The sequence below is a fragment of the Ambystoma mexicanum genome, chromosome 12, assembly GCF_040938575.1.
Source record: "Ambystoma mexicanum isolate Mex_15411 chromosome 12, UKY_AmexF1_1, whole genome shotgun sequence".
NCBI lineage: Eukaryota > Metazoa > Chordata > Amphibia > Caudata > Ambystomatidae > Ambystoma > Ambystoma mexicanum.
Genome location: NC_090936.1, coordinates 552,114,056 through 552,177,031, shown reverse-complemented (window position 1 = coordinate 552,177,031; position 62,976 = coordinate 552,114,056). Strand labels below are relative to the sequence as shown.

Here is a 62,976-nt window from a genome sequence, read left to right as displayed (position 1 = left end):
TTCTAGGGTGGACATGCTAACTTTAACAGTTCTAGGGTGGACATGCTAACTTTCACAATTCTGTCTAGGAGTGGACATGCTAACTTTCACAGTTCTAGGGTGGACATGCTAACTTTCACAGTTCTAGGGGGGGCATGCTAACTTTCACAGTTCTAGGGTGGACATGCTAACTTTCACAGTTCTAGGGTGGACATGTTAACTTTCACAGTTCTAGAGTGGACATGCTAACTTTCACAAATTCCGTCTAGGAGTGGACATGCTAACTTTCACAGTTCTAGAGTGGACATGCTAACTTTCACAGTTCCGTCTAGGAGTGGACATGCTAACTTTCACAGTTCTAGGGTGGACATGCTAACTTTCACAGTTCTAGGGTGGACATGCTAACTTTCACATTTCTAGGGTGGACATGCTAACTTTCACAGTTCTAGGGTGGACATGCTAACTTTCACATTTCTAGGGTGGACATGCTAACTTTCACAGTTCTAGGGTGGACATGCTAACTTTCACAATTCCGTCTAGGAGTGGACATGCTAACTTTCACAGTTCTAGGGTGGACATGCTAACTTTCACAGTTCTAGGGGGGACATGCTAACTTTCACAGTTCTAGGGTGGACATGCTAACTTTCACAGTTCCGTCTAGGAGTGGACATGCTAACTTTCACAGTTCTAGGGTGGACATGCTAACTTTCACAGTTCTAGGGTGGACATGCTAACTTTCACATTTCTAGGGTGGACATGCTAACTTTCACAGTTCTAGGGTGGACATGCTAACTTTCACAATTCCGTCTAGGAGTGGACATGCTAACTTTCACAGTTCTAGGGTGGACATGCTAACTTTCACAGTTCTAGGGTGGACATGCTAACTTTCACAGTTCTAGCGTGGACATGCTAACTTTAACAGTTCTAGGGTGGACATGCTAACTTTAACAATTCTGTCTAGGAGTGGACATGCTAACTTTCACAGTTCTAGGGTGGACATGCTAACTATCACAGTTCTAGGGTGGACATGCTAACTTTCACAGTTCTAGGGTGGACATGCTAACTTTCACAGTTCTAGGGTGGACATGCTAACTTTCACAATTCCGTCTAGTAAGATAGAGTGGCATGGGCTTTCTGGAGTGGAGTGATTGCTCTACTCCCCTACCCATACCACACTCACGGCTTTGGTGGTGTCTGTTGGTTGTTGGCTTCCTTGGCGTCCCCTGCGGACACCTGCTGACACTTCCTGGAGCCGCCTCTGTTGGAGCCGCCCTTGGCCATGGGGCCCTTAGCCGCTGGGGCTGCCTGGCAGAGGGCTGCCTTGGGAGGACCAGTGATGAAGGGCTCACAGCCCAATCAGAGCGGGGATGGGCGGGATGGGAGGCGGGAGGGGAGCGGGACACAGGAAGAGGGTGCGGGGTGGGAGAGGGATGCGCCGGGGGTCTGGGGGCCTAGTTGCCACCAATAGAGGTGTGCAGGGCCCGGATGGCCTTTCTCACCTCGCGTCGGCTGCCTGCAGTGAATGCAGGGGCCGGCGCGAGGAGGGTCGCTAGACAATTTCAGCCAGAGCTCACGGCCCAATCAGAGCGGGGATGGGCGGGATGGGAGGCGGGAGGGGAGCGGGACACAGGAAGAGGGTGCGGGGTGGGAGAGGGATGCGCCGGGGGTCTGGGGGCCTAGTTGCCACCAATAGAGGTGTGCAGGGCCCGGATGGGCTTTCTCACCTCGCGTCGGCTGCCTGCAGTGAATGCAGGGGCCGGCGAGAGGAGGGTCGCTAGACCATTTCAGCCAGGGCTCACGGCCCAATCAGAGCGGGGATGGGTGGGATGGGAGGCGGGAGGGGAGCGGGACACAGGAAGAGGGTGCGGGGTGGGAGAGGGATGCGCCGGGGGTCTGGGGGCCTAGTTGCCACCAATAGAGGTGTGCAGGGCCCGGATGGCCTTTCTCACCTCGCGTCGGCTGCCTGCAGTGAATGCAGGGGCCGGCGCGAGGAGGGTCGCTAGACCCTTTCAGCCAGGGCTCACGGCCCAATCAGAGCGGGGATGGGCGGGATGGGAGGCGGGAGGGGCGCGGGACCCAGGAAGAGGGTGCGGGGTGGGAGAGGGATGCGCCGGGGGTCTGGGGGCCTAGTTGCCACCAATAGAGGTGTGCAGGGCCCGGATGGCCTTTCTCACCTCGCGTCGGCTGCCTGAATTGGAGAATTAGGTAACATTGAATTTTTGGGATAGAACATTTTTTAGCACGTGTAGATTGTGTGAAAGGGTCGGAAAGCAGTTGCAATGCATCATGATTGTCTTAATTTTCTTACTGTTGGAGCTTGCACAAAGTAGCAATGGTCCAGGGTAACTTTGCACAGCTCGCATGTGAAATTCCATTCATTTTCGGGCCACCGGACATATGCATCAGTACTCTGAATTTTGACTGTGACACGCAGCGCCTCAGATAGTAGTTGCTCCATTGTGAAATCTGCTTGGCAAGCAACATCTTTGGTTTCTTTCGATGTCTGCGTCTTTATACTCCTCTTCTAACAGAATTAATAGAAAAAAGATGCTTAATGTATTGCACACATTGACAACTAAAAACAAAAAAATACTGAAACATCTGCTTAAAAACTTGTCCAAAACAAACTGGTACATTTTTTACCCTTGTTTTCTTCATTTGCTTCCAAACAGTGCCCTTCTCTTTGCAGATGACGGCATCAAGATCAAGCTGCAAAAAAGAGTTTCTACATGGTTTAAATACAGCAAATTTAATTTCAACACAAACATATGTACATATCTACAAATAGAAACAACTAGACCACCTTCAAAAGATAGCAACATTATTAAAATGTATTCATAATGCAATGTGATGCCCAATTTTACTTCATATATGTATACCTCTGTTCCATGCGCCTCTTCTAAGTCCACATCTGGAGTACATTCCTTGAATAGAATATTTAAAAACTCAAATGTCAACTGAAGTGCACATTAACATTTTCCATCGGACAGAGCACCTCCAACTTAAGTATTTTACATAGATTGCAAACCTTATACTGTTATGTTTGTTTTCGTAACACAAATAGAACATTAGTATGGACAGATCTTCGAAAACAGTGTACGTGACTTGGTCATAAGATTCAGTTCATATTTCACCTGATAACCATCTGAGATGACACATGGACTTGATTTGAGAACACCCTATAAAACATAGTGATTACAATGTTGCCCTGAAAAGTATTTTGCTTTGTGATGTGTCCTTGGTAACTGTTCTGCATTAGGGAGGCAGTGCAACGTTACAACCAAAATCAAAAAAGTTTGAAACAGTGCTTGATTACATGCATTTTAGTCTGATATTATATCAATTGTAGGATGTACTCTGATTCTTACAAGTGAACTGTAAATACAAATAACTCAAACTCTGGACCTTTTGCAAAGGAGGAAGCAATTGTAGTCGAAGTTCCAGCATCCCCCTATAACAAAGCACTTGTTTTGATATGGATAAAAAAGCTAAATGAAGCAGAAAAAATGCAATGCAGACACAGGTAAATAGTAAACTGGAAAACTGAGGTGCAGACGATGGTACGCACATACAGACTCCCATAAATGCCACTTTGTATAAATAAAGAGTACTACACATAATACACTTGATATGTTTAAATTCAAATCATAACACGTGCAAGCAGTTTAATTGCATACAAAGCGTAGTATAACATAATTACTTGGTAGGTTAGTGAGGATGATGTTGACTCCGGAAAAGTAATTGTTGCAGAATTTTGCTCCTTCATTTTCAACACATTGTCAGACAACAGTACAATGGAAAAGGTAAATTAGTACTTGAAATATGGCCTCATGCGATGCAATAACATTTCACTTAGTGCAGGTCGGTAGTGCTCACCATTAGGATACTATCTGTGTCAATGGTTTTGTCACTGTTGAGGGTCTGTGCTTCCATCAATGTGCTCTACGTAAAGAAGGGTATGTCAACCAACACATTTAATTGAATTTAATTGATTGTTTATTTATATAGCGCCTATTTGAAAGACATACAGGGTAATTCATAGAATTTCGCAGAAAAGTGTCGCAAGCGGCTGGCGCAGAGTGTCCGCGTGCGATTGACTGCGCCAGGCACGTGCGCTAAAACCGATTTCCGCGCACAGCATATTCATGGATTTCAGGCTCCCAAACCAGCCGTGGCGCAGAGTATCGCAGCGACCCTGCAGCAGCGCCAGTAACGCCCCCAAGAACGCCCTCGCGCAAGGAAAAGCCATCAAAATCGCTAAATCATCGCAAAGGGCTGCGCTAACCCTGGACCAGTTTACAGGGCTGCCAAACAAGGAACGCAAAGCGGGTAACGTGCATATCAGGGGTATGCGTGAAGTTATACACGCGATTAGCCAGGGTACGTGTATTACAGGGGTACGTGGGAAGTTTAACACGCGATTGGCCAGGGTACGTGTATTACAGGGGTACGCGGGAAGTTTAACACGCGATTAGCCAGGGTAAGTGTATTACAGGGGTACGCGGGAAGTTTAACACGTGATTAGCCAGGGTACGTGTATTACAGGGGTACGCGGGAAGTTTAACACGCGATTGGCCAGGGTACGTGTATTACAGGGGTATGCGGGAAGTTTAACACGCGATTCGGCTGGGTACGTGTATTACAGGGATGCGATTTGGCCAGGTACGTGTATTACAGGGGTGCGCAGGAATTATCACACGCTATTTGGCTGGGTACGTGTATTACAGGGGTGCGTGGGAATCATCACACGCGATTAGGCTGGGTGGGTCCTCACAGGTGTTCCCTGTACACCCTCCACGGCCCCTGCAGGCATCCTACAAAACAGGGGACTACCCTGCACACCTGCTCATGTCCCCCTGCACCCCCACCCCCCAGCAGTGCAGGGGCAGCCTCCACCAGGCCCCCACTCATGTCTCCCACCACCCCCACCCTCCCGCCACCAGGGGCAGCCTCCACCAGGCCCCCACTCATGTCCCCCTGCACCCCCACCCCCCAGCAGTGCATGGGCACCCTCCACCAGGCCCCCACCCATGTCTCCCACCACCCCCACCCCCCCGCCACCAGGGGCACTCTCCACCAAGCCCCCACCCATGTCTCCCACCACCCCCACCAGTGCAGGGGCACCCTCCACCAGGCCCCCACCCATGTCTCCCAACACCCCCACCCACCAGCACTGTGGGGCACGTGGCCAGCAGGCAGTCAGGCAGCAGCAGATGGCAGGTGGGAGCGTGCTCAGGGCTCTGGGGGGCAGTAATTTGGCCTCCTGGCCAGGAGCGTGGTCTCTCGTGTGTGAACGCGTGGACAGCCTGATAGGGAGTGAAATCCCACACGTCAGCAAAGGCCCTTAGCGCGTAAACCCGTCAACAGCATATGCGCGCCTATAGTCACCTGCACGTGCAGGAAATTGTTGCGTGACACGTCCCAGTGTCAAAGCGTGTGATTGGTGAAAATGGATCTACACGCAAAAGTGACAAAGCGTGTGATTGGTGAAAATGGATCTACACGCAGAAGTGACAAAGCGTGTGAATGGTGAAAATGGATCTACACGCAGAAGTGACAAAGCGTGTGATTGGTGAAAATGGATCTACACGCAGGAGTGACAAAGCGTGTGATTGGTGAACGTACACGCCACGTAAGTGACGCTGTACGTGTGGGCCTGTATATAAGGTACATGTAGAACACCATTTCCTTGTACGTGCTTTTCGTGGAGAGCGAGTGGGTGAATTCTGTACTTCTTGTCGTTTCACACGCGATTTACTTCACGGCGTTTCCAGTTCGTATTCCCTGTTACCTCTGACAGCTTTTTCTCTTTTTTCTCTTTTACTGGTTTACCTGGGCCTGTTCCCTCAAACAGTGTCCCCTTCTACTGTTGTCCTGTCTTCTCAGACAGCGTACACATCTTCTTTTGGCGGGGGTTTAGCCAGCCAAACGCGCTCATTTTTCACGCTCTTTTACCTGGCAGACGGTGAGTCACGCACGTATCCAACTTCTGTGCTTGCCCCGTGTGTAGCCTACCCCTTCAGAGGTCATTCTAGGCTGCGTGTGACACGCATACGTTCATTCTTGTGTTACTGGGTGCCACAGCGTAGTGCAGGTTTTTCTTTCTGCACACGTGGTCTAGGAGGGGTTGCGTGCACGTCATCTCCCTTTTTTGGGCCTCCTGTGCGTTGCGTGACCCGTCATCTTTCCCCAGGGGTTACAATCAGCCGTGCTAGAGCACTAGGGTACAATTACCATCTGGTACCCAACCCCTTTGACCCCCAATTGCCCAGGACAATTGTCTACAGCCACTCCCATACGCACATTAATATCAGTGCCATGGCTGGGAGGCAGTGCCTTAAGTGGCACTACAAATCGAGCCGGGGCTCATCGAGGGGGCGTGGCCTAACAGCGGGGGTCTTGATGGCCCGTTAGGCCACGCCCCCTCGACGAGCCCCGGCTCAATGGGCTACTGCCACCCCTGCCAGGCAGCTTTTTGTAGAGATTAGCACCCTCTCCCCTATGGGGGAGAGGGTGCTGATCTCTGCATTTATTTTGTGTAGGCTTGCCTGGCAGGGGACAGCGCCTGCCTATTCAGCCTTAATGGTGGTGCTGCCCCTCGCCAGCTGGGGAGGGGCAGCACCACCATTAAGGCTGAAAGGGTGAGGCCACTGGAATCAGAGGCCTTTTTCCTAAATACTGAAACTCCCGCGAATCCTCGGGAGCTCCAGTATTTAGAAAGCAAGGCCTCTGCTTCCAGCGGCCTCACGTTTCTCCATAATGGTGGCGCCGGCCGACGGGAATCTCTTGATTAAAGGGATGCCTCGCAGGTGCGGCGCCACCATTATGGCTGAAAGGCATTTTTTTCTGTAGCCTGAAGCTCTCGCACACAAGCGAGAGCTTCAGGCTGTAGAAAAAAATGCCTTTTCGTGTAGTGGCCGGGGCTGTCAGGGGAGATTACTGGGCCCCGGCAGGGCCCCGCCTCAAAACGAAATTTCGGAGACTGCCGGGGCTCAGCCCCGGGAGGCCCCGGCCCACTTAAAGCCCTGCTGGGAGGCGAGGATTCCGTAAGGGTGGCAAAGGTGGAAGAGCCACAAGTGGTGGCCGTGGTGGATCCGGTAGGGGACGTGGTCGTAACTTGCAGGGTGAGCCTGTCCCCCCATGTGTGGAGGACCAGTCAAGGGCACCCATCATCCCCCCCCTCCCCCCCTCCCCCCCTCCCGTTGAGGCTGAAGTGGCTGACACCATCCATGCTCAGCCCTTGTTGGACCAGCCCATTGTGGCACCAGACCTGGCTGACTCCATGGCTGACTTCCAGGTCAGCAGGGCTACGACACGTGCGCTGGTGCATGTTGATGCCATCATGCCACGTGGATCTGGGGCAGCAAGGTCATCTGCTGCACCAAGGAGGCAGGGCGGAGTGGCTGCAGGGGCAGCTGCGGCTCCATCCACCCCAGCCCTCACACACCCAGCCAGGACAGTGTCGGTCCTAGTCCATGCTGCTGACATTCCCCCTGACACCATCACACTAGAGCCAATGCCTGCACCAACTCCCATGCTGAGTGTGCAATTCCACACTCCTGATACAGAGTCCACCAGGGCTCCTGCCCCTAGTGTCCAGAGCGGCGCAGGACACTCAGGATCACCACCACCTTCCAAGCGGAAGAGGAAGAGTGCTCGTCCGGCACAGGCTGATGCCCCAGACACGGCTACACAGTCCGGCCCGTCCAGGAAGCCCAGCTTCACGGATGACGAACTGAATGCACTTGTCGAGTATGTGTCCGGACATGACAACGAGATGGTCATTGTTGCAGGATCCAAGACCACACCTGCACAACGCCAGGCACACTGGCAGACCGTTGCGGACATCGTAAGTGCCCTTGGAATCGTGAGGCGCACAGCCAATGATTGCTATAAGCGCTGGAATGACCTAAAGCGCAGGGCAAAGAGTAAGCTGGCCTCAAGTCATGCCGCAACTCTAGTGACTGGAGGTGGGTCTCCAGTAGTAGACATGGAACTCACTCCACATGAGTCAGTCGCTGGGACCTACGTCACGGAGGAACAGATCCAAGGCGTGGGAGATCTGGCTGATTACGAGGCATTGTCCGGTGAGTGCACATGCATGTGTGTGTCATCCATGTGCATGGTGTGTGTGTGAGGGCTTCTGTTCGGGTGCCAGGTGAGAGTGTGTGCGCCTGAGTCGTATGGGTCAGCCATGTGCTTCATGCAATACTTCCTGCGCAGCTGCATTTGGCCATAGCAGTATCCCTTCTGCCAACAGTAGACATCTAGCACAACTGCACGCCAGTTGCCCTTGAAGTGTCACCTTGACACAACATATTTGCTTATTTTTCACTGTTCATTCAGTCAGTTTGTTTGCATTCCACCACTTTCACTAGGCATGTCGCTGTCCACTAGTCACATGTCTGACATGGGTATGGTAAAGTGGAGTGACTTTGTTACCTGGATATCATTTGTACACACATGTCCCTGTGCAATTTGACCATTTCAGACTGGCAGCTCCAGGTGAAAAATCTGACCTGTTAGAATCAGAAAAGCTATTACATGCGGGAACTGGACTGAATGAATAGGTGCTGCCCTCCTCTCCATCTTCACTCAATAGCAATGGTAAATGCCATCTGTGTGATGGCATGTGTGTTTCACCTGCCAATCACAGGCCAATGTGTGATGCCACTGCCAGGCAGCATGCAGAAAATGTGTTCATCTTCCATCTTGGTGTCATCAGTGTGTGCCATTTGCCTGCACTTCATACGCAGTGAGGGTGCATGCATGGGAGGGTTTTAGTCATGTGGGACATGTGTCAATCAAGTACTGGTTCTCTTGCTTCTCAGCCCTCAATGTGTGCCATGGTGCTAATGCCTGTTTCCATTACTTTGTTTTCATGTCTTTGCAGGGGAAGACGCACCTGATACTGCTGGGGTTGTGGAGATGGTGCAGACCCAGGAGGTGTCCCAGGGCCGACCAACCACCAGTGAGGGATGTGGTGTGGTGGTGGGGGAGAACCCACAAGTGCTGCAGGTCGTGCTCTCAAGGGGTGTCTCTGGCTGCACCTCCCCCGAGCTGTACTCAGGTGTTGATTCGGATGAGACCTACGTGCCGTCGCAGGTGAGTGTTCCAGGGAGGGATTCTGTTCTGTCTCACCCACCTGCACCAGGGTCAGTACCCTCCATGGGGATGTCAGTGTTGGCAGCTACGCCTTCGGTGGTTACGGATGCAGGGTCACACTCCGCGACATCTGATCCTGTTCCTGGGCCAGCAGATCAGAGGGGGAATGCAGTCCTGCAGCCTCAGGCAGTGCCGGCACAGCAAGGCGCAGTTCGCCTTGCCCCAGACAGGTGTGGTGCCCGCCGACGTGGTGGCCGTACGCCACCCGGCAATACCGCATGGGAGCAATCCATTTACGGTATGGCTACCCAACAGGCTGCATCATCCGAGATGATGGCTCAGGCCATGGATAGGGTGGCCACTTCCATTGTCCCCCCAGAAAGGCTGATGGAGCGACTAGAGCAGGCAACCGACTCCATCTGCCAGTCACACAGGGAGGACATGTTGGCGTCCAACAGGGACAGGCGGGCGGCACTGGCGACTCTGCAGGAGGCCATCTCCATTGAGTCCCAGGGCCACAGGGAAGCCCTGAGGCAGGAGCTCCTACACCTCAGGACGACTCTTGTTGAGCTTGAGGCTTCAACACACCAAAGGACAGAACAGCAGCTGGAGCGTCTCACCCGTACGCTCTCAGCTGAGATGCAGGCAACGAGGGCGGAGGTCCGGGCATCCCGTGAGTTGTTGCATGGGGACCTCCGCACACTCATCCTCCAGAACCAGACCTACCACACCCGCATGCTTGCAGCCATGGAGGAGCAGACTAGGGCCTTGCGTGGGCTGCCTCCCATAGTGCAACCACCTCCGGATGCAGCTGCACAGGGTGATAATAGCGACAGCAGTGATACTCCCACAATAGGGTAGCCGTGTGGGCCATGAGCCCATGGAGGTGTTTTATCTTCCCATGATCCACGCAGGTGGGTTCTGGTGTGCATCCTGTCCTCGGACCTCCTGGGTGGCCTCCCCAACCCCCCCGGGCCCATCAATGGCCATTTTTGATTGTTTCTTATTTTTATTTTTATTTTGATTTCTTTTATTCCCAATTTTTTTGGGACGATCTGTTGGCTCCGATCTGTTGGCTTCGATCTGTTGGCTTCGATGTGTTGGCTTCGATGTGTTGGCTTCGATGTGTTGGCTTCGATCTGTTGGCTTCGATCTGTTGGCTTCCGTGGTTCCTGTGGGCATACGCTGCATTGTGGCTGGGCACATGCAGGCTTGTAATGTATTTGGTTCAGATGCTTGGGTTTGAGTCACACACACCCCTCCTGCTTCCCGTTTCCATGGGCTTGCAAAGGGTGTGCCCAAGTGACAGTGAATTACACAGTGACGTTGGACTCCCATGAGCTGTGTGGCCAGTCTGTAGTCAATACTGTGTATACATTCATAGTGCATATTGCTGTTGTGTTGTACACTGCATGTTGCATTGATGTGTAACTCTTCTTCTGTGTCTACCTCCCAATTTGCAGGTCCCTTCCTCAAGTCCACACAAGGACCTCTAGTCTGGCGATGGGGACCATGTTGGCAGCAGTGCACCTACAACTCTACATGGCGCCAACACTGCACAGTTGGTAGTGGTGGGAGTGCAGGCATTTCCAGGTGGTGAGACTACTAATATGTAACATTTGTGATGTCATGTTAATGGTACTACGTGCTCAAGTATGTTGTTGGTCCGGCATTGCTGTGAGCATTTCAGGTGTTGCAGGTTTCTAATAGTGCCACTGTACATAGTGAGAGTGATGTCATGTTGTGGGGATTACTTTGTTTACCTGCAATTAGCATGACATGGCACGGTGTGTCGTGTGGCAGTGCTGGGGTTGGGTTGGCTGACATGGCACTGTCCTCTTGTTGCATTTTGCAAGTGGGTATTCATTTTAGCTGCTTCAATGTGTAACTTCACAAAACTGCATTGGTGGTGTCTGTGTGGGTAGGGATGCACACATTGTGACACTTCCAGGTGAACAATCTCAGGCTGACATGGAAATACCGGTTCATTCTCCAGACATTCAGGATCAGTGTCAGGTTGAGTCATCATTGATTGTCAGATGGAATGTGCCAGGGCAGTGTGCACTCCACAGGGGTGCGATTTCTATGTGAAGTAATTAGCCACTAGCTGTGTACGGGCTGCCTCCCCCCGTGCCCTTTCCCCTCCCATGCGCAGCGGCTGTGCATGTGGTTGGGGATGTGGGGCCACCACCATGTCCACGGCCAGGCCCCGGCGTGTTGCAACGTTGTGCAGGACAAATGCTGCCACTATGATCCTGCACACTACTGGGGGAGCGTATAACAGCTGCCCGCCAGAACGGTCAAGGGAGCGAAAGCGTGACTTTAGCACTCCGAATGTGCGCTCCACTATGCCCCTGGTTGTAATGTGGGCTGTGTTAAATCTTACCTGGGGTGGCGTGGTGGGGTTCCGAATTGGCGTCATCATGTGGGGGCTGAGAGGGTAGGCACTGTCCCCTGTGGAGGTGGGGATTGGTATCATTGGTGAGGTTGTGACCTTGCTCAGTATTCAACATGCATGCATGTGCAGTGGCATACATACTCACCAAGCAGCCATGTATCGCCATGCCGCCCAGCTTCTAGGTCCCGGCTTAGGGTGGACATTCGGTAAATGAAGCTGTCGTGGGTGGAGCCGGGATAGTTGGCATATACTGAGGTGATGATTCCCTTGGCATTACATGCTACCTGCACGTTGATGGAATGCCAGTGCTTGCGGTTCCTATAGATGTGCTCAGATGCTCTGGGGGGACGTAGAGCCACATGGGTGCAGTCGATGGCACCTAGCACTTTGGGGAATCGTGCCACTGCGTAAAAATCCAGGGCGGCAGCATGCCTTTCTGCAGGTGTTCTGGGCAGGTATATGTGCCTGCGGACTGATGGGCGTGCAGTCATGATGTTTAAGACCTGGTGTAGGCAGCGTGACTGGGTGGCCTGTGACACCCCACCCACTATGGCACTTGTCCGCTGAAATGATCCAGTGGCTAAGAAGTGCAGTACATTGAGGACCTTCTCCAGGGGGCTGAGTGCTTGGGAGCACAGGGTGGGTGATGTGAGGTCATCCTCCCACTCACTCACCAGGTCCAGTATGATGTGTGGTGGAAACCTGTACCTCCCATACACCTGGTCATCAGGCATCCCGAAAAGGCTGGTTCTGGGTGTGAATATTCTGGCCCTGACTATCCTCCTCCTCCTCCTTTGGTAGCCCACTGCCACTGCTGCTAGGAACGGTATGTTCATCCTGGCGTCTGAGCTTGTTATTGTAAAAGTCCGCAATTTATGCTTAGCGCGTGTTCTAGGCGAGCGTGTGACCCGCGCACCCCTGGAATCCAGTTCCCAGTCCAATAGCGTGTGGAAATTCACACGCACCACGGGATACAGCGTGTGACCCGCGCACCCCTGGAATCCAGTTCCCAGTCCAATAGCGTGTGGAAATTCACACGCACCACGGGATACAGCGTGTGACCCGCGCACCCCTGGAATCCAGTTCCCAGTCCAATAGCGTGTGGAAATTCAACCGCACCACGGGATACAGCGTGTGACCCGCGCACCCCTGGAATCCAGTTCCCAGTATAATAGCGTGTGGAAATTCACACCGCACCACGGGATACAGCGTGTGACCCGCGCACCCCTGGAATCCAGTTCCCAGTCCAATAGCGTGCGGAAATTCACACGCACCACGTGATACAGGTTCGCTGACGTACTTGCGTGTGTAAGTGGCCGCGCACCCATTAAATACACGTACATAGGCCAATCGCGTGTACGCGCACTTTTGTCCAATTACACGCGATGACACTCTGACGTGCAGTATCTCCACGTGTGCCCCGTCATCACGTGCTGAGTGGGGAACACCCGTGCGGGTCACGTCACAGACGCGCTTACGCGCTGAGGGACTCTGGTCCAATAGAATCGCGTATGCGTGCTGACGTGCTTACGCGCTAAGGGCCTTTCCTCGGATTTCACGCTGACGTGCAGGATTTTCACGTGCCAAATCACTCCGTATCAAGCTGGCCACGCGAAAACACACGGAAGCCCACGCTCCTGCCCAGAAGGCCGAGTTACTGCCCCCCAGTGCCCCGAGCAGCCTCCCACGTGCCATCTGCTGCTGCCTGCCTGCCTGCCTGCCTGCTGCCACCGTGCCCTGCCATTTGGTGCCTGCACATCAGCCATCTGCAGGGGTCCAGTTGCTGTGTCCACCCCTGCTGGAACTGAAGACTCCCGACTGGTATTACATCGCTCCACAGCCCAGCCCCAGGACCCAGTTGCCCACCCACACCTGCCTCTGGGGTTGCCATGTCGGGCACTTCCACATCTGGCACCAGTGGCAACCCCAGGCCAGAGGGGCAGAGGGGCACCAGCTTCACTGTCACCGAAGTTGGTGTCCTGGTGGAGCATGTCCTGGGGCAGTATGATGCCCTCTTTGGATCGTCCCGCGCCAGCAAGGAAGGACGGCAGAGGATCTGGGCCGACTGTGTGGTTGCCATCAACGCGGAGGGGGTGGCAACCCGCGACGTCCTGAAGATCAAGAAGCGCTGGGAGGACTTGAGGTCCAGGACCCTTGTGAAGGCCCGGCGCCTCGTGGAGGGGGGCCGGGGCCGCATGAGTTCCATCCAGATGAGGGTCCTGGAACGCGTACGCCCAGCGCTCCACGCCCAGATCCTTGAGAGGGAGGCCCGCCTGGAGTTGAGCGGTAAGTGTCCATGCATTACTGTGTGAGACAGGGCATGTTGCGGTGTGCTGGTTCTATGATACTTGCCTGTATGTGTGCCATAGGCCATGTATGCATGTATGTGTGCAGGGACATCATGGTAATGCATGTGCGACCAGTGATGTGTGATGCACATGGTTGTTGCATGTGTTGAAATGCCGCATGGGGAGCCCTATTCAGATTTTGAACATGAGAGCATGCCAGTCTCTGTACCTGGACATGGGTGGGGGTGAGGGATGGGTTCTGATGCCAGGTACATATATGGTAGCCATGTCTGTGTGCCTGACCTGCGTGTCTGTGACTTGTGCATGCCATGGATGCATGACACATGTGTGTGACAATGCAGAGATTCAGTAAAGCAGCCAAATTACCCTTGTATCCGCTGTGTTTGGTGTGTTTGGGGCCAGATGGATGTGACTGAGGTGAAGTGTGTGCATGTGATGGGCATGAGGCATGATGCATGTGAGTTACATATCATTGAATGTTTCAAGAGTCCATTGGACATGCATGGAAATGTCCATGGCATGCACCATGCCTGTTACTGTGTGTGTTTTGCCTGGACTGACCCATGTGTTGTGGAGGGACATGATGGAAGTGTACTTTGACAGTGGTGCTCATCTGCTATTGCTTCCTGTCTAGGGGACCATTGTACAGTGCCCTGATGCTTGTGTTCTTTGTCTCCCTCTACGCAGCGGCTAGTGAAGAAGAGGGCGGAGACGGCGCTGTGGAGCAAGGCGGCGGGGATGCCCCCACGGCTGCAGCGGAAGGGGTGGGTGAGCCCCCACAGGGGCCTGCTACGGTGGGAGACGGTGAGGAGCCATCCAGGTTGGTGGTTTGCACAGAGGAGGAGGAGGCCGCCACTGGGGCACACATGGGGCCTGGTGGGGGCATCCCTGCTGGTGCAAGTGGTGCAGTCCAGGGCCAGGGGCAGGAGGCAGCACAGGTCACCGTGGAGGGGCCTGTGCATGTCGCTGTCCCTGACCCTGTGAGTGCACCACCATGCACCAGCAGGGATGCCCCGTCCCAGGCCTGTCCGCAGGTAGAGGGGATGTCCATGTCACCTGACTCCCCTCCACCTGCGGACGTGGGAACCCCTGGCCGTGCGGAGAAGGTCCTGATTGGGGTCGCGATGCGCACGGCTGTGATTCGTGATGCCGTGCGTGCTTCCCGGGAGGAGCACGCACGTCATCACGAAGTGCACCGTGCCGACGTGGCCCAATTGGGATCGGCCATGTTCGGGGGTTTCCTGCATGTGTTGGCCAATGTGGCGGCCCTCTCCTCCTCTGTGCAGGCTATCCACCAGTCGTTCTCCTTGCCGTCTTCCAGCCCAGATGCCACCAGGGCCCCCTGTGGACCTGCCCCGACCAATGCAGCCAGCTCGGTGGGGATCCCATCCCTGCCACAGTCGGGAGTCAGAGATCCAGCAGGGGTGGACACCAGAGCAACTGGACCCCAGCAGATGGAGGATATGACGGCATCATCGGGCAGGGCACGTGCACGACGGCGTGGGTGGTTTCCATCAGCCTGGATGCCGTCGTGCTGGCACAGGCAGTTGCGTCGGAGGCAGCAGCAGGCTCAACGTGGGAGGCATCATGGCTCGGGGCCATCAACATCAGGGGTGCAGGCATCGGCCGGAGGGCAGGAGAACCCTGGAATGGGAGTGGCTTCCGTGTGGGAGAGGTTGTGCCAGCGGATAGGTGCGGAGCGGCAGCGGGCAGAGGAGGAACGGCTCACGATGGTCAGGGCGGAGGACTCCATGCGGAGGGCGCTGAGGCGGGCTGAGTGCCTTGAGGGTCTTCGCAGGGAGTTTGAGCTTGACACTGCGTTATCCCTGCGGGACCTCGGGGCCAGGGAACATGCCCGCCTCCAAGCCATTGACCAGGAGTTCGATGATGCCCTGGCCCATGACAACAACCAGTGAGCCGTCCGAATAGCCCGCTGCCTTTGTATATAGTTGTATAGTTAGGGTTAGGTTTCCTTTGTTTTTTGGATTTTTTTTTGGTTGCGATTGGACAATGCACCACTTTTTTGTATATAGTTCACTTTTTAGTTAGTAGTCAGTTAGGTTTAATTTGGTAGGGCTCATGGACCCAGGATGATCTTCTTCATTGGCTTATTTTAATTTTTCAGATTTTTTTCTTGGACATTCATCTTGTTTTGTTTGATTTGCTTTGTGTTTTTTCTTATTTCATTTCCATTCTACTTGCTGTTAAATACATATTATTTTTTTAATCTTCAATGTGTCGTATCATCTCATTGCTTTCAGGCATGTCATGTTGGGTGTTTTGTCATTCACTTGCAGCCATTGTGTGTGACAGACATGTGTTAAATTGCATTATTTAAATTGGGGGTTTAACATGTAATTGCCTTTGATATGTGGGTGGGTGTGATAGTTGGTTGGGCCTTTTGGCAGGGGAGGATGGGCATTACGGACATGATTGGGGAATGTTGGGACCCAGGTGCAGGGGGGCATGGATTGGACATGGGTGGGGGCCTGCTGGCAGGTGCCCCACAGTGCTGGGGGGGTGGGGGTGGTGGGAGACATGAGTGGGGGCCTGGTGGAGGGTGACCCTGCACTGCTGGGGTGTGGGGGTGGTGGGAGACATGAGTTGGACATGGGTGGGGGCCTGCTGGCAGGTGCCCCACAGTGCTGGGGGGTGGGGGGGGGGGTGGGGGACATGAGTTGGACATGGGTGGGGGCCTGCTGGCAGGTGCCCCACAGTGCTGGGGGGTGGGGGTGGTGGGAGACATGAGTTGGACATGGGTGGGGGCCTGCTGGCAGGTACCCCACAGTGCTGGGGGGTGGGGGTGGTGGGAGACATGAGTTGGACATGGGTGGGGGCCTGCTGGCAGGTGCCCCACAGTGCTGGGGGGTGGGGGGGTGGGGGACATGAGTTGGACATGGGTGGGGGCCTGCTGGCAGGTGCCCCACAGTGCTGGGGGGTGGGGGTGGTGGGAGACATGAGTTGGACATGGGTGGGGGCCTGCTGGCAGGTGCCCCACAGTGCTGTGGGGTGGGGGTGGTGGGAGACATGAGTTGGACATGGGTGGGGGCCTGCTGGCAGGTGCCCCACAGTGCTGGGGGGTGGGGGTGGTGGGAGACATGAGTTGGACATGGGTGGGGGCCTGGTGGAGGGTGACCCTGCACTGCTGGGGTGTGGGGGTGGTGGGTGACATGAGTGGGGGCCTGGTGGAGGGTGCCCCTGGTGACTGAGGGGTGGGGGTGGTGGTAGACATGAGTGGGGGCCTGGTGGAGGGTGACCCTGCACTGCTGGGGTGTGGGGGTGGTGGGTGACATGAGTGGGGGCCTGGTGGAGGGTGACCCTGCACTGCTGGGGTGTGGGGGTGGTGGGTGACATGAGTGGGGGCCTGGTGGAGGGTGCCCCTGGTGGCTGGGGGGTGGGGGTGGTGGTAGACATGAGTGGGGGCCTGGTGGAGGGTGACCCTGCACTGCTGGGGTGTGGGGGTGGTGGGTGACATGAGTGGGGGCCTGGTGGAGGGGGACCCTGCACTGCTGGGGTGTGGGGGTGGTGGGTGACATGAGTGGGGGCCTGGTGGAAGGTGACCCTGCACTGCTGGGGTGTGGGGGTGGTGGGTGACATGAGTGGGGGCCTGGTGGAGGGTGCCCCTGGTGGCTGGGGTGTGGGGGTGGTGGGAGACATGAGTTGGACATGGGTGGGGGCCTGCTGGCAGGTGCCCCACAGTGCTGGGGGGTGGGGGGGAGTGGGGGACATGAGTTGGACATGGGTGGGGGCCTGCTGGCAGGTGCCCCACAGTGCTGGGGGGTGGGGGTGGTGGGGGACATGAGTTGGACATGGGTGGGGGCCTGCTGGCAGGTGCCCCACAGTGCAGGGGGGTGGGGGTGCAAGGGGACATGAGTTGGTGTTCATTAGTTCAAGGAGACATGTGCCTTTGCTGGGGGGCATGCCCATGGTGGGTGGGCTGCCTGCGGGACATGACCAGGGATGCAGGGTAGTCCCCTGTGGTGTGGGCTGCCTGCAGGGGCCGTGGAGGGTGTACAGGGTACACCTGGGAGGACCCACACTGTCAAATCACATGTGGAACTTCACGCGCACCCCTGATATACACGCGCCCAGGCTGTTCGCGTGTGGAACTTCCCGCGCACCCCTGAAATACACGCGCCCAGGCTGTTCGCGTGTGGAACTTCCCCCGCACCCCTGAAATACACGCGCCTGGGCTATTCGCGTGTGGAACTTCCCGCGCACCCCTGAAATACACGCGCCCAGGCTATTCGCGTGTGGAAATTCCCGCGCACCCCTGATATACACGCGCCCAGGCTATTCGCGTGTGGAACTTCCCGCGCACCCCTGGAATACACGCGCCCAGGCTGTTCGCGTGTGGAACTTCCCGGCCACCCCTGAAATACAAGCGCCCAGGCTGTTCGCGTGTGGAACTTCCCCCGCACCCCTGAAATACACGCGCCTAGGCTATTCGCGTGTGGAACTTCCCGCGCACCCCTGAAATACACGCGCCCAGGCTATTCGCGTGTGGAACTTCCTGCGCACCCCTGAAATACACGCGCTCAGGCTATTCGCGTGTGGAACTTCCCGCGCACCCCTGAAATACACGTGCCCAGGCTATTCGCGTGTGGAACTTCCCCCGCACCCCTGAAATACACGCGCCTAGGCTATTCGCGTGTGGAACTTCCCGCGCACCCCTGAAATACACGCGCCCAGGCTGTTCGCGTGTGGAACTTCCCGCGCACCCCTGAAATACACGCGCCCAGGCTATTCGCGTGTGGAACTTCCCGCGCACCCCTGAAATACACGCGCCCAGGCTGTTCGCGTGTGGAACTTCCCCCGCACCCCTGAAATACACGCGCCTAGGCTATTCGCGTGTGGAACTTCCCGCGCACCCCTGAAATACACGCGCCCAGGCTGTTCGCGTGTGGAACTTCACGCGAACCCCTGATATACACGTAGCCCGCTCCCCCAGACCCGATCGCGTGTGAAACTTCACGCTAACCCCTGTGATGCACGTACCCTGCTGAAATCGCGTGTTAGACTTCCCGCGCACCCCGGTATACACGCACACGTATTTTTTGTCAGCGGGTGTCCGTGTTTGTGGGTACCCCTTTGCACGTCATTTTTCCTGGAGGGCCACAGTATGGGACATTCATCATGGCAGTATATAGGTGCGATTTGTTGGCGCACCTTTTGGCGCACATTTCTTACAGCCGCAGAGACGCTACCGCCTGCTTTCTTGTGGCGGTCGTGTTTGTGCCTGTGCGCTGGTTTGAGCGTGCGCTTTTTTCCCCTATTCTATTCCATGAATACGTGTTGTAGGCGAGCGTGTGGGCGTTCCGCGCACTTGTGCCCTGTACTTCCCCCGTGACGCCCACGTTTTGGCAAGTTGTTCCCCATTCCGAGTGTTACGCCCGTGTTCCGCCTACTTTTGTTGCGTGCGCCGCGCTATGTGCGATTTTCGCTGTGGCCTGTGCGATTTTCGCAGTGACCTGGCGCACGCTGTTAGATGGCCTGTGCGCCAACGTGCGCCGCACACTTTTTATCGCACATCCGCTGGTTTTCTCGCGCACGGCCTTCCATGAATCGACGTGCGCTGCTTTTCGTGCGATTTTCGCAATTGCACTGCGATTTTCGCTATTCCACTGCGATTCGCACGTTTTTGCCCACTTGCGCCGCGCTAATTATTCCATGAATCGGCCTGATATTTTCTAAGGGGCACTGTGGAGGTTTATATTGAGGGTCACATTTCATTTATTGGTTAGTGGCTCCAGAAAGCAAGGGAAGATGAAATATACGAAGTTGAATGATTTGAAACTTCTGATGAATCTGGTGACTATGCAATATTGTGTCAAAACATTGATGTAGAAAACACCAATACACTACTTTAAATATATCAAGAGATGGGAGATATTACTTATTAATGCAGTCCATCATCCGACATGCCAACAAAGAGAACAAACTCAACGTTCACTACTCACCTTACCAGCCATCTGCAGAAATTTAGTTGGGATGGCATTTGGAAGCAATTCACGAAGAAATCAGTCAACGTTTCTTTGTGTACTTTGATTGTTCATGGATATCCTCGATAGAGTGCAGGCTGTAGATGCAGAATCGATTGGCTGTCACGTCGGCCAAGATTTCCTGGGCCCTACTTTCAATCTTGTCCACTTCAAAACCGCTATTTTTTAACCTTCTTCTTATTAAAGCAATATCCTTCAGGAATACATTCAGGATTGTACCCAGAGCTTTGGCGTAGCTTGCAGAAGTGCAACCGACAACGACACATGAAGACATTCTTGAAAAGTGTGTAAGATCTGTATAAAGAAATTTGAACGATTACTACGAATAATACTGTATGAATGTGAATAAAGGAATTATAGCAGAGAAAATAAAGAAAGCAAAGCTGTGTAAACTAGTCAAGAGAACTCTGCGAGAAGATTATTATTCAATTGATTGATATACCGCAAATCGTAACGAGTTAGTCTTCCATCGAACAAACTTTCAAGCATCAAAAGAAAACATGCTCACCAACTTGGACCACCAAACATTACATTCTACTATAATGCACAGTGATGCAATGTCTTAGTTACTGAGAAGAAAATACCTGAAATATTCGATAATGCCGAAGTCTTTGAGATAAATGAACATTAAAATCCTGGGTAAATTAGGTTGAAATCGACAAAAACGTTCAGAGCAATGATCGACGAACATAGAGAAGTAAATTGGTGACTTACCCTTACTTGGGCAAACAAATGAGCCGATTCAGAAAGCAGAGGAACAAGTGTCTGATGAACAGGTTTCTCCATGGCTATATACCTTGTAGATCTCTGAGATGTTCTCAAGATAAATCCCAAGGTGTTTATGAAGGATTACAAAAGAAGGTGTATATGTGAATGTATGACTTGTTCGTAGACACCCACTCTGCCTCCATTCCAATGATTTCCATCTACCATATATGCACCCCACCTGCACAACGCACGACACACACACAACACACAAGCCACAAAGGGGGCAATCGGTGAACTAAAGAGGGCCAGTTCCTGTTTCACGGTACAAGTGTCCAACAAGTACAGAACCAGGATAACAATTCACACCTGTTTATTTGCGCATGGTCTTAGGTGTGTTCTGCCATCGATACTGGGGAGGGACGGAAGGAGGGAGATGGATGGACTGGAACAGGGCAGTCTTGAGACATTGGGTCTGTAGGGTATTTTGTGTAGATTTGGGGCCTAGCGGTATTTTCTTACCGCCAAAAATAAAATAATTCAGTAATAATCTTTCATTGCATTCAGATTGTGTTTGATATTATAGAAATATATTGGATATGCTTTATTTCAGTACACAGATATATTTAGTTAGTATACCTTTTGTTGGTGGTATGCGTTGTTGGTGGTATTTCTGGTGAGCATAATTCCTTTGTTTTATATGTGGCCCCAATATCCAGAACCCCTTATTTTTGTTTAGATTGTTCGTGTGATCACTAGAGAGACCTCAGGCCTTCATTTCAGAAACACCACATTTTCATATGGAGTGCCACATTGGGCTGTTCTCACTGATTTACCTACACCAGCAAGCTAACATGTGGTAAATCATTAATTTATTTAAATTAGTGAACTATATCCAGAAGTCTCTTTTTCTGCTGACTCATTTACCTCCAGCAGACTATGTTGTTATGTTCCATTCAGAAGCCACACACACACTTATACACTGAATGGAACCGTGCACACAGCTACCGCCAAGTCTTATTATTTTTCTTTTTTTTTTAGCTGCCTTATTCTCTCTGTTGTTTTATCGACATGAAAAATGACAAATGCACTGCTTAAAACTTTTCCCCATATTACCAGTGCTATAATGGTAGATGCACTAAGAAAAGAGAAAAACAAAAATACACTACACATCTGATTTCATATATTTTTGTGTATTATAAACAATTGCATTTCAACACCAGCTTACCCTTTTTACAGAAATAAATGGAAATTGCACAACAACAGCATTATCTGTAACAAAATGAGAAGAGATGCAGCAAGAAAATATTCAATTTGCAACATTAAACATGTTGATTAAATCCAGGAATTTCCTCTTCTACTCTGCCTGAATAGGTTTCGCACACACACACTGCCCCCGCACTCTGCAAGATAATTACCTAGCTTGTTCTGCATGCAAATTCTTCAGGCTGGTCGCCTTCTGGAAATGGCTCAGTGCTCCCTCTTAAAGCACCCCAGCGAGGACGTGCATCTGCCGTCACTCAAGCCAGGGCTTGTTGACTGGAATTTCTTCTCAATCAGGAAACTCCCCAGCCACACCAGCCAAGTCTTTCTCTGAGCTGTGCAAAATGTCTTCTAACTTTCTTTCCCCCCGAGATTCTTCAGGAAAACTCTGTTACAGCCTGCAAAACGAGTTCAACCAATACAATTCTATCATGTCCTACCCTCCTTCTCTTGAACAATGGCTTGGCTTATACAGTTTAGAAACTGTATCTACTCATTTCATGGCGCATATTTTGCATCCTGCAAATACTGTGGACAGAGCACAGAGAGAGAAAAAAATAAATAAATCTGCACACAGTCTAGTGTGAGTTTCAGCCTACCTCATTTTGTACTGGAGAACACATTACAATATTAAAATTTAGAATTATGTCAGTACTGTTAATGGTGTTAATTCATTAATTCTCTAATGTGTCTCCTGCAACAGAGGCATTTCCGATAAGAAAAGAAAAAAAATGTGCATTTTACATGTAAAAAAATTGTTTGCATTTTAGATGTAGAAATCATTTTTGACTGAATAGCCTGTCTTCATATACATATCCATGCCACACCGGCAACACATGCCTTGCTGTACCACAATATAGCAATGTATTAAACCCATGCAGTGGCGCTGCATAAAAATGCTAAATAGAATAGTCTTACATATTCCCTCCTTTTTTTGTTGAAATTTTGGCTACAATCCAAGCCAATTGGGGGGAAAAAAACAACTTGCTCTCTTCCTTCTTTTAAAATGTATGCGTATTGGGATATCTTTCTCTCCCTGTTGTAGTTACTAACATTAGCAACATTTTCATTTTTACTGATAACACCATCAACCATCCACCCATGATTAGGACCAGGACAGCTAAGGCCACTATTGAACATTCCCCCCATATTCCCCAATTAAACCTTTCCACTTCCATTATACCCAAGTTACTAACTGTAATATTGTTTTTCTTAGATTCATTTTCATTACATGTTTCTCTTTATGATTCAATAAAAACTCCACATCCGGGTCTATTGGAAATGCATCCCTTTGAAAAAATTCAATATTTGCTACTTGGCTTTCCCAAATATCATTTGTCACATGAAACAATGTTAACCCTCCAATTGACACAATTGTATCCTTTGGAACCTGTAAGTAAAAAACATTATATTTCACCTGTTTAACCACATAGGTTCCATGATTCAAGTGCACTACTGTCATGTTTTTTAAACAGGTGCTGACCAACCATTTACCTCTGACCATCTTAGCCTGTGCCAGTTCTTCACTCCCCATGTTGCTAATGATCACTTCACATCCTTCTGATATACTTGGGTCAGATTTCAAACCACAAATAGCATCTGTGGCATCAGGAACAAACGGTTTACCTGGGCACATATAATTTTGTTCTTTAAATTTGACACACGTTTCCAAGTTTGGTATCAAGTAAACTACAGGCTCCCATGACTGGAATGCGACCACTTCTGGAGTCTTAATCTTAATAAATTTGTCCTCTTGCCAAAACCCCACTTTGTGTACCCACTTGGTTTGATAAATAAGTTCAGGAGCTACATATAGGATGCATAGTAAAAAACAATCTCCAACCTTTCCAAGTCCACATATAATGGCATTGCATTACCCATTTCAAATGCAATTTTTACCTGTACCACATCAATTTCCCTCCTGGTCAACCTTTCTATCATTTGAAGAATAATATCCTGCGAAACAAAATACAAGGGAATATGTCCTCAAATCAATTGTGAAATTGCAGTTTGAACTTCTCTCATATAATTCAGTAATAGCCTATCAACAGGACTCATTATATTCAATATTTCATTTAAAGTTCTGTCATGCTTAATAATTAGCTTAGTTGACCGTTGCATCACATCTGCTTGTTCATTCAGTACAATTGCAGTTTAATTTATGAATCTTATTTGTTCATCCAATCCTCCTCTAATCCCATCTATTGTTTTTTGTATTATTTCTAAGTCAGCACTCAGTTGTTGTGCTTTAGCACTCAGCGTTCCTACTGAAATGGCATTTGCTGTTGATATGGTGGTACCTATTATGGCTCCAACTATAGACATTACCAATGAGATTGCGAGCATCACCGCTCCTCTTTTTCCTCTTCTCTTCTTAATGTCTGCTGAATTCACAAATGTTTTTTCCAATTGCATCAATATATCTCTTATTGACTGCTTAGCGTCCTCTTTTCTTGTTTCCAACCACTCTTTAGTCTGTTCAACCTTAATTCCAGTATGGTTCAAATGTTTTTTCAATCAAAATCTCAGGATTCAATGGTACATAGATATTCTGGAAAATCATCCTCCTTTCGCTCATGATGAATCCTGGTGCCTCTTCTACCGCGATACCAGATTCTGGTCCAGGCTCAATAACAACCTGAGCTTCTTAATTTTTGAAGTTCCCTCTGAATATCATCATCATTAACCATATTGCTGGTGTCATCTTCAATACTGATTGCTTTGCAGCCTTGGTCTTCGCCCCCTTCCAGGGCTTCTCCGGAATCCGTCCACGTGGGCTCAGGACTGCATTGTCTCCCGTGACCTCCGGTACAAATATGTTAATATTCTAAATCAAATAGAAAAGAAACAAATTAAGTATATAGCACAATACTAATTTCACCCTTTTGCCAAAAATAAAACATGCTTTGCAAAACATTTCGCCCTTTTTCTTTCGCCTTCTGAAATTAAGCACAGGTTAAAAAGAAAACAATCATACATAAAACAGCATTCAATATTTAATACATTTTCATTCTGCACACCAACTCCATAAACTTCAGCTTCTTATTTTTTTATATATATGTACATATATTACAGTGTTTATGTGCCATTATAATAATCAACCATCTTTATTTACCTTCTCTGTCGCTACCTTCTGTCTGGACCCACTTATTTCACTTTTTATGTTCAAGGGACTTTATCTGTTTCTACACGCTCAAGGCGTTTAACTTCATGTCTGGGATGGCATGGCTTAATCTGATTCACATGCACAAACTGTTCTGTTGCTGTTTCACCTTCAGTCTTTAAAATGTATAAACTACAGGAGAGATTTTATCTATAATTCGGAATGGCCCCTGCCAGGCTGCTAGGAATTTGGAATTTTTCTGTTTATTTTTTCCAAAATGAAATTTATACACCTGATCCCCTACACAATATTCCTTTACTGTTGACTTTTTATCATAATATGATTTGGCACTGTCAGCAGCTCTTTCTAGATTTCTCTGTACAAAAGCAAATGCATGTTGTAAATGCTTCCTCGGTTCATCAATGTATTCATGAACTGTGGCTGCACTCACAAGTGTCTGCTCATGTGTTCTGTATAGCAGGTGTTGTGGCAACACCATTTTCCTACCTGTCAAGACCTCATGGGGGCTAATACCTGTTGCTTTGGCAGGAGTTGATCTGATTGCCATCAAAACCAAAGGTAAACGTAAATCCCAGCTGGAACCTGCTTCTGCCACAAATTTCTTTAATATGTCCATAACAGACCTATTGCCCCGTTCAACTCCACCTGAAGAAGCCGCCCGATATGCAATGTGTAGTTTTCTTTTCACACCCAGTATTTGATATACCTTACTCATTAGGGCACTAGTGAAATTACTTCCTCTGTCTGATTCAATTCTTTGTGGCAACCCGAACCTTGAAAACACATGATTCACTAGCAATGTGGCTGCTGTTTGCACACTACAATCAGGTGCAGGAATACACTCAATCCATTTTAACATCAAACACACCACACTTAAAATGTAACGGTTCCCTCTGCTCAACCTCTTCACAGGCCCTACATAGTCTATTTGCAAATCTGAGCATGGGAGAATTAGGCCTCTTTTCATTAATGGGGCTCTATGCATTGGTGAAGCAGGTTTAAATTGGGCGCATACTAGACATCCTCTAGTATATAATTCTACATCTTGGGACATATGTGGCCAATAAGCATAATCATTTAGTATTTCCTCTGTGGCCTGCAGTTATAGCATCATGTGCAGGGTGTAGCATTAACCCTCTGAATGAAAGGGGTACCACCCATTGTATCTGTCCTGTTATGGACTCCCTAACCATGAGTCCATCCTGTAATCTAATTTGTTTTTTTATTTTTTAATAGCACCCTCAATTCTTCTTTTCCCGCACAATCATTTTCTGTTAAAGGATTTTGTTCAGGATCAAGCAAATTATTATAATACATTTTCAAAATTTGATCATTCTTTTGTGCCTCAATCAAATATTGGTCTGGTGTATTGTAACTCCATTGTACCACTGGTTGCTCTGTCTCCTTTGGTGCTTTAGAACATGTTACTGCATCAATCTGTATTTCACCCAGTAAATGTTCAATAGGTAGTAATTCTCCCATCACAGCCCCAATTTTAGCCAGGTGATCTGCCTTATCATGTCCCTCCTTATCCTCTCCTGGAGTTTTTAAATGCCCACACATGTTTCTCCAGTATATTGTCAAATCATTTTCTGACACCAATTTATCTATGGCTTGTATTATTTTCCCATGTTTAAGTGGCTTTTTGTTGTATGTAATCATGCCTCTCGCTTTCCAGCCAGGTAAATATTCCACAAAACTATTTTGTGCAAAGTCAGAATCAGTCACTAGGACAATTTCACTGAATTTATTATCAACTGCAGTAGCAATTGCTTTATAAATGGCTGCCAATTCCGCTACTTGACTGCTCCTAGCTCCAATTCTCATCTCTATGCTGGGAATGCCTTCACATTTCAACTAGACATTTCCTATTCCTGACACTAATTGTTTATTACTGTCATTTTCAATGTGAAAAGCACAACCATCAACATATACAGTTGGCAACTCCTTGCATGTCTTTTCATCAAAAGCTTTGTGTGATGATTGATGATTGTTCAAATTCCCGTAAATTAGGTTCCACTTCCAGTTCGTTTGATACTTGTTCAGCTGCACAGACATGTAAATCTGCTAAACCTTGAGCGATTGGGCTCTTTTTATTTTGTCCATATCTCACTTCTACAGGAAAACCCTGTAATGCCAGTGTCCATGTAGTGATTCTGGACTGCGCTAGATTACCTGACCCAATTCTTTTACTCTCTAAAAATTGCAAAGGTTGATGATTTTTTTCAATAATCACCTTTTATCCATGAACAATGGGGCGGAAATGCTGTAGCGCCCACACAGTGGTTAATAGGGCTTTTTCACATTCATTGAATTTCATTTCAACTTGGGAAAATGCCTTACTTGCATAGGCAATGGTTTTGTGATTCAAATCATGTTTTTGCGATAATACTGCTGACATACAATGTTCAGAGAAACCTATTTCTATAAAGAAATCCCCATCCTTTATGAGGTATGCTAAACATGGTGCCTTTACAAGACATTCCTTCAGTTTGGCTACTGCCTCAGACTGCTCTTCTTCCCATTTCCAGGGTGTATTCAGTTTTAGCAGTTTAGTTAATGGTTGAGTGATTTCAGCATAATTTTCAATGAACTTTCTGTCATAGCCTGTCATTCCTAATAAACTTTTTCCCCCTTTCACATTTTTAGGGTCTTTTAGTTTTTGTATGGCCTCTATTTTCCTCTTTTGTGGATTTAATCCATGTTCAGTTACTTCATGGCCTAGAAAATTCACTTTTTTCTTGCACCATTGTGCTTTTTGTAAAGATACTTTAGTGCCTGCTTTCTGCAATTGGCCAAGAACATGTCTTATTTAATCAAAATGGCTTCTCAAGCTTTCATTTTTTATCAAGACATCATCTACATAAATTATGGTTCCTCTTTCTGCTGCATCGGGCATGGCCTTCCTCAAGAATATTCCAAATTCACTCCCACTATTAACGTACCCGAACAGAGTTCTAACCCATGTGTATTGAGTCCTGTCAAATGTAAAGGAACATAAATTCTGTATCTCCTCTGCCAATGGCACGCACCAATATCCAGAGGTGAGATCTAATGTGGTAAACACTTTTGAACCATGTACCTGAGCTAGGCCCTGATCAATGAATGGCAGTGGCCATCTGGACACTGGTACTCTTTTAATTAACTCCCTCAAATCTGCACATAGCCGCCATTGACCATTTGGCTTTAACACACCTAAAATGGGCGTGTTGGATGTGCTATGGATAGGCCTGATGATTCCCCGCGATTCTAAATTTTTAATAATCTCTGCCAATGATTCTAAACATGCCAGCGATAGTCTGTACTGGCGTACAAATACTGGACTTCTGCTACACCCTTCTGGAAGTGTGGCCACATGTAAATTAGTTAGCCCGCAATCATAAGCGTCTTTTGCAAATACATCTTTAAATTCCATAAATATCTTCCTCAATTCATTTTTATCCTCATCGTTGTCACACGCGATCGCTAATAAGATCTGCTCCTCTACCATTTTGGAAAATTCTGGAAAATGTTCTGGTAGGGGAATCTCAGCGCTTTCCTCTAGCTGTGTGGCTGTGCCTCTTTGTAAAGCTGCCACCTTTACATGTTTTGGCATGTCAGCTTCCATTTCAATGGGCTGATTTTCCATTTCATTTTTTCAAATGTTATACAATTCTCTTGATGACAGCACACTGTCTCACTTGAATCATAAGGGTACACAGAATGAATTTTAAATATTCCTTTGGGCGGAGAGTCCAGGTATTCTAGCAACTCACCCTTGGCATCTACATACTTTTCAGGGATATTTCCAATCACCATGTTATTTAGATCTGCAGTATAATGTGATTTTTGTATGGCCATTCCTAATGGGGCATTTTCCTCTAAATGAATATCTTGGCAACTTTTATTATTAATCATAATTTTTACAGACCCTTCACCAATGTCTACCAATGGAATGTATTCATAATCCAGGCCTTGCTGTTTTATGGATTCATTCAGGCACACAGATGCATCAGAATCTTTCATCTGCTGTCCAATTTTGCATTTCAGTGTTATTGCACACTGTTTGGTAAATGCAGGGATAATAGTACCTTTCCTCATTTGTAATTCAATTGCATAAGTGACCAGTTGTGCACAGTGATAAGCCCTTCTTTTGTCTTCAAATTCAGGTACCGGCCCACCTAGTCGTGACGATATTTTTTGATTAAGAAAATCTAACACCATACACATTCTGTGCATGATGTCATTGACCATGTAAAAGTCATTTTGTGCTCCACTCACTATCCATACATTATGGTAAATTGTTTTGTGCCCAATACTAAATTTCAGCATGCATCTTCCTGCAATTCGGTTTTCAAAGTCTGGACTGTCCAACCCAGAAACATATTGGTTTTTAATCCTAAATTTCAGGATCTCCTCCCTCTCCATTATTTATTGCAACAATTTCTCATTAATGAAGCTCCTTTCTTGTTCAAGCACTAAAGTGGCTTTTATTGTTTTAAAACAGTCACTTATACCAACATGAACCCATGGTTGCTCATCTTCCATGTGTATTTCAGCAAGAGTGGTAATGTGTTTTTTCTGAACCTGCTTTAGGAGCAGTATCCTGTTTGCATGTCTTTTCCTTTAAATAAAAACGTAAGGTGTGCTCATCCATGGCAGTCTGCCATTTTTTCCTTGGGTCCAAGTATATTTGTGCAGGTAGTTTTTCATTGTCGCTCTGCATTTTATCTTGACACATTAATATAACAGTGACACTAGGTATGCAACTATTCTGGAAATATACCTCCACTGCATCATTTGTTTTGGCAACAGTGTTTCATTCATTTATGTTGCTGTTTTGTGATTTTAGTTTCTTAGGTCTCAATGGTTTTTTGGTTAAGGACCACAGCACTCCATTTACCCCATCTATGAGAGGAGACAATCTTTTCAGGCAATCTGTCCCCATCAGAAATGGAATTTCACAAAGAGATGTGATCAATACCTCTTGTTTCATTCTGTGTTTTCCTATTTGTTAAAGTTATGCACTGGACCTTGATTTTCCTTCACCGTGATCTGATTCTGTGGGGATCTCCCTTCATTGATACTCTTTACCAGCTCCTTAGACATAATTGTGGCTTGTGCGCCAGTGTCAATCATTGCAAATGTTTGGCATTTTTCTTCTACAGTGATGGGAGCATAATACCTGTCTTCAACTTCCTCTAACACACATAAGAAGTGTGAATTCTTACTGATTTTGGGGCTCACATTTCTCAGGCCTTTTTCACTTTTGGCTAAACACATTGGTAAATGGAAAGACATGTGTCCCTCCTTTTTGTCCATTTCTGTGCGATAGACTTTATTCATTTCTCCATGTTCAGAGGTTTTTTGGAGTGTGGCCACTGTTCGCCTATCCATCCAGGTATCATCAGGGGTCACATTACAACCTTCCAACTGAACATGTGTAACAACATCATTCAGCAATCTGTCATTGTTTAATTCTGTGCATTTGTGATCATTTAGTGTGGTACCAGCCCTTTCAGCCTCTTCAAAAATATGTGGTTCAAATAATTCTTCAGGTGATTGACCTATACCCTCCTTTTGAGCATTTCCTTTTTCTGCCTGTGTTTGGTCATTGTTTTGAGTGTCCAGGGAAGAAATTATAGCATCCCCACTTACTCCCCATTTACTGGTATTCCCCATGCATGAGTCATTTTTCTTAAATCTGTCTCTTTGTTCTTTTGGAGTTTTAGGTTTTCTTATTTCATTTGTACAAATCTTCAATGTTTGATTTAGCTCTAGGTTAAACAGTACCTCTCTTTCAAAAGTATTTGCAATTTCTGTTACATGTTCACTTACTGTCATTTTCATTTTTAAATCATTAGACATCTCAGAGTCATTATGTGAAATTACATCAGAGCAATCTGTCTTTTCGGCGCTGTAGGTATCCTGAGTACTTAGTCACTTTTCAGAAGCTCCCCGGTCATTGCTATGGCCATCTGCCCCCTCCTTTGATGGCTGTTTTTGTACTGTACAGAGCCTTCCTATTTGTTCAGCCAACATCTTCACTTTAGCCTCGAGACACTGGAATATTTCCATCTCTCTAGAATCCTCTCTCTGTGCCCTAGATCGATATTGGTTGTTTTCTCCCTGATTGGATCTGTTCTGATACCTCTCAGGTGAGTGATTTCTATTGGGATGGTTTCTGAACTCTTGATTCATTTGTGGAGGGGAGTGGGGTGCCCCCATCCTTTGATTATAGTCCCCTGGTGGGGAATCATTGCACTGTCGTGGGGTGTAATTCATGTTCTGTCTCTCATGTTGTGGGTACTGGCTCCTATGTTGATTCCCATTATCAGCAAATCGATCCACATATCGGGGTCTATCCTGATTACCATATATCATGGTTTTGGGATCAAATTTGCTCTGTGTCCCCAATGTCTGGTAGGGACCATCATTTCTTTGATCTTTATTTTGTCTCTGGTTATTGTTCATGTAAATACCTAGGGCTGATGTAGCTCTCCATATTACTAGGATCATGTGATTGAAACATTGGTGCAGAGTGTGATGACCTTTGTTGATTAATCCTTTGTTCAGGTGCCAAATTATTTTTACCTAGACTTTGAGCAGACTCAAGGGACATTTTGGCTGACCTGATTTCCATCACTGTTGCTGAGGGTTCTTTAGATTTAGGTCTAGTATCTTTCATTTTATCATTTTCTCTACCCTGACAATAGAGTACCTCATATAGTTTTGTGCTTTGATGCACAATCCACTCAAGGGAGTTGTGACGAACAAATTCACGCACCAATTGAGATATGATGTCTTTCTGTAGCCCATAGAAGTAGGCAGTTTTAAATTCATTAGAGTTGGGGTCAAAAGATACATCAAAGCAAGAAAATGCTCTTTTTAAGTCTTGTAAAAACTGGTGAGGGGATGTATTAGGGCCAGCAGTGATTGTGTAAGCAACTTTCTTTGCCTCCTGTAATGACTGGAAAGGAGAAAAATGACGCCTAATTTATTTTTCAAACTCCGCCCATGTCATATTCTGCTGTTCATTTAATCCCCTTATGATGCTGGCCGTCGGAGCATCTAAAGTTAAATGAAAATACTGCCTGTACTGTTCCTTAGGGATCTGGAGGGCTTTAAAAATGTCATGAACCGCTTCTAAGTGATCCTCAATGCAGCATTCCCCTCCTTTTTTAAATCGTTTGATCAGGGCTTTAATAGATGTAATTATCTTTATGGGGCTACTTGTTGCAATGCATGGAATTGCACTACCTGGTGGCTCAACCCTGGTTCCAGGTGTATGGGATTGGTGGCAGCCCCCAATGGGAGTATCAAATCCCCCAAGGGCGCTGCAACCAAGTTCAGTCACCGGCCCAGTCACTGGAGCACTAGCTCTTTGGGTAGACATAGAATTCACCTCCACTCCATTGAATGTAGTACCCTGCCGCCTCGCCTGGGACCTGGGAATGCACATTTGCTGTTCTAAGTCCTTACACTTTTTAAGGAGCCTGTCTGCTTTGTTTTGCAAATAGTTGTTTTCATCTATTTTATTAATTACCTCCTGCATGTCGCACATTTGCATTTGGCATTCATTAAATTCTGTATTTCGCTGGTCTCTTTCATGAATCATTTTAATCACCTGTTGTTCTACATTTTGGAGGTCACTTTCTTTTTCAAAATGTTCTTTTTGTAAAACTTGCATCTCTGAAACCACCTCATCTTTATCTTGACTAATGTGGTCCCCTAATGCTTTTAAGTGTACCAATTCTTGCTCACTGTCCTCAAACTGTTTCTTGCTTTTGGACAATTGAGCATCAAAATCGCTGCATTTTAACTGCATGTCTTTTTGGCATACATCCAACTCTGTTCTTAACATTTCCTCTTTCTTACTTGCCGAATCTAAGCCAGTCTTTAACCTGTTAATTAGCTGGGTATCATTTTCCTGCATTCGCAGGGACCTATTAAAAATAAACCAGATCTTGGTGCATAGCCGTATTAGACAATCTTTCTCTGCATTTTTATCGGCTGCATTCAATAACCTTGCAAGGCAGACCTGAATTATGCTGCCTTCTGTAAAAATATTGTCTAGTTTTTCTTTCTGCACCTCACCCTGAATGCCGTCATGCCATTCTGAGGTACTATTCGATGACCATGTCCCATGTGCAAATAACTTTGCCTCTAAATATTGCACTAGGTCTGAGAATGTGGTTTCCCTTTGTGACATTCTGAAATTCGTTTTTAGTGACACACTGCTATTATGAAATGGATTCCCTTTTATGTACAGATGGCAGTGTGAGGCACACTTGCCACATCCAGTAGGTGCTCTGTGATCACTTTCCCAGCCTGCAACGCACCATAAATATGTAGGGTATTTTGTGTAGATTTGGGGCCTAGCGGTATTTTCTTACCGCCAAAAATAAAATAATTCAGTAATAATCACTCATTGCATTCAGATTGTGTTTGATATTATAGAAATATAGTGGATATGCATTATTTCAGTACACAGATATATTTAGTTAGTATACCTTTTGTTGGTGGTATGCGTTGTTGGTGGTATTTCTGGTGAGCATAATTCCTTTGTTTTATATGTGGCCCCAATATCCAGAACCCCTTATTTTTGTTTAGATTGTTCATGTAATCACTAGAGAGACCTCAGGCCTTCATTTCAGAAACACCACATTTTCATATGGAGTGCCACCTTGGGCTGTTCTCACTGATTTATCTACACCAGCGAGCTAACATGTGGTATATCACTAATTTATTTACATTAGTGAACTATATCCAGAAGTCTCTTTTTCTGCTGACTCATTTACCTCCAGCAGGCTATGTTGTTATGTTCCATTCAGAAGCCACACACACACTTATACACTGAATGGAACCGTGCACACAGCTACCACCAAGTCTTATTATTTTTCTTTTTTTTAGCTGCCTTATTCTCTCTGTTGTTTTATCGACAAGAACAATGACAAATACACTGCTTAAAACTTTTCCCCATATTACCAGTGCTATAATGGTAAATGCACTAAGAAAAGAGAAAAACCAAAATACACTACACATCTGATTTCATATATTTTTGTGTATTATAAACAATTGCATTTCAACACCATCTTACCCTTTTTACAGAAATAAATGGAAATTGCACAACAACAGCATTATCTGTAACAAAATGAGAATAGATGCAGCAAGAAAATATTCAATTTGCAACATTAAACATGTTGATTAAATCCAGGAATTTCCTCTTCTACTCTGCCTGAATAGGTTTCGCACACACACACACCGCCCCCGCACTCTGCAAGATAATTACCGAGCTTGTTCTGCATGCAAATTCTTCAGGCTGGTCGCCTTCTGTAAATGGCTCAGTGCTCCCTCTTAAAGCACCCCAGCGAGGATGTGCATCTGCCGTCACTCAAGCCAGGGATTATTGACTGGAATTTCCCAGCCAGTGCAGCAGTGCACTGGGATCTTCTTCTCAATCAGGAAACTCTCCAGCCACACCAGCCAAGTCTTTCTCCGAGCTGTGCAAAATGTCTTCTAACTTTCTTTACCCCCGAGATTCTTCAGGAAAACTCTGTTACAGCCTACAAAACGAGTTCAACCAATAAAATTCTATCATGTCCTACCCTCCTTTTCTTGAACAATGGCTTGGCTTATACAGTTTAGAAACTGTATCTACTCATTTCCTGGCACATATTTTGCATCCTGCAAATACTGTGGACGGAGCACAGAGAGAGAAAAAAAAAAATCTGCACACAGTCTAGTGTGAGTTTCAGCCTGCCTCATTTTGCACTGGAGAACACATTACAATATTAAAAGTTAGAATTGTGTTAGTACTGTTAATGGTGTTAATTCATTAATTCTCTAATGTGTCTCCTGCAACAGAGGCATTTCAGATAAGAAAAGAAAAAAGAATGTGCATTTTACATGTAAAAAAAAAATGTTTGCATTTTAGATGTAGAAATCATTTTTGACTGAATAGCCTGTCTTCATATACATATCCATGTCACACTGGCAACACATGCCTTGCTGTACCACAATATAGCAATGCATTAAACCCATGCAGTGGCGCTGCATAAAAATGCTAAATAAAATATTCTTACAGGTCTGGGGAGGCCATGTGAACAATGATCCCAGTTTGGAAGATCCCTTCGAAGTATACATGCTGTTCAGCAACCCAGCCCCCTTGCAAGTGCATGGCCATAGGTTTGAACTGCTATTGATAGTGGAGGGAGGATGGATGGGCATGAACGGAGGAGTCTGGAGAAACTGGGTCTTGAGAGGCCATGAGAACAATGGTCTCTGTGCGGAAGATCCCTCTGAAGTGCACATGGTGTTCGGCAACCCAAGTGTTCCCATCCACCCAGCCCCCATGCGGGTGCACAGCCATAGGTGTGAACTGCCATTGATAGTGGGGGGGAGGTGGATGGGCATGAACGGTGGAGTCTGGAGAAACTGGGTCTGGGGAGGCCATGTGAACAATGGTCCCCAGGCGGAAGATCCCTTAGAAGTGTACATGCTGTTCAGCAACCCGAGTGTTCCCACCCACCTAGCCCCCATGCAAGCCCTCATCCATAGGTGTGAACTGCCATCTATAGTAGAATGGGGATGGATGGGCATGAATGGTGGAGACTGGAGAAACTGGGTCTAGTGAGTCCATGTGAACAAAGGCTTGTGTGCGAAATTACACTTTCAGGTGCAAATGGTGTTTGGTAACTAGAGTGTTCGCACCCACCCAGCCCAAATGGAAGCGCATGTCTATTGCTGTGAACTGCCATTGATACTGGAGGGGGGATGGACAGGGGCGAGGTGAGCGCAAAAGGGCACCAACCGGGGCTGGACTGGCCTACAGTGTACTCTTGAGATTTTGCGGTGTGCCTCTGCACTCTGGGCCTATTTTGTATTTTATTTTCACATTCCATCATAGGAAAAAGTTGGACAAGCACAACATGTGTAATATGTGGCTACTTTGAAAATGATTTCCAGTGCCTCCATTGGTTCCCAGTCCTCCCCTGGCACCAACCATTCTTTCATGAGACTCATAGACGACTGAGCATGTTCTTGACTCACTGAAAAACTCAAACAACTATCGACATATGCTCAGTTGTATTTTATTTAATTTTCGTGATATTGATGGCACAAACAAACTACAAATTTCATACTTGAGGTTGAAGCACAGTTTGAGAAAATCCCCTGTACTGTCCGCTGTCACTGGGGAATTTGGTGCAAATGGCTCCAACGACACAGGCGGGTATTACTCGTCGAACGCGGCATCCAAGCCTCCCATGAAGCTGCCATGTAAACAAACCATAGGCCACCAGCCTGTACCACCTGTGAAAGAGAAACATACATATTTTAATTGAATGAACCATATTTTAATTGAATGAACCAGAATGAACCTAGTGGTCTCAGTGGTAAAAACAACATCACATTGAAAGTATACTTACTCGTTACTTGGATTGCGAGGGTAAACTGTTGCGCAAAGTTCATGCATAAGCACCATCATAATCCTCAACACAGACCTTGTGAGGCAGGCTGCCCTGAAGTCATGCAACTCGGTAATACATAGCAGTGTCTGCTTCGGCTATATCCGGAGGTGTTCTGGGCAGCAGCAGTTCTCTACCTCGGTTGGCATGACCTCACAGCGATTGCAGGTACCCCAGGTGGAAACGTCTTCCATGCGACTAGACTGGAGTTCATGCTCGGGTGATTATTCTTGCAAACTATTGTCTGATTCCCCATCGTTTCTGCAGCTTTCTCTTTCCATTAGTTCCTCCTTGGAATACTTAGGCTCGTACTGGTAGGGCTGTATTGTTGCCATTGTGCGACAAATATTTCACCAATATGCAAGTAACAAATTAAATAAGTTCTACTAGTGTAAGTACCTGTTCGCAGGGGCTTCATGCTAGGAAGACAGCTGAACAGAGCAGAAACGGGTCACAGGTGATCTAAACAAAACACAGAGAAGCTATTATGATATGATATGATATGGCATTTGTAACGCGCCTATACACAGGTGTTTCAACAATCTATTGACAAAGAAACTCCAATGTTGTCTTATCAGAAATTGTCTGTTTATAGTTATTGGGGAAAGATGCTCCTGGTGTTTCCATAGAGACATGTCAATAGCTTGCACACAGAGATTGTTCAAACGAGATGTGCATTGGCGGTGTGAAAAGGGCTGAGCGTGTCTAGTGATGTCAGCTTCAGAGGCGGGTGATGTGTATTACTGGGCACTTGAATTTAGGGCGATGCATCAACTGATAAGATTAGCATAATATGGCCACGCCCAACACGTTTTCGTATGTATAAAAGTGAGGAAAACTAAGGTAAGATGCACAGGAAAACGTTTTATGGTCGATCACAGTATGCTAAACTCGACATGGCCGAACGAGCGAGACAATAACCTTTTTGAGCGTACTTCCCCCTTTTTTTTTTTAAACTCTTTATTAATTCCAACACTAAACAAACAAACCATAACAATAACAAAAACAAACACCACACTACAACTGACACATTGTGTTGGGATCTGCACCATATGCTTTGTCTCCTTGGCATCTTGGCTAGGCTCTCTCCTAGTCTGGTCATCACGTTCGGTTCTATGCAACTCAGGGTCTTGCATCTAACCTTGCGGCCTGTCCACCACCCTCATCGGGTTCTGTCGCTCACATTGTCTTCTGGGGGAACTCACTCCCAAATGAAATGAGGGACATTAAATCCTGATGCCAGTTTTGCAGAGCTTTAAAGACTTTTCTTTTTAGGTAGTTTATTCTTAAATGCATTGCTGTGTTGCATTTCCTTTGTGGGCTAGTGTTGCTTTGCATGTTTATGATTTCATCTGCGCTGCTGAACAGTTTGATCTGCCATGTGCACGATATAAATGCAAAATACAAATACAAATACAAATACAACATAGCTGAGATTTCTAAGTACCTTGAAGACCTACATTTGGTGTATTTTGTAAGAGGGTACCAGATAATCCTTTTGCAGGAGACATGGACTGATCTGATGAAGTGGTTAGTTTCCAAGGGTATCGATCTTTCGAGAGTTTTGCTAATAGAGACCCCAACGGTAGACTTAGTGTGGGCCTTTTAACTTTGGTTGATGCCACCTTGAACAGGAAAATTGCCTCTAAGCCCACTGGCCTGGATGAACTCCAACATCTGGTGGAATTACACTGGGTGGTGAACGCATTCTCCTGTTCAACATATATAATAGGCCTGCTTTGCCATTTGGGCTGACCATAACTTGAGAGGATTCAGGATTTGCTTATTGCTTGGGAATGGTCTGAGCAAGACCTTCATCTTGCTGGCAGGGGATTTTAATCTCCAACTGGAACCTATTGGTGAGTTGGAAGGGATGTGGGAGGACCAGGATATTGCCTGGGACATCCCACTCTGGCTAGCAGACAAGCCTAGTAGGATACATAATTTTGCTATAGAAACAGCTCGTATCTTTCACAATCTTGAATTAAGAGTGTGTAATAGTCGCTTTTCTAAAGACCAACCAGCAGGCTTGTCCTATTTGGGTGCAAATGGGTCCTCCACTATTGCCTATATCCTGGTCTCGGCTAAGGATTGAATTACAGTCAAACATTTTGAAGTCCTTTCTAATGCAATTAGCGACCACCATCCACTGTTTATTCATTTTAAACGTGACCAGTATATACACATCCTCATTCAATCTAGGGCTGGTGTTTTCACAGTGACAAGGCATGCACAGAAGAATGTTACGTGGCAGAGGATCTTAGAAAATGACCTGAAGCCATAGATATATGAGGCTATTTTAGCTATCCTAGAGGTGATTGGTGGGGAAGAGATACCCAGTGAGGGTATTTTAAAGGAGTATGTAAAACTCATTGGAAACAACTCCCCTTTTTTCACAAGTGAACATCTAGAATTTAATTGGGAGTGTTGAAAAAAGCCTTTAGGTATGACCTAGAATGGCAGTCTGCAAAGAAACAGTTAATATTATGTCTTGATACAGGTCCTGTTGTTGACAAGGCTTTGCTTCTCCAGTATAGGTCCAACTATAAAAAGCTCATTGGTGAAAAGAAGAAAGCCTATGTGCAACAAAAGTGGCTCTGTTTAACCAGCGATTTTGAAGAGGGAGATATAGCAGCTTATTGGAAATTAGTTGCTAGAAAGGAGGCAACTGAGGATGTCTCCTTTGATTGCTGTATTACTGCTGGTGCCTGGATGGAGCACTTTGCAGGTTTATATGATGGTTCCCTGAGATCACTGTGTATTCCAGAGGACGCAATTAGTTATGATCTTGCAGAACACATGTCAGGGAGGTTGATTTTCAATTGACTGTGCAAGATGTGTACAGTGCAATGAGCACTCAGAAAAGTGGCAAGTCACCCGGGCTGGACAGAGTGCCTAATGATCTTTTTTTGTGTCTGCAGACCCGTTCATTGCAAGTTATTTTATGGAGCTATGTACCTTAATACAATCCCACCCTCTTGGCAATGTACATTGATAGTCCCTCTATACAATAAAGGCACTAGAGAGTCCCCTCCAAACTACAGGCCTATCTGGCTCCTGAACAGTGCAGGAACGACTTTCACGAAGGGCATTTTGTCTTATCTATAAATCTGGATGGCGGAAAGTAGTGAAATTGGCAATTTCCAGGCTGGTTTTCAAAAACATAAAAGTGCCATGGATCAACATTTTCGATTGTTTTTAATGGTTTCCGAAATATATTGTACTTGATGGGATGAAAATGTGTGTTGTTTTTGTCGACCTTAAGACTGCCGTGGATGGTGTATCTCATAGATTACTTTGGTAAGTCTTGAGGAAAAGGAATGTACCTGTTAATTTGATCTCTATAATACAGGCATTGTATAGTACCACCAAAGCAGTAGCGAGATATGGCCTGGCCGGAGAAATCACAGACTCCTTTGATGTACTTAAGGGTGTAAGGCCAGGGTGCGTCCTTGCCCCCCTTCTATTTTGTGTTTATATAGAGGAGATTGTCATTGCCTTACTGTGTGATTGTTTCGACTTTCCAAGAGTGGGGTTGGATAAGTATCCTGTACTGTTTTACACAGATGACACGGTTCTCTTATCCACTGCCCTGCAAGTCTTAAAATAATCTGAACATTTTTGTGAAAAATGTGGTGAATTTAAACTCAATCTGAATATTGGGAAAATTAAGGTATTGGGCCTCATTACACCGACGGCGGTAAGGGTTTACCGGTACCGGTAAGGGTACCAGTGCCGGTAAACCCTTTCCGCCTTACTACGAGGTCCCTTTGTGGGACCCTACCTTAATGGCTGGTTTTACCAGCCGTTAACGACGGGACCCGCAAAGGGACCTAGGAGGTAATTACGGTACCGCAATTTTCGGTACCGTAATTACCATCTTCCACATTCCCATTGAGCCCTACGGGGGCAAAAATGGGAATGAGGAAGGGCCATAGTGAATGGGGAATTACCGCCCCCGCACACCTTGGAATAGGGCGGTAATTCTGCCATTCACTATGGCGGACTGAGTAAAATACCGGCGGCAACCATGGCGCTACTAGCGCCATGGTTACCGCCGTCCGTGTAATGAGGCCCATTGTTTTTTATGCCCTGGTTCTCCAAATATCAGGAATTGGATGTTACTGTGGCTGGAAACCCTTTAGAACAAGTGTCCTACGATTACCTTGGGATTAGATTTAACGAAAAAAGTATGTGGGCAATGCATTTGGACAAGGCTTGTACTGCCCTAGGAAAACACAGCAGAGCACATAGAAATGTTTTTGTGAGACATGGTGGAGGTCACTAGTATTAGAACTATATCGTAGAGAAGCTATTCCTGCTTCACTTTATGGAGCAGAACTCTGGGGACATAACATTGAAAATAAATATATGAAAAGTCTGGTGCAAGTGTCCTCAGGGTCGCCTAATGCGTTGCTCCACCTTCAACTCAATGTGTGCCCAATTGGGGATCAAGCCCCCTTGTACACTGCCTTATATTGGGTTTGTTTACGGAGTACAGAGGGGCTTGGAAAATATTGGGATGCTTTAAAAAACATATTAAGTTTAGACAGGCAGGAAAAGTATCCCAATCAACACTGTACACATTAGACGAAGTGGAGCTCTTGGAAAGACCAGAAAATGTTGTCAGGGCCCCCTCTACTTTGCTAAAGAGTGAAGCCTGAGATAAAACTAGGACAATGATAGAAGCTACTGAAATGCTGAATTTGGGTTCTAGTTAATTGGCATTCAAATACAATTTGGCTTTGAGGAGTATTTTGATTATATAAATCCATCGTATCCTAGAGCCTTATATGCCAGCTTTAGATTAGCCACACTTCAGAATGCCTCTTTCATGAGGTCATGGACTTTAGATGGGTCAGGTGTGTGTCCCCTTTGTGGCTTAGGCGAGGAGACTATTGTGCATTTTGTGTTTGTATGTGATCTGTTAAAACCAATGAGAGTTCGGTATCTGAGACAGTTCTTCAGGAAAGCAGGTACCTGTACAACGTAGGATGCACTGGAATATTGCAAAAGAACTGTGGATCCTCTGACTGTGATTTGTGTAACCCAATATGTTCATCGTGCTTGAATTCATGTCTTCCTGTTCTGATGTGAAGCAAAGAATGGTATCAGGGCTGCAAGTACACTCTATTTTTAAATGTGCATTTTATACATTCTTTTTAATATGTAATTGATTATTTGTAATTGATTATAACTTTTAATCTGTATTTTATTTCATATTTGTGTGTTGTTTGGTTTCTTGATGAACTTTGAGCCTGCACTGTCTGCCATCTTGTTCTGTTTGCCCTTGGTCTCACTTCTGCCCATAGCGTCCACCTGCCCCAGACCAGTGCCCCTGCCCCTCACTTCCCCCCACCAAGCCAATGGCCTAGGAACCACTTCATCCAGGTGCCTGTGGGCTGTTCCATGCCCCACAAAGCCCCCAATGATGCGCTCAACAGAGAATGTTGGGATACAGGGACCAGTCACCCCAACCAGGATTGGAAGAAAGAGGAGAGCGGAAAGATAGGTGATTATATCTCTACATCACACAGGTCTTGCTTCTACTGTCCCTCATTCAACTGCCACTTTGAACGCCTACGGCGTCTGTCAAGCCAAACACCACTTCGGACTACAAAAGAGCCTTCAAGCTTTCCACTGTCAGTGCAGCAATGAAGGAGGGCCCGGGCCCAGGGTACACCTCTCTCCACTCTGATGCGGCTCCAGGCCAGGCAGCGCCCCAGGGCTTCCTCCACCCCTTGCCCCTCTCCTCACCTGCTGCTTGTGGAGGTGATGCCCCCTTCTGCCCGGTTGGGTCACCAGGTACGTTCCATGGCCATAGAAGGAGCCCAGCCACTGTGCATGTTTGACAGACGATTTCTTATTCAGAGTTGGTCCCTCTGCCCCACTGACTCCAGGACCACTGCAGCCTCCTGATTTTGCTACTTGGGGTCAATGTAACCCTCGTAGGCTGGGGAACCCCTCCCCTTATTCGCCTCTGTGCAGGGGCTGGGACCAAGAGCTTGGTTCAAGTGGCTATATTGACCACGCCCCGTGGTTGTCCGCTGCGATCTAGTTGTCTAATTGGCTAATTGGAAGTGGAGAAATTGTATTTGGATTTCAGACCTGTTCACCAGGGAAAGGGTTCAGATTGTATAACAAACGATGCAATGTATATATAGTCATGGAGCATACACTGTTATTAATAGGTAAGAATAGTGAACTGCAAATTCTACTTTATGATTCATTGGTAGAAAGATTTTGCTTTTTTTGGAGAATGGTACTGATAGATATCCTTTTTCTTCTACAATAATAAAGCCATCAAAGCCCCAAATAGGTTAGAAGTTTAGAGGTTATGCTCTGCCGAAGAGCAAACAATAGGTGCTCACGAAACAGTTTTGAACAATGGACAATAAGTACATTTGAAACATAATCATTTTTTTTTAAATTACCTTGTCAATATCCTACAACGTCTCCAACATTAGACTTAGAGCTTTGGCGGTTACAGTGACTGCCTAGCTCTAATCAATCAAAGAGCCACAATCCCTAGTAATTCGTATTGTTTTGAGCTTGTCAGTTCTCATGAGCTAGCCAGTGGGTGGATTTTGAGCAATCAAATAAAACATCTAGTTGCAAGAATTTTGTGAAATGTGAAATAAAATGTGTTTGCCAATAATATTTGATCGAATCTTAAACATGCTTTGCCACATTAACTTGTCAAATTCACTGATGCTAAATTTAGGATCTGCTATATGCATTCAAGACTGAACCTTCTGCCTAGGATGGAGGTGCTGGGTGTGCCAAATATCCCCAGAGTACAGTTTCATGTAGATTTTGTGACCGGAAGGCTATTGTAGAAACGTTTAGACACCTCTATTACCTTTCCGATTCTGCACTTTCTTTTGGTTTCTTTGCGATTCATTGGATGTGTCGTTCCCCAAGTTCTGCAAAATGACCTGTTTGTTATCATAAGTGCATTATACGTGCTGGTTCATAGGTGGAGAATAGATTTAGGTACTCCTTTGTACACAAGGATGAGCCAGGCCTGGGAGGGGCAGAGCAGAATGCCCCTCCTGGACTTCTGTGTATGATTTGCGTCCAAGTGCCGAGTGTCTGCTGTGCCTGAGGTGGCATTGCGGAGAGTACTGGTATTGTGGGATGAGGACGAGCCTGTAAGAACTTCAGCATGGAGTAGATGTCCTGGGCGGATAAAAGACGATTATATTTTTATAGAGCTTACAAGCACACATGAAAAGTTACTGCAGCGCAATTTTGGAATAAGATTATGGAAGGACGAGAAGTGCCATTTTTGGATAACCTCTCTGATAACGGTGTGAATTGACTGGAAATGTTATTTCTCTAGCCCTGTGAAGTCCGTTGAACAGAATATTCAACATGCTTTTATTTCTTTTCATAATTGCTTTTTTAATGTACTAATGGAATAACAAAGTATTATTGTGTTGTGCTTAATAATTTTGCATTAATGGTATTAAACCACTAAATTAAAAAAAAAAACGAAATCAAAGTCATTAAATTTCAGTAGTTACTTAGAACGGAAGGCTAGTGAGGCGCTGGAAGGTATTCCTATCTGATTACAGATATTTCACAAGTGTTACTCACTAAAATTCAGCGACACATTGCATATGTTGTGCTAGTATCTGCTACCGTCTATGTCATCTATGCCACATCTCCATCTTATCTCGGGAGGATAGCTCAGGGACACCGTGCTTCCCTTGGAAGCAATACGACACGGTTCGATCCCACGTCGGCGCTTAGAAACCTCTGGATGTTAATCGCGTTATAAATAACCTATCACATCATTTCATCTGGCATGGAAACAGAATGAGATAGGACGTCTTTTCTCTTTGATCCATGGGGCTTTACATGCTGGGATGCTCTTGCTAAGTAGATGTCCTTTGCGCCCTATTACATATGGTACACATATCACTATATCAGCTTTGCACGAACTTAATGGGTGGGCGGCATGTCCAAGAGCTAAAGATGCATTTAATATTATCCATCCCACAATTGACAGTTTTATATGACAAGTGATTTTTCACCAAAGCACTTATTTATGATATCTGCAAAAGAGGTTGTTCTGTTAAAATTACATACATACATACATTACTATATACAATTTCAAATTAAAAGAAGGAATCTAGTACGTGGAATTTGACATTCAACCATCATTTGAAACAAAATAAATCTCAAAGGTGTGGCCTATATATATTTTTTTTTTTTAAGTCAAACAATTGTGTGTAAAAGCTACATAATAGGAATTTGTAACAGTGCGTTCCTGAATTGGACTTCTTCCACGGTCACAGTCCCCAGAATAAGAATGATGTCTCTGCTCCTAATAGAAACATGTACATTTATTTTGTTTAAAGTGTATGCAGCAGTGCACCCACTTCATTGCATTTACACAATCGTAAAATAACATACTCACTGGCACAGCACACAGTTGTCATACAGCACTTTTCTGAAACATACGCCATCAGTTCAATTGCATGAAAACGAAAAGTTGTAACGATGGAGTTAACAAGTGTACAGCTTCAACTCATAGTTGGCGAGTTCTCTATACCCATACCTCCATTGCATTTATACATGTAATTGTAAACAGTCAATTAAGGAACTACTTCTAAGATAGAGTCAAACGGTAGACTGCTTTGGAAGCACAGAGTCTTTGTCAGTCCACAGAACCCTCTTCACAGCTCCTTTTATTTCCTGGTTTCTCAGTGTATAAATCAAGGGATTCAGCACAGGTGTGATTACAGTATAAATCACAGACAGCAGCCTGCCCTCAGCCATTGCATAGCTGTCCACTGGGCGGAAGTATGTGAAGAACATGGCACCATAGTAGAAAGTAACCACTGTGAGGTGGGAAGTGCATGTGGAAAAAGCTTTGCCTCTACCTTTCTTGGAAGAGATTCTCAGGATTGCAGCAATAATGTAGATATAAGAAATGATTGTGATGATAAACGAGCCAAGTCCCATGATTCCGCCGGAGATGAAAACAAGCACCATATTTACAAAGGGATCAATACATGACAGTTTGAAGACCTGAGGAACATCACAGAAAAAATGTTGAATTCTTCTCGGGCCACAAAATGATAATCGGCGTGTGGTCAGTGTGTGAAGCATTGAATAGAGGAAACCTCCCACCCAGGAACCAGCAACCAGATGAATGCATAATTGCTCATTCATAATAGTCCCATATCTCAAAGGATAACAGATGGCAACATGGCGGTCATAGGCCATTGCACTCAGTAGAAGACATTCCGAGCATGCAAAGTAGATGAAGAAGGAGAACTGTGCAATGCAGCCGTGAAAGGAGATTGCGTGTTGGTTTAAGATTAGGTTCATGAGCATCTTGGGGACAGTGACTGAGGAACTGCATATGTCCATTATGGACAGTTGACACAGGAAGAAGTACATGGCTGTGTGAAGGTGACTGTCGAACCTGATAAGGAGAATAATAAGGAGGTTTCCGCACATGGTGGCCAGGTAGATAATGAGTAATAACACAAATAGAGGAATCCGAAGCTCAGGCAGTTCTGATATCCCCAAAAGAATAAAGTCATTGACATCAGTATGATTCTCGATAAAGTGATTGAATCCGCAATATTTAATCTACTTGTGAACCTCAACAGTACTATATACTATTACATTCGTAGGCTCAGTACTCCCCAAATGTTAATAAGAGACAATTGTTTAATGTTGAACTTTGACTTTAATAGCAGTATCCACCATCAATCATGAATTACTGTTGCATTCTTGAGCAGCAAGTCCTGATATTGCTCACTTCTGTTGACCAAAAGATGTCGGTGTGCGAGTGGTGTTTGTTTGGCTAATTTTATCCTGGTCGATATTCTACAGAAAAATCATGTTCAATGTGTTCATCTTTGAATGTGTGCCCTCCTGTCTCTCTGTCTCTCTGTCTCTGTCTCTCTCTGTCTCTCTCTCTCTCTCTCTCTCTGTCTCTGTCTCTCACTCTTTCTCTCTTTCTGACCCCTCTCTCTCCTATCTTTCTCTCTGTTTCTCACTACGGGTAGTGAGTACTTTTTCAAGTTCATGCAGATGTTTGTTATTGATGTTCTCGTGTTACTGATCCACAACTATGCCTGAAAGACAAAGAAATAGTTACAACATTATTTTTCAACAGGGCAATATTAATTTCAAACTACACAAAAAGTAGTTACGACTGAGTAAAAGAACTTCAGACTAAATATACTTTTCCTAGATTTCAAGCCTAATAAAATTAAACCAATACTAGAGGCATTCTTAATCACAATTTGGAGACAATTGTCAGCACAATGCCAACTGGTGGAAATCTAAAAAAACTATGATTAAAAACTGCCTGTGAAGTCATGAAGCAGAGTCAGTCTGCCACAGACGAGTCGAGTGCTTTTACTGTGTGTTCTTCCCTGAGGAGCTGCAGCAACGTACCCGAGTTCTACGAAGGACACTGTTGCTTTAACAAGAAGGCGTGCCTTTAAAAACTCGAAACCAGCACGGAGCGCGGCGCAGCAGGGAGTCGTGAAGCAGAGTCAGTCTGCCACAGTCCGCCATGGGCCCCGCGCGCCCCGCCTAGCACTCTTGACCGCGGTCCGGGGTCATCCGGGGCAGTCCGCATGTGTCAGATAACCGCCGACTCAGGCCCCCAAACAAGAAGGAAAACGCTTTAGCACCGTCAAATGCTGAATCCCTGGACTTCCTTGAAGGCGGTAACAGGCAAAAAGCCACCAAAGGTAAGTGAGCGAGTTGAGGCGGTACCCGTCTCTGAAGGGGGGCCTGGGATGTCAGCTACCCCCCCTTCTTCCACCCTCACGACCTTGACACCCCTAGACTTGTTGCTGCCAATGCCTACCACCAATAGCAGCAGTCAATCTTATCTCCCGCTGACCCGGCCACCATTGGAAATGAAAATGAGGTAAATGAAAGAGAAGAAAGTGGAAGCGAACGGGTGTCTGAAGTAATTATAACACCACCACTAGTCTACCCGCCCCAGGGCCTGTGTGTCACTGGGTTACTATCATTAAATTACCTCTCCACCCTCAAATTGATCCAGCACTCACTTCCAGAGGCGGAACTGAGCACACTGCTGAGCACAAATGCTCATGAAAAAACCTCCATTGAGAGGAATGTCGTACCAACAAGCCCCAATGTCTTTTACTCCCCTTTTGAGCTGACCGATGTGGAACTGATTGAAGCCACAAACACAAGTGTAAACATCACAAACACTACAACCAGCTCAAATGCGTGCATCCAGCCATTAGTCCAATGACATGAGTTACCCGGATCACTTACCACTCAAGAAGGGATTAAGAATAAACCTGCAATCCCGGCAATTAGGTGGAGTGCATCAGGCGCGTCACTCGACCAAACCACCATTGTCGGCAAACTAAACATGGATGAAGCAGTAAGAGACTCCAATGGCCCATGTGCAATGTCGGAAGCAGCTGCACCTCATTCAATACCTCAACCAACGCTCTCGACAATGTCGGAGCAAAGCCCCTGGTCCAAAGACACATTTCAATCGAAGTCAATTAGTAATGCGCCCTCAACGCATAAACAGTCAAGGCCGACTGATGAGAGCCTATGTCTTGTAAACGAACATTTGAGACATGAAAATTAACAAACGTTGGTCACGAAAAAACAGTGGGAGGGTGCTGTGGGCTCTGGTCAGCTACATCTGCATGAGACGTCCACACCGCCTAAAGTGCCACAAGCAGCTGCCGCCGCTGCTAAAGACAACAATGTAGGCCTCCTCAAACCAAGACTTGAAACACGTTTGATGGCACAATTGGATGCTGATTATGCCACAGCCAAGGAAAAACTGATTGCTTACCATGAGCAAAAATGTAGGAAGAGACAATTCCAACATCCGCTACAAAAATCATCCAACTTAGATGAAGTGGCGCCTCACGTTAATTAAATTTGGAGCAACCAAACTACACTGCCAGCGGTGGACACTGGCCGGCGGCGCTCAGAAAAAGCTGTATCCCAGCCCCCAATCAAGCTGAACAAAATTCAGAGTTTGAATTTTTTGTCCAATTTGCCCGATTGCCCACAACCAACTAACTACGCATCAACAAGCACGCCTAGAGCTTGGCCACCCGAAACAAAAAAAAAACCCACTGCAAGGAAATCCTGGAATCTTACACTCGAACAACCATCTTCCAACACTCGAAGACACAACGATGAGTGCACACTCTCGTTCGGATGGTCCTCCTACCGCATCGCAAAAATCAAGTCTATCAGCTGCAGCAGCCAGCCAGTTGTATAACAACGTGCTTGCGGCATCATCAATGGCGATGATCCCCTTCACAAAACTCTATGAATCTATCCACGAAGTGCTCAAAGATCAGAACGCCTTAATAGCGTCTCTATCTGAAAAAATAGAGAAAGTAGAGAACTTCAACAACTTTCTAACCAATCAGATCTCGAGGGAGGCCGAACTTACAGTTCGTTGGCAGGAGCGTCTGACCGATTTAGCAGCTCGACATCACTGCCAAAATGACACCTTGACGGAAGGTTTATTGGAGGCCATGAAATGGATGCGGCACAATGCTGATGTGACCATTTGCAACACTGTGCTCCCGCAACTCAATGGTGACACAAGGACAGAACGTCCATTCACCACGACAACAAATGAAAAATCCTTCGGGGGCAGCGCCACGCATCGTCTGGAGCAAACAACAGAGGGAAACAATGTTGCCAAGCATCTTCCCTGATGTCTCAACGTGGCCAAACTGACCAAGTAACATCGAAGTCCCCCTGGCCGATGACGCCGACAAGCTCAACAAAAACACCAGTAACTAACGATAACACAAAGCAAATGGCCATAACGACGAACTCTAATAAGGCCCAAAACCAAAAAGAAGCAACTATGGATGACCAAGATGACCAACAGTCTGCGGAGATCGTAGCGACTGAGACAACGCAACCTGCTGCGAAACAGGCTGCGCGGGGTCCGACAAACTCGTTTGGTATATTTGAGGGCAATGCAAAATCAATAACTACTGCCCAGACAGAAGCATCAGTTGTCAACCCATATTCAACGAAGTGCCTGCTCAATAAACATCCACACGAGGCCAAACGACCCTGATTGGCCAAAGGCAAAACCAATGTAAAAAAGTTCATTTGAAACCTAACTTCTCCCAGGCACTTGGGTATGTTCAAGCGAGTGGCACCACCATAAGAGGCTGAGAGAAAATCAACCACGGCTACTGTTGAAGTCGAGGCTCCTAAAACTACTCCAGCTCCTAAGTCACTTAAAAGAAGAAGACTGGAGTCTGACATCGAAACACTGCACAGTTCTGAAATTGGATCTGAAATAGATTTATGCGACCTCTCCACATGCTCGCACAGCGGTGAATCCTCTGAGGGCTACGAAAACATGGAAAGTGAAAATTCATGCCATGATTTGAAACCACCGCCCCGAGCATCAAAAGAGATGACAAATCAACGTCCTAAGAACTCCAAGCGAAATTCTCTAGACAAGAGCCAAAAACACTCTCACGAGCAACCGGAGCAACACAGCGATCATTTATCAAGATGGAACCCAAATACACTTCAAATCAAAAGAGTAAAAAAGTGCACTACTCTTCAAAGGTACATTATAATCAAACAATTTTGCCTTCAACTCAAATTGGGAAACTACGCCTACAAAACATCCAAATCGACGATAATGATGTCAACTTAAATCGTAATAACGTCATGAAGCTGTTCAAATGCATTCCCTCTCTACGCACTAATGAGTCGGAGGACATCAAAATTGTAGAATATCCGATGGAACTTACAGCAGATCAAGTTCTATTGCACATTGCTTCTGCTTCAGTCCGCAATACCATCATGCGAGCTTCTGAAGAACTACTTGCCTTCGCCTTCGACATTATGACTGAACCTCCGGAGCTGACAACGATTGCCAATAGTCGCTCTCCTATGCCCTTAAGTAAAAAAGAAGCAATTCTGAGTCGCAATGACCTGAGGAAATCACTTGCTGAGATCCCTACAAAGGCAATTCAGAACAAACAAAATGTCCGAAGACCAATATGGGATAACCGCAAGCCAACTACCAAAAACACGAGGCAATAGCAATGATCTGCAATGCGTGAATCCTGGTGCGAATTCCTTTCCTGGAACACGAGAGGGTTCACGCATCTTTTCAACGATTTCGACACCAATCTACAAAAGGTCTTTGTAATTTGCCTACAAGAGACGTGGCTAAGTGAAGCTCCATCTAGAGATGGTTTTGAAATCCACCTGAACCCGGCTGTGAAGAACCCCCAGGGTTGTCCTTACTCGGGGCTCTTGACGATGATACGAATAAATACCTGGTGGACAACCCTGGAGATCTTCAATCCTAACCCTTATATTCAATACAATCTTCTCATCTGAAAAAGGAAGAGTGTCAACATATGCTGATTATTAATGGGTATTGGAACCCCCTTAAAATCAGTACAGCAACCTTTATAAAGGCCATCACCCATTTGATAGACAACGCTCTAACAACACTCAGAAACGTATCTATAATCTGCTGTGGTGACCTAAACTGTTCTTGGTTTAGGTTCGATGCAGATCAAGAGTTAAATGTACCTTTAAATGAGAATGAGATGTCTCGACGTAGTCAGGCTTGGACGATGGCCTTAACAAACCACAATTGCTATATGGTAAATGGAAACACTCAAGGCGATGAGCCACCGGTTGCTACCTGGCACCGTGCTGACTCGTACAGCATCTTGGACTATTTCTGGATATCACAAATCATGATTGAAAAAACTATCAGTTTGAACGTCCAAAAAATGGCCAATAGTGATCACGACCTTCTTCGACTGGCTTGTACGATTGAGTGGGCAAGATCAGATGAGCAGTATACAATACCGCTATCAGTAAACGCCAGAGGAAACAGGCTGCGAATTAACGGACCGCAGCTTCAATTACTCGCTGATCAGGTTGTCAAACTTCATGATGACCAACAAGTCAACTATGCCCCGCTTTTGCACCAACTTCAGACCTCCATGGTAGCGGCTCGACAAATGGGAAGCTCTCATATGCATATTACATGCACAATGATATCAGCGAAAAAAAGAAATCCATGCGGCGCGATATCAGATGGCTGAAAAAGAACCTTGTACTCATGAAGCTCCCAAATGATCTAAGAATGGCTATCAAACAAAGGAGACAAATATACCGAAACTGGTTAAAATCCCAGAAGACGATAATACTACAAAACAAAGCCAAAGAAATGATGAAAATCCTAGTGACCAAAAATACCAAACAGATATGGACCATCCTGAATACAGGAAACTCTCGATGCCCGGCCATCATCTCAAACAAAATAAATAGTTAGCAATGGGAAGACCATTTTTCTGAAATCTATCAGAAGCCACAAGAGGAACCGCTTAATCAGAGAAGAGATGCCGATGTAATGTGGGCGGTAAATAGTTCAGCATCTGATATAGTTCAAATGATCAGATCTCTAAAGAATTTGCACGCGGCTGGTCCAGATATGATCACCAACGTGATGCTGAAAAAACATGCCCAACAATGAGCGGCAGTGATCGAAGTGCTGTTCAGAAAGATTGCCACCACAAAACAAATTCCAGATTCATGGCTGGAGGAAATAGTAGTCCCAATTCTCAAGAAGGGCAACAAGGCGGACCTGACAAATTACCGACCGATTGCCTTACTTGATACGATTGGAAAAATCCTAGGCACTTTCCTCCGCCAAAAATTGGCAGACTGGGCATGCAACGCAAAGATCCTGGATATCCGACAAACTGGCTTCACCTCAGGAGTGGGGGTGGAAGCAAATTTGCTTATTCTTAACATCTTGAAGTTGGAATGTCTAAAGGCAAAGAAGAAGCTATACCTAGCCTTTATTGATATGCGTCAAGCTTTTGATAAAATGAATCGAAGCTTGCTCTGGAAGAAGCTGCAGAACTGGAACTGCCCTAGGTCCATACTGGAACCGATACAAGCTCTCCACAACGGCACATCAATCCATGTGCGCTTAAATAATCAAGGAGACTTGTCAAATAAAATTTTAACCCAAAGAGGCGTGAAAAAAAGGTGCCCAATGGCAGCAGAGCTATTAAAACTCTTCATCGCCAACGTGCCGGAGCACCTGAACCAAGTACATTGCTTCTCACCCAAACTGAATGCGACTCATATCAAGTGCATAACATATGCAGATGATCTTGTGTTGATTGACAGCACTCCAATTAGGTTACAACGGTTATTGGGACATCTCCAAAATTATTTAAAATCAAATGATTTGGAATTGAATCTCAAAAAAACAAAAGTAATGATTATTGGTCATCCTGGGTCTCGGAAAGATAAAGCCTTCAAATGGAAATTCGACAATGACCCCTTGTTGTCAGTAAATTCCATCTGTTATTTGGGGGTCATGTTCAATAACTCTCTAAACGAGCGGCATTGGAGACAGGACCTGGTTGCACGGATGACTCAATTTGGAATTCAGGGTTCCAAGATTAATACTGAGTACGGGAAATTTAGTCTATCACCCGTTATCATATTCTACTCACAAAAAGTAATACCAGCAATTACGTTTGGCGCCGAAGCTGGATGGAACCTAGAGCCTCAAATATGGCACAAAGTAGAAGGTCTATTTTGAAGGCGTGTACTGAGACTACCAAACTACGTCTCTGTAACAGCGATTCGCTACGAGTTATCACTGAATTCCTTATATTCAGTGGTAATCTGGAAATCATTAAGTGCTTGGCGCAAGATGCTCTTATCACCAGCAATACCCGCATATAAAATCTTTGCCATAAAACAAGATGAACCCAACGATAATCTGTTAAATGAGTGGAAATTATCCCTAGCAAATCATCTATCAAAGGCCGACATAAAAATTGATGACTTAATCAATTTACCACAGTTGGCGAAAAAGAAATTTGAAACCTGGACCTGGATCTCAAACTCCGAACAACGAGACAAATTGAAATCAACATTGAAAGCCGAAACATGCTTCCATAGACTGAACAAACAATGTAGATATCTACTAAAGTGTCCCACACGCTATTATCGAGAACAATTCTTGAGGTTCCGCTTAAACGCGCTGCAAACCAAAGAAATGCTGTGGCAGCGAAAGAATAAAGATACTGCCGACAACATCTGTCGATATTGTTCGAGTGACACCGAATCGATTCATCACGTAGTCATAGCATGCACAGGGCTGATCAATCAGCGATCATGCCACCTTGGGTCGTACGCCCCCCAGGATGATGACATGGCGAACTGGTGGGGTTGTGTGACCGCAGGGCACGACATAACCTTAACCTGTGCCGTAGTGAATTATGTTGACTCAGTCTTGATGAGAGGCCCATACTTTCGATTGTCAGTGAGCACAATTGAATGACTCTTGTCGCGATACTTGTCTAACTGTATATCTTATCCCTATGTGCTTCTTTGTTATTTGTTCCCTTTTATTGTCTATGGCCATCGAAGACAAAGTGGAGGTCATGAGACAGATGTCAACTGACTTTTCTCTTTCCCTTTATGTTCGATGTTGTGCAGACGTGAAAATGGCTTCTGTAACAAAAGTCATGCTTGATCAACTGTAAAGTTGTGATTGTTAGACTGAAGTTTCAATAAAAAAAATAAAAAATAAAAATAAAAAAAAACTGCCCTGTATGGGGTGAGTTTGGATGGGAAGAGGGGATTATGTTGATGACCAGAATCGCAATAAATACCGGAGTGCATGTTTGTAAATAGAAAGTTCCAAGGTGTGTGGCCATTTGTCATCCTCATTGCCATTTCCCCTTGCCTATCTGTTTCTCTTCTCTTTTGAAAGTGTCTCCACATTTGATAACATTTTCTTAGAATGTTTATGCATTTTTTCAATATGTCTTGTATCTGTTCTCATGTGATATACACTCTTTGTGAGCCGAATCCTCCAAATACCCATCGGTGGCAAGCAGCTAATCCCTGGTAGCACTTCAGACATCTTGTGTAACTCCTCTGATAAGACTTTGTTCTGGCGTTCTCTCTCGTGTAGGGGAACCTTCCCAAACTACCTCTTTCCAAGGGCAAGTGTAGGGTGCTGCTTTTAAGAATTGGTGGTGTCTAAACCTCAAAGTTTAGGGGAAAGAAAATATAGAGGGAGAGTATGACCCACCATTTACCATAATCTAAATTCTAATATACCACTGTGCTCTTACATCTACTCTAGGCAACTAACTTCTAGATATTCCAATCTTGTTAACTTGGAAGTACCCATTGAGCTCAAACAATACCAAGGAGCATATGGCTAACTGTGCCTGCCACTTACCATCTGGCCCATTCATTGACTAAACAAGACCTACATTTTGATTTGCCCCATACCATATCCTGCTGTCTGGGTGGGAACCAGAACGCAAATATTTAGTTTAGAATGCAACCCTCTTACCCAAACTCATTCCCTGAAACCTCTGGCACAAAATATAACCTCTGATTGGGAGCATGAGAACCATATGCTAGCCATTGACCCGAGTGCATATTCCCTTAAGCTTACCACTGACTAATTATACATCACCCTAGAAACTACACCTGGCCGGTTTCAAACCATCACATTTACCACTGGAGCACCATTTTTCACCCTGATACATAATTGTTAAGACTGTAGCTTGATGCATCAACCTAAAGCAGCAGACAGATTACTAGATCATCCTGGCTGCACAATAGAGCTGATTGATATACCACCTCATATGTTCAGATACTTACTTGAAGCCTCACCCTAACCTGCATTAGATGGAATGGTAGAGTTTCATGTTAAGCTTTCATCTAAAGTGCTATGAAACTACTGGAATAATAGTCACTGCTCTGGTACGAAACCACTACAAACCACCTCAGCTGTGGAAAAAACATCAACTCGATACTCATACCAACTTTCTCCAAATATGTTGACAAGTGTGCATTTTAGAGACTCTTCTTGTCACGTTGATGTCTCTGTAGTTGGGGGGGGGGCGGGTCCAGGGAGGAGGAAGTGACATTGGGGTAATGGATGTGACGGGCGGTGGAAGGAGGTTTGGCCAGAGTCATCCTGTAATTTGAATAAAGCAGACATGCGGAACAGCTCTGCATATGTGGGCCTAATTGCACGTGTGCAGCATGCAGTGAGTGAGGCCTACCCTGCGCCGACACTAGCGATGAGGCGGGTGGCCCCCCTGCGTGGCGCGCGTACTGCGGATCGCAAGTGAGGCGACATCACGGCCCGTCGCTTTCGCGGTCATAAGCCAGCACAACAGCTGCAGGCACCGGAGCACGCACAGAATGCCGGAGGCACGCTGGAGAACAGCCGCTCACAATGGCCGGCTAATTAGTGAAAATTAGCATATCCTAGGTCGCGGCGGTGAAATTTGAGGCCATGGAGACAATGGCCTGAAGACACAGGCCTCAGAGGAAGAAGGAGGCAGCCTGCCAAGGTAGACCAAGGCACAGGGCCACCCAAAGAGGGTTCAGGGCAACAAACCCGTCAGGAACAGTCACATTGATAGTGCTCATGCCCTGTGGGGCAGCCATCAACAGGAGATGAGGGCAAGGAGACATATCCCTTAAGCCGTGTGACAAGTGGGGGAGCCAACAGCCCAGAAGGGAGTGGTGCTCGTGACTCAGTGGCGGCCACATCCTGTGATACAAGGGCTTGAAGAGTAAACAAGCAGGAGGTCAGGATGTCTGGTCAGGACAATGATCAAGGGACACAGGCACAGGAACAGGGCCCCCCAGATGGCAGACCAAGTCCCATACAGGCTGCCCGACACGCTGGCAGCCCAGATGCCAGGGGCATTTGATGTCACCGACACCAGCAACATGGGCCCCAGATGGGGTAAGTAGATCAGAGATTATGAGCTATACATGGGTGCCACAGGGCCCATAGAAGAGGATCGCCAAAAGTGCCTATTAAAACTAGCCATGGGATCGGCTACCATCGACATTATTGACGAGATGCCACCCGACTCCATTGGATCTCTTCAAGAAATAAAGGACGCACTGGCTGCATATTTTACACCCCACACCAATGTGGACTATGAAAGATACCTGTTTCACAGCACCAAACAGCAAAAGGGTGAGACCATGGATGCCTATGTCATGAGGCTGCGCACCAAGATGAAGCATTGTGACTTTGCAAACTATTCTAACACCGGGACACTGAGGTCACAGATCATAGCGGGTTGTGAATCGCAGACATTCAGATGAAAACTACTTCAAAAACAACGCACCCTGGTCCAAATTCCCGCGCGGAGCGAGCTATAGACTCACAGGTGGAGAGCTTCAATGCTCCCGAAACAGGAGAAAGCATCCACAAACTACAACCCGAGAGAAGTTCAAAGGAGCTGTTTTGTTATAAGTGTGGTTTTGAATACCCCGAAGGGACCTGCGCTGCCTTCGATCAACGGTGTGCCACGTGTGGCGAAGAGGGCCATTTCAAGTCGTTGTGCAGACTCTTCAGAGTCAGAGGAAGAGATTGGGTAAGGGAAACCCCACCCAAATACAAGACAAGAACCCAACCCTCTTCAGGGAACCACCCTGGTACCGCTTCCCTAGGACCATCCACCCAGGCCAACTCTGATTTCCGTGAAGGAGAATCAGGAGACGACAAACAAAGGAGAGAAAGACGAGACAGAAGAAGATATATTATGAGAGCGAGACCGGAGTGACGGTCAAGAAGGCATGTACAATACTTAGTGGAGAAATCAACATCAGACTTAGACCCAGCTCCTCGGGAAGCGATCATAAAAAGAAGGCATGCGTCTATGCTCTGGGAAATCCCACCTCCACAGCACACAGCCCCACTTTGATCATCAAGCTAAATGAACAACTCACAGAATTCATGATCGACATGAGTGCCACCGTGAATTCCATCAGTGAAGCAGTTTTCAAGGACCTTCCCAGAAGGCCGAAACTGAGTCCCACCGTCGTATGCCGAGCCACCCCTCAAATGCCTAGGACAATTCAAAGGCACATGTCGATATAAAGGGTATGAGAAAAGGATACCTGTTCATGTTCTAGCAACCGAAACGGACTGCGGGTGCGTCCTAAGTTTTAAAGTGGTGGTCGACATGGGACTCATACATATTCTTTATAACATCATGGTCCATAAGTACATCAACCCCGTGGAAATGATCACTGATCTATATCCCCGTATCTTCCGGGGCATCGGAAAGCTGAAAAATAGACCAATCAAACTAAACATAGACAAGTCCATACGTCTGGTGATCCAGCACTACCGGGGGATTCCAATTAGCATCCAAAGGAAAGTGGAGGATGAACTTCACAAGCTGCTTGAGCAAGAGATTATTGAGCCAGCCACCAGCCCAGCCACCTGGGTGTCACCGATAGTACCAGTCCCGAAGAAAGGATCCGATGCACTCAGGCTCTGCGTGGACATGAGACGCCTGAACCAAACCATCCAGAGAGAGAGGCACTTGGACCCATGCATCACCGACATGATGCACCTTTTGAACGGGGCCAAAGTATTCTTGAAGCTGGATCTACAAAAGGGATATCATCAACTGGTGTTGAGTCCCAAAAGCCGCAATATAACCACGTTTGTAACACAGCTAGTTCTGTTTTGCTACAAAAGGCTAAGCTTTGGGGTATCCTCGGCTGCGGAAATATTTCAGGCCGAGGTACACAACGTTATCAAGCATATACCCAACTGCCTTAAATATAGCGACGACATCCTGGACTTCGGTACTGATGTCAACAAACACGATGAGGCCCTCATGAAAGTATGCAAAGCCCTGGAAGCGGCCAACCTCACACTCAACTGGGACAAATGTGAGTTCCGAAAAAGCACGCTGAAATTCTTCGGCCACATCTTTTCAGAAACAGGCATGTCCCCGGACCCTGATAAAGTGGCAGCACTAAATGACACGGCACCTCTGGCAAATGTCTCTGAACTACGATCATTCCTAGGGCTCGCGAGCTACTGTAACCGGTGCATCAGAGACTTTGCGACAGTGAGCGAGCCCCTGCGGCTCTTAATGAAACAAGATGCAACTTTTCAATGGACAGAAGGGTGGCAACGGGCATTCGAAGCCATCAGGAAAAGGGTCACCAAGGCCGAGAACATGTCATACTATGACCCAGAACCAAACAAGATACCACTTTTCAATGGACAAAAGAGTGCCAACGGGCGTTCATAGCCATCAGGAAAAGGGTCACCAATGCCGAGAACTTGTCATACTATAACCCAGAACCTCAGACAGAGCTGACGGTAGACGCCAGCCCAGTTGGGCTAGGGCTATTCTAGCACAGAAGGACACAAGGGTTCCCTCACGAACGCACATCATTGCCTACGCCAGCTAAAGCCTATCGACTACGGAGCAAGCATACTCCCAGGCAGAAAAGGAAGGCCTTGCCGTAGTCTGGGCCTGTGAACACTTCCATCTATTTCTGTATGGCAAACCATTCCGAGTGGTCACAGATCATCAAGCACTGCTATTTCTATATGGAAACCCTCATGCCAAAATACCATCTCAAATAGCACGCTGGGGTTTGCGACTACAAGACTACAACTTTGAAATCGTGCAGAGGCCAGGAAAAGGTGACAACCCGGCAGACTTCTTATCTAGAAGACCCTGGGAGGAGTGCACACCAGAACCATCAGTGGTGGACAGGTATCTCAGGTATCTGATACACCAATCCACCCCAGTGGGAATAAACATTGGCATGGTAGCTCGTGAGACCGAAAGAAACCGGGCGTGTCATGCTGCTGCCACCCCTCCTGCACTGGTGAGCCCCTCGTCGTGATTTTGATATATTGTCGGCTGATTGCCCTGTTCTCCGGTGCCACAGGCCCGCTCCCTTCTCCTCCCTCCCCGATCCTCTGTTGTGCTTCCCTGTCCTCCTTCTTGATTGGCTAGTGCCATATTCTTCCTGAACCCCCCTGGGCAGCCCTCCGACTGGTACCCCATACAGTAGTGGCTCCTGTTGTGTCTGCTGGTGTCTGCAGGAGACCCCAGTTGTCAGTCTATCTACCAGGACAGCTCACAAGCTTCCCTTCCTACCAATCCCCTACCAACTTCCAGTCTCTTAATCCCAGGGTCCCCCCCCCTTACTTGTTTTTGTATAATATTCACCTATTTGTATTATATTGCATTGTGAAACCTAGGCCTTTCCTCCCTCTATTCAGGATTCTTAATCTTATGTGTGTTTTTCCCGCTGTTTTATAATATGCACTGGGTCACTATTTAGAATTGCATTGTGAAACCTAGGCCTTTTTTCTCCCTCCTTAGGATTCTCTAATTTAGATATGTCTTCTTTCCTGTCTTAGAATGCCCTGTGCCTTTCTTGCGCTCGCCTCCTAAGTTCCGTCGTCTTGTCCCACTCTCCTGCGCAATTGCCTCTGCTGTCTTGTCTGTCTACCCCTGGACCCCATCCTCTCCCACCTACTCTATGGTGCTCTCTGTCTCCCCTATCTTTCAAACTGTTTCTCTATTGACTATCCTGCTCTCCTCACTAAGGGCCTCATCACGACTTTGGCGGTAACCCTTAAATCCAGTGGTAGCGCTATTACCGCCGGATTTAAGGGTCCGCCAAATCAGGACTTCGGTGGATTTCACCCCAGCTCTGAGCTGGGAGGAAATCCGCCGAAAATTTGCGCTATTACAGCCGGCGGGAACCCCGCCGGCGGTAAGAGCGTGAATTTTCCCCATTGAGCCCAATGGGGAATGGGGCATTCCCGAATGGGCTCAATGGGGAATGGGGATTTACTTTACCGCCGAACTTGTGATCCGGCGATATTAGCGCCAGGGAGTTCGGCGGTAGGGCCAATATCGCCAGCGGTAATACCGCCGGCGTTACCACCCAAGTTGTGATGAGGCCCTAAGTCTGGTAGGAAAAAGTTTAAAAAGGACATCCTGGTCTCCAACCCAGGCCTCCCTATCGCTGACACCTACATCAGTGCCTCCTCCAAGGAAACTCTCACCGACATCCTCTTTGTCGTTCCTTCACCAGATCTATGGACCCCTCATATGGTCTCTGTTCGCTCTCCTTTCTCCTCTTCTCCCATTAATGGTGGTACCCGTTGGGACGCCCTCCTGGCCTCCTTCCTGTCCTCTACGGTCATCATTAATGTTTACTCTAATGGAACTGTCTTGGTCCAAGGCCCTCAGGCCAACCTTCATCTCTTTAAAGACGCTTTCCGTGCCTCATCAACTTCCTTTCTTCTCCTGCTGTCCCCTTTCCCCTTTCCTTGGCTACCTTGCCTTCCCCCTCTCTCTCTGCCCCCTCTCAGGTGCTTTCTACACTTCCGCAGGGCGTACCTCTGATCTGTACCCTTCCCCGGAAGTCCTTCAAGGAGGGCAACCTTCTCCACATTGCCACTCTTAACCCTCGCTCCGCTGTCAAACACTCCTCTGATATCTGCTGCCTTCTTGAAGAACTTGATCTCGATGTCCTCGGTCTCACTGAGACATGGTTTACGACCACCTCTGGTGGGGGCATAGCCTTTATCTTCCCTGAGTGGATTTATACCTCTGTCATTCCTACGCAGGCCTACTCCTCATTTGAATGCCTCACCTGCAGGCTCTCTCTCTCGCCTAGCCATTCCCTTACTGTGGCTACTATCTATCGGTCACCTGGTCAGGTTTTTCCCTTCCTCTCTGCGTGGGCGGACCTCTCCTCCTCACTCCTGGCCTCAACCACTCAACTCCTCCTTCTTGGAGACTTCAATAGCCACCTGGATGCCTCCTGTCCCCCCTCTGTACTCTTTCGTGACTTCTGCGACGCTCTCTCACTCACCATTCTCCCCTCTGGCCCGACTCATTCTGCAGGGCACATTCTCAATGTTCTAATCTCTTCAGACATTCCCCTCTCTTTCCCTCTCTCCATTCCTCTCTCCTGGAGTGACCACTTTTTCCTATCCTCCCACCTCACCTTCCCTACCCCACAGGCCAAGCCACCTCCGTCACTGCCACCCACCTTCTCGGTCACCCGACCCATGAAGCGTGTGTCAGTTGAGGCTTTCACCGCCACCTTCTCACCCCATCCTTGGTCCCTGGATGACTCTCACCCTGACACAGCCCTCTCCACGCTCCACTCTTCTATATCTGATATTGTGGATATCCTTGCCTCTGTCATGAGAATCCACCTGAAGCCCAAAGCCAAGTGTAACTCCTGGTATGACTCAGACCTCGTCACCCTAAAACGCAAGTGTAGGGTTGCCGAGAGGATATGGCGTGCTTCAAGTTCATCCTCTGACAAACTGGCCTGCCGCCTGCTGCAAAGGCAATACTGGCTCTCCGTCCTCACCAAGAAGAGAGCTCATATCCAAGCCCACGTCTCTGCAGCATCTAACAACTCGGCTGAACTCTTTAAAATCTGCAAGGAACTGGCCAATCCTGCTGCAGTCTCTACCTCTCCTGCCCCTTCCCAGGCCCTCTGCACGGCACTGGCCTCTCACTTCATTTCAAAAACTCAGGACATCCTGTCCTCACTCTCCTCCTCTCATCCCCCTCCCGCTATTCTCTGCTCTTCCTCTGGCCACTCCTCTCTCCTTCTCCGCCTTTCCCCTTTTCTCTCCAGACAAGGTTTCTAGAAAAGTCCGATCTATGAAAGTCTCATCGAAACAGGTTCACCCCTGTTTCTCCAAAACTATCAAGGATCACATCGACTCCCTCGGTCCTGCCCTGGCGGATTTCTGCAATCACTCCTTCACCACTGGAGTCTTCCCTTGCCCACAGAAGCACTCCCTTGTGCACCCTCTTCTTAAGAAACCCTCTGCCGACCCCTCCTGCCTATTGCCCAATCTCCATCACTCCCTTCCTGGGCAAGCTCCTGGAGAAACTGGCCATCTCCCAGCTCAATCTCCACACTGAATCTGTTGGTTGTCTTCATGACTATCAGTCTGGCTTCAGAGCTGCCAGAACCACAGAAACTGCTCTCCTGAACATCCGTGAAGACCTGCTCTCCAACCTCAACTCTAACACCCCTTGCATTCTTATCTTGCTTGATCTCTCTTCTGCCTTTGACACTGTCAACCATGCCATCCTGCTCAACTGTCTCCATGATAACCTGGGTATCACTGGTCAGGCTCTGGCATGGCTGACTTCTTTCGTCTCCGACCAACCCTCCCAGTTCCAACTTGGGTCCTTCCTCTTTCACATCTTTTTCTCTACCTGTAGTGTCCCCCAGGGATCTAACCTCTCTCCCTGGCTGTTCAACCAATACCTGTCACTGCTTGCCCACCACATCACCGCTCTCTGTCCCAACTTTCAGTGCTATGCAGATTCAGGCTACACTTGGCCTCCTCCTCCTCTCCTTCCCTCATCTCTGACTGTCTGTCTGCCATCCAGGATTCGTGTGCCGCCAACAACCTCTACCTTAATGCCAGTAAAACAGAGATTCTACTCATCGGCACACCCAGTCCCTGCTTCCCTGCAGCTCTCTAGTCGGCCTCTCTTGGCCTCCCTTCCACTCCCACCTGCGAGGCTAAAAACCTTGGGGTCATCTTCGACTCTGCACTCTCCTTGTCCCCTCACATCTCTGACGTCTCTAAGAAATCACACTACCAGCTGCACCTCCTTAGTGGTATTTTTCCTTTCCTCTCCTTCCCCCAGAAGTTTGCTGTCTCCAGAGCCCTGGTCCTCTCTAAGCTGGACTACTGTAACAGCATCTAAATCTTCCTGCCTCCACTCTCCGCCCTCTGCAA

The 62,976-nt window shown here is 46.9% G+C and overlaps 1 protein-coding gene across 1 annotated transcript; it reads right to left on the bottom strand.

Annotated features, from left to right (window-relative positions):
- Nucleotides 1–2,263: 2,263 nt before the first annotated feature.
- LOC138514587 (olfactory receptor 5J3-like) lies at nucleotides 2,264–48,198 on the bottom strand. Its single transcript, XM_069630042.1, has 4 exons — nucleotides 48,163–48,198; nucleotides 44,970–45,911; nucleotides 2,623–2,688; nucleotides 2,264–2,503 (listed from the first exon to the last, which is right to left on the bottom strand). Exons 1-4 carry the CDS (start codon nucleotides 48,196–48,198, stop codon nucleotides 2,264–2,266), a joined length of 1,284 nt encoding a protein of 427 aa, XP_069486143.1.
- Between the last annotated feature and the right edge of the window lie 14,778 nt (nucleotides 48,199–62,976).

What these genes read in the sequence shown, in the direction of transcription:
- LOC138514587 (XM_069630042.1), bottom strand. Translation starts at nt 48,198, where the DNA reads ATGTTGGAATTGTCTCTTCCTACATTTTTGCTCATG. An exon ending in TGCTTCCAAAGCAGTCTACC is followed by an intron (nt 2,689 to 44,969) that starts GTTTGACTCTAT and finishes TCTTTTTTGCAG; the next exon opens with CTTGATCTTGATGCCGTCAT. An exon ending in AGCAAATGAAGAAAACAAGG is followed by an intron (nt 2,504 to 2,622) that starts GTAAAAAATGTA and finishes TAATTCTGTTAG; the next exon opens with AAGAGGAGTATAAAGACGCA.